General features: G+C 44.8%; 1 long non-coding RNA gene across 1 annotated transcript; it reads left to right on the top strand.

The window, feature by feature from the left end:
- The first annotated feature begins 21644 nt into the window (after window positions 1–21644).
- LOC309531751 lies at window positions 21645–35927 on the top strand. The gene is made up of 3 exons (XR_014219423.1): window positions 21645–21845; window positions 25795–25901; window positions 35521–35927. It is a non-coding gene; the product is annotated as an uncharacterized lncRNA (long non-coding RNA).
- The last annotated feature ends 36162 nt before the right edge of the window (window positions 35928–72089 follow it).

A 72089-nucleotide genomic window follows, 5' to 3' on the forward strand; every position in this document is an offset into this window, starting at 1 on the left:
CCAGAGTGCCTCTGAGCATGGGCAAAGAGCCTTTCCCTCACCGCAGTCGGTTATGCCGGAGCCGCGACACATCCTTTCAAAGTGGTTCGCGGAGAAGCTTCTCGGGCTCTTTTGCCCTTCCTTGTGGGAAAAGCAACAAGCGAGAGAACAGTGTTAAGAATGGACTTTTCACAAATATTGCTCCGAAATTCTCACTGGTCTTGTTCAGATTTTACTCGTGGTGGCGACAGTCTGCCTTTCTTCCAAGGAGCTCAAGGTACTATCAGCCTACATTTTTCTCTCTCTAACCCCCACCCACCCCCGCCGGCTTGTGGTGTAGGCTAGCCTGAAATGAATTCTGGGAACTGTAGTTTACCCCTCTCGGGAGCTACAATTCCCAGAATCCTAACAAACTGCGGTTCCCAGGATTCTTTTTAGGGTGGTGGGAGGCAGCCCCTGTGAGTTTCATGGGTGGGGGGGTGGCGGCTTGAACCTGGACCCCGCCTCCTCCCCACCTGCTCCCTCGCCAGCCAGCCAGCCAGCCAGCCAGCCGCGCGCCCTAGCCGGAGAGCCCCGGCCGTCCCCGTCGCGCAATCGGCTGGATCTCCCTTCAGCAGGCCGGGCTCACAACTCGGCCCAGGGACCCCCCAGCAGCGGATCTCTGGCCCAGCTGAAGAATCCGGCAACAAGCCCCCTCCTCCCCAATCGCTCCGCCGAAATACGCTCCAAAACCCCCCAGATAGGCCGCCGGCCGCCAAGTCTCGTGGCGCCCTGAGCGAGGGTCTCTCCCCAACACCGCCACCTCGAACTGCGTTCTCCCGGCTACCCGAGCGAACCAGCGGCAGGACCCCGGTATGGCCCCCCCCCAATATTTTTTATAAGTCGGCGCCCCTGTTCCTATGCTCGATAACCCTTGTAATAAATACACTCTGTGCTACAGTAGGGAGAGTCCGCATTGCCTGCATTTGTGCCCTTTTCATCTTCCTTGATTCTGCTCCTTCTATGAAGCTTCATGGGTCTTCATCCGTGCTGGCATCTCCCCCATCCTGAACCTGGGTCACCTTTTCAAATTGCAGCCTCCTTTCCCTCAGTCTCTCTGGCATCACCACTCAGACTTGAGCCAGTTCTCATTGTTTGGATGAGCTGCATCTCTGGGGTGCTGAGAAGGGCCTCCTAACTTCACAACGTTGCCAACCTCCCCCAACTTGCAAAAGCCAGAATCTAAACCACCTGTACTGTACAATGCAAAAAAGATTAAGATTAAGCCAGTAAGTCAGTTATATTTAGGGAAACTTCCTTAACATGTATAAAGCTAAGATGCTGAGCTTCCTGGTTCCACAGGACTCCATGAGGCTTTCTTCTTAGAAACTGTGTCTGGAACTGCTCTGTCATTTCATAGGGTTGCCGTATTTCAAAAAGTAAAACTTTGGTTCAGCAAAGTTGCTGTTTCCACAGCTTTTTCCATCACATTGCCATACATCCCCCTATACCATTTTTACACCCCAAAACTAGGACATGCCAGGAATAGCAGGAGTCATAGCAGGAGTCATGGATTCCCAGTGCAAAATCAGAGACTCCATCCATACCTTTCAATGCTAAATTATTATTTGTATTTTGACTAACTATGCTGTCAGGTGGGCACTTTCTGCCCCTCAAAGGCCTGCTTCCATGTCATTTCTCTCCAAAGTGTATGCCCAAGTTATTGAATTTTGCAAAAAAAGAAAATGCAGACAGACCTTTGAAGCGGTGGGATGGAGGGGTTGGTAGTAGTTCTAACTTCCTGTTTAGTACATATGAAGTTGCCAGATCTACTTTTTATCCCCTTCTGTTGAGGCAATTGCACAGGCATGTTGTCAATCAAGTTTATGATATGATGAAACAGACATTAATCAAGATGTGCTTCAGTTAAACTGTTAAGCTACTCTATATATCTACAGCAATTAATGCCCTTGATTAATGTACATTAATCAAGCAATTAATGTTCACTCATCCAAGGCAAAGGATGAATTAAAAATACTTTAAAAATGTATACATATACTAAGTGCTTTTTAAAAAAGAAAAAGAAAAAAGGTATTGGCACTCACCATGTAGTTGCTACAGTAAGTGCCACACTTTTCACACACTTTTTTTTTGGGGGGGAGGTGCTGGTGCTGCATACCCTTTCGTACCCCCAGAAAACAGCACTGAGAAAACAGTACTATTCCACCCACAACCCCTGGCTTCTCCTTTAATTTCCACTTTTACAGTGTCTGATGGAAATTATTTTAGCATTTCATTTAATCTTGGGGAAAGTGATGGTTCACACATCTGGTCCAGGTAATCTTCTAAAGTGTTTGCTTATGTAAATTAAAAGTGAGATTTATATCTGCTGTAAATCGGTGCAATTTGTTTGTGCTCACAGCTGAGGCTAACAAAGGTTGCATTTTCAAATCTGTATAATTCAATTTCCACTTTACCTCTAATTCATGTCATATTAGCATATAGAGGGTACAGGCTGAACTGCCACCTTATTCGAAGATTTAGCTATGCCTGTTCCTTTTGACATAGACCTGCACCTGAGTATGTTCAGTGAAAAATATCACAAACAGATGAGAAGCACGTACGTCCATCCAGGTGACCTCATGGATTCTGGTTTTGGTGAAAGAACGGAGATGTGAAAGAGGAAGATTAGAGTGTGCCATTGCCCATGCAAGGACGTGGGCCAGAATTTAAGGTGACGGGACAGAGGTTGAGCGAGATTTTTGCAGTGCTATGCAAGAAGAAGTGTCATGATCTGGGCATCGATAATGTCCATGCAAACAGAAATATCAAATCAGTGTCACACACGTATATTTCAAGCTCTGTCAGTTCTGGCATCCTCTTTTGCTATTTGTCTAGAATCAAAACACGGCAAATGCTCAGATGGCAGATAACGGGGGGGGGGGGAGGCAACAGCGCCCTTGGGGTCTCCCCATCACTTTCACCCAAGTCAGCTGCTCCTCCACCAGCCCCAGCACAGATGCTGATCTGAATGGGAGAAAGGCAGAGATTGGGCAAGTCACCGGATGCTTAGGAGGGGGCTGCTGCTGTGTTTGTTGATTAAAACCCAACTGAAACTTTCAGCAGCAAGCAGGATGTGTGGATAGGTGAGAGGTGACTTTGCCATAACAGAAGCTAAATGTTAGCTTTCTCCAGCTATCTGATGTCCTTCTTTTAATGCAAATCACAGCTAAATTCCGATTACCTGTGATCTAACACTTCAGCATTGTTGTTTGTATGAGGCTTTTCCCAGAGGCAGCTGGCTTAACTTACTTGGCTTAATTGAAAAGCTCAGCCTTGGCATTTGAGTAATTGGAAATATTTTGTTTCACCAAATATTAAATCCCTCAGTTGAAGAGCAGGATGCAGGACATTTGTTTGTTTGTTTTTTAGTTTGGACATCTGAACAGCCACAGATGCTAAGTTGTTTTTGCATCTTCTACATATTTTCAGCAGTTTGAGTTTCAATGCAGTGTTGAATTTTATGACCCTTACATGTAGAATGTTAAGGACTGTTTAAAGCCTTGAGTGTCTGAGCAGTTATTTCTAAATTTGCTTAATATGCATAGAAATCACCATAAGCAAGTTTTAGTATCCTGTTTTTGGTGGTTCTTGTGTAACTGCACACTTACTGCTTGATCTGATGAACTAAGAGAGCCAAGGGATCAGGAAAAAGGGGCATATTTGTGCAATTCCTCGAGCAGCATAGAATTATACCAGCCCCTGGGCACCTCCAAAGACCAAACAATTTTTCTCCTCAGGGTGCTTTGTAAATGTATTCATGGATTATTAACATTCCGAGTTGGGCCAGATTTCTGTAGGATAAGACCAGACCAACTTTGAAAGGCTCCGCTGGATAGCTCTGAGAGGGAGTATCAGAGAAGAACCTCACCCTCATTGCCACAGAATGATGAACTCTTGCTCATTTTCAGTCAGACCCAGGGAGACTTTTAAGCCACTTGTGCTTCAGTGTAAATTGCATGGAGAATATTTGCATGCTGAAATCTAAATATGCTGAGCTAAAGATAGTAGTATTGCCACGGAGTGCTGAGAGAGATGGGGGAAGGCAGGAGAGAAGCAGGTAGCATCTACCGTATTTTTCGCCCTATAGGACGCACTTTTTCCCCTCCAAAAATGAAGGGGAAATGTGGGTGCGTCCTATGGGGCGGATGCAGGCTTTCACTGAAGCCTGGAGAGCAAGAGGGGTTGGTGCGCACCGACCCCTCTCGCTCTCCAGGCTTCAGGAGAGCCCCACCGCCAGCCCCACAAGGTTGGGGGACAGAGGGAGGCGGAACGCCGCCATCCCGCTGTCTCCCGAAGTGGTTTGGAGGCTGACGGCGGGGAGAAGAACGCTTCTCTCCGCTGCCTGCCCCACCACTCCGGGGACAGCAGGGAGACGCAGCGCGTCTCCAGGCTGTCCCTGGACCTGATCTCAAGGCGGGCGGTAGGGAGAAGAGCGCTTCTCCCCGCTGCCTGCCCCACCACTCCGGGGACAGCAGGGAGACGCAGCGCGTCTCCAGGCTCTCCCCGGACCTGATCTCAAGGCGGGCGGTGGGGAGAAGAGTGCATCTCCCCGCTGCCTGCCCCACCACTCTGGGGACAGCAGGGAGACGCAGCGCGTCTCCAGGCTGTCCCCAGACCTGATCTCAAGGCGGGCAGCAGGGAGAAGCGCGCTTCTCTCTGCTGCCTGCCCCACCACTCCGGGGACAGCAGGGAGATGCAGCGCGTCTCCAGGCTGTCCCCGGACCTGATCTGAAGGTGGGAGACGGGGAGAAGAGCGCTTCTCCCCGCTGCCTGCCCCACAAGCGCCTGGGGGGGGAATAATTTTTTTCCCCTTTATTTCCCCCCCAAAAAACCTGATGCGTCCTATGGGCCGGTGCGTCCTATGGGGCGAAAAATACGGTAATTGTCTGGCATGCCTATTTCATGCAACTGGCAGAGCAGAAATGGATTTGAAAAGATGGATTTGCAGAACATTTCTGCATGACTGTGCAGCTTTCAATAAAAACTCTATTCATCTGGAACTTGAAGATCTATAAGTTCAAGTGAGGATCACCATAAAAGAGGTGACCCGTACAATACTCAGATTGTCTCTCTTCATCTCTATTAGCTGATGCAGGCCCTCCAGCACAAAGGGCATTTCTGGAGTGGCCACGACCCACATCAGAAATAGTCGAAGAAGGACCTCGCTTCATAGAAGAGCCATGTTCTGGACTATTTCATTGGAATCAGCACTATCTAGTAAAATTAAAGAAAACTTTAGATCATTTAGTTATAAAGCCTTGACAGTAGAGAATGCCAAGCTTTGGATTACCTCATGTGAGCAAGTGTATCTCCATGTGGGAAAGAATGAGTTGTGTGTACACTTTGCTTCACAACACCATCAAGAATGCACATCATGAATGGCTATTGTGAGGGAAACCTGCACAAGACTGGTGCAGAAACTTGGCTGGCTGCTCACAAGCTGCATAGGCCAATGGCAGAGGACTTCTGTTCCATCGCTAAGTAAAAGTGATTCTTTCAGCCACTTCCAGCCACTTTGTAGCAGCCAATAAAGCTTCCATTGCCTCTGGGTGCAGGAGCAATTTGGGCAGAAGCATCTGATAAGAAAGAGGAAAACTTCAGAACATTGTAAAGCTCTTGCCTTGCAGGCTGCATGGGCTCAGCCCACAGCATTACTACCAGAGGAAAATCAGACTCCTGAAAGATTTGTTGGCTGGGCGCAAAATCTCAATTTGATTGTCTTCCCAGCTACTATCAGGGCATCTGAACCCTTTCCCACCAGGTTTAAGAATCTCATCTTTAATGTTCTAATATGGAGATTTGGGGAGAGATACTTCTTCCTACACTTTGCATTATATAACATTCTATTGTTACTACAAACATTTCAGATTATTTCACTCAATGGGTGAGTTAATGTAGTGCAACAAATTTTTCCATAAAGTTAACTATGAAGTAGGCTGGCCATATGTACACCCTGACGATGATACATTCCCCTATTCTAGCTTTAGAAGTTGCTTAATTTCATGCTCCTCAGATGCTTTAGATGCCAATTTTGGATCATCACTTTGGGACAGAGGGATTTCTATTTTCAGGTTGCATAAAAGATAAATGAGATGGCCGTGGCATGCCAACATTAATGGAATAAATATGCATTTGATTGTCAGCTTACGTGATGCCATGAGAGATCTTCCTGTACATGTGTCATTTATATGACTATGGAACCACAAGTAATTCGATATGTTGGGTATGTTTAGCCTGGAAAGCTGAGAAGAAATATGATAGCTTCAAATAGTTAAAGGGCTGCTACATGGAGGATGGAGCAAGCTTGTTTCCTCCTGCTCTGGAGGGGAGGAGCCAAACCAATGGCTTCAAGTTGCAAGAAGATTCCAACTAAACATCAGGAAGAACTTTTGATAGGCTTGCCATATTTCAAAAAGTAAAATTCCTGACACCCCCAAAGTTGTTGAGGAAACCACCAAAATTGTTGAGCTCAGATTTCCTTTCCCAACAGATGTGGAACATTTCCCCAGAGTGAGATCCCAGCATTCTGCAGAAGGAATAGGAAAGACAAGTTCACCTTTCCTTCACACAGACAGGAAGCAGAGCTGTAGCTAGGTGACCATGCACCCCTGACAGAACCGTCCAGATGATGCCCCTTAGCCATGGACAAATTAGCTCTTCTTTCTGCCTCTCCTCCAATCCCCGCCCCCATTCAATGTTTGGTTGTGTGTGTGGTTGTTGTTTTTTAAAAAAAGGGGGAATGGGGGGGGCAGAAAACTGGGGGAAGGGAAAGAAAAACGGGTTGCCATACATCCTGGAAATTCCTGACATCTCTTAGATTTCTTTTTTTTTAATCTCCCCAGATACCATTTTAGGTGTCCGATTTCCTGGCATGTCCAGAATTTTCCAGACATATAGCAAGCCTATTTTTGATAGTAAGCGCCTTTTGACAGTGGACCGGTCTCCCTTGGGAGGCTGTACATTCTCCTTCCTTGGAGGTTTTTAGGCAGAGGTTGGATGGCCATCTGTCATGGATGATTAAGGTGAGATTCCTGCATTGCAGGGGTTGGACTGGATGACCTTCAGGGTCCCTTTCTACTCTAATAGTCTATATTTCTATACCTATATTGCAAGAAGCAGAAAGTAAAAACTATGTTTCGGGAAGCTTTTAATGTTTGATGTATTATAGTATTTTAATATTCTTTTGGAAGCCGCCCAGAGTGGCTGGGGAAGCCCAGCCAGATGGGCGGGGTATAAATAATAAATTATTATTATTATTATTATTATTATTATTATTATTATTATTATGGAGTTGTTGATCTAAAGATTTACACAATAGATCACACAACGCATATTTCGTATGCCAGGGAGGTGTATACAGTGGTGCCTCGCAAGACGAAATTAATTCGTTCCGCAAGTTTTGTCGTCTTGTGATTTTTTTCGTCTTGCGAAGCACGGTGTCGGGAAAGTTTTGGAAAAGCTTCAAAAATCACCAAAGTCTTTAAAAACCTCAAAAAAGGCTACCACACCGCGTTCTATGAGTTGCTCCTCGAAGTCAAGTCGCAACTGTATTAACGGTGTTAAGAAAAAGGAAACAAACTTGCAAGACGTTTCCGTCTTGCAAAGCAAGCCCATAGGGAAAATCGTCTTGCGAAGCAGCTCAAAAAACAAAAAACCCTTTCGCCTAGCGAGTTTTTTGTCTTGCGAGGCATTCGTCTTGAGAGGTACCACTGTATTTCCAAAAGGATAAATGAGACTCCCTTTCTGTGCATAACCACTCTAATCTGGCAAGGCTGCTGTTCATTTCCAGTGCCCTTGACACAGGCATGCTCAGTAACAAAAGTTTTTATGTGCAAAATCAATTTCAGAATAAGGCCCATTGATTTCAGTTTATACAACATGCAAATGCTTCCTATTGGGAAGAATGTATACGAAGGAGCTCTTTAGTTATGTTTATTTTCATCTTTTCTTATAAAATTAAAACACATTAAAAGCTATCACATTCACAAGCTTAGAGTGAAGACTTGTTGTAGTAACTGGAGCTGATGTTTTCCTCCAAGTGACATAAAAACCAGCTCTGTTTTGTTCCCTGTAAAGTGCTTTTTCAGTTCTTTCCAGAACTCTCTTAAAAAGGGGAATTACTTTTGTATGTTAAAGAATGCTGGTGTGCATTTTGTGTATTGTGGAAGACAATGGAGCCATAAAAATGGCTACAGTTCAGCAGGGGCTATAACACTGGAAAAGAGGTGAGAAATATAAAGAAACATTGTGAAGGGAACCATAAGGGATTGCTAACAATCTCAGGTTGCAGCAGTGCTGCAGCTTTGTCATAAAATGCCTATCTGGCAAATCTGCAGTGGGTACATTTTAAAATAAGTACATTTTCTTACTTTTTGCAGAAAACACAGATGTTTTCTGATGTGGCGAAACAGTTAAGAGATTGCGCTCAAAATAAGGGAGTCCTTCCTTGGAATCTCACTTCTGCCAAGAGGAAAGCTGCTCACTCTCTCCGGTTCCACCTCAGAGCTGCAATATGAGATGAATGAAACTCGCCAACCTTATAAGATTGTTATAAGGAAGTCAAATACTGTAAGTAGCAGTAATAGGATGCCAGGCTTTGAAATAAAAGTGTTTATTTTGTCCAAGTTAGAAAGGAATGAGTACTTTGCTCTTCCTCAATGCCTTCTTTGCCTCAGTCTTCTCCGATAAAGAAAACAATGCCCGACCTGAAGAATCTGGAGCAAATGATTCAGGAAAGGAAACACAGCCCAGAATAACTAAGGAGATAGTACAAGAATACTTGGCTAGTTTAGATGTATTCAAGTCTCCAGGGCCAGATGAACTGCATCCAAGAGTATTAAAAGAACTGCCAGATGTGATCTCAGAACCACTGGCAGTCATCTTTGAGAATTCCTGGAGAACAGGCGAAGTCCCGGCAGACTGGAGGAGGGCAAATGTTGTCCCTATTTTCAAAAAGGGGAAAAGAGAGGACCCAAATAATTACCGCCCAGTCAGTCTGACATCAATACCAGGGAAGATTCTGGAGCAGATCATTAAGCAAACAGTCTGTGAGCACCTAGAAAGGAATGCTGTGATCACCAATAGTCAGCATGGATTTCTGAAAAATAAGTCATGTCAGACTAACCTGATCTCGTTTTTTGACAGAATTACAAGCCTGGTAGATGAAGGGAACGCAGTGGATGTAGCCTACCTTGATTTCAGCAAGGCATTTGACAAGGTGCCCCATGATATTCTTGTAAAGAAGCTGGTAAAATGCGGTCTTGACTATGCTACCGCTCAGTGGATTTGTAACTGGCTGACTGACCAAACCCAAAGGGTGCTCATCAATGGTTCCTCTTCATCCTGGAGAAGAGTGACTAGTGGGGTGCCACAGGGTTCTGTCTTGGGCCCGGTCTTATTCAACATCTTTATCAACGACTTGGATGATGGACTCAAGGGCATCCTGATCAAATTTGCAGATGACACCAAACTGGGAGGGGTGGCTAACACCCCAGAGGACAGGATCACACTTCAAAACGACCTTGACAGATTAGAGAACTGGGCCAAAACAAACAAGATGAATTTTAACAGGGAGAAATGTAAAGTATTGCACTTGGGCAAAAAAAATGAGAAGCACAAATACAAGATGGGGGACACCTGGCTTGAGAGCAGTACATGTGAAAAGGATCTAGGAGTCTTGGTTGACCACAAACTTGACATGAGCCAACAGTGTGACGCGGCAGCTAAAAAAGCCAATGCAATTCTGGGCTGCATCAATAGGAGTATAGCATCTAGATCAAGGGAAGTAATAGTGCCACTGTATTCTGCTCTGGTCAGACCTCACCTGGAGTACTGTGTCCAGTTCTGGGCACCACAGTTCAAGAAGGACACTGACAAACTGGAACGTGTCCAGAGGAGGGCAACCAAAATGGTCAAAGGCCTGGAAACGATGCCTTATGAGGAACGGCTAAGGGAGCTGGGCATGTTTAGCCTGGAGAAGAGGAGGTTAAGGGGGGATATGATAGCCATGTTCAAATATATAAACGGATGTCACATAGAGGAGGGAGAAAGGTTGTTTTCTGCTGCTCCAAAGAAGCGGACACGGAGCAATGGATCCAAACTACAAGAAAGAAGATTCCACCTAAACATTAGGAAGAACTTCCTGACAGTTAAGAGCTGTTTGACAGTGGAATTTGCTGCCAAGGAGTGTGGTGGAGTCTCCTACTTTGGAGGTCTTTAAGCAGAGGCTTGACAACCATATGTCAGGAGTGCTCTGATGGTGTTTCCTGCTTGGCAGGGGGTTGGACTCGATGGCCCTTGTGGTCTCTTCCAACTCTATGATTCTATGATTCTATGATTCTCTCATTTGCAAGTTTTCCATTTTCCGAAGCTTGCAGAAGGCAGGGAGGGAAGCACCTGTTATCATCTGAGAATCTTCCTTACCATAAAACAATAGATACTGTTGAAGGCTGCATGCCAATTGAAACAGTGCAGATGCTGAATCCATGTGGGATTTAATAAATCAAGTCTTTGGTAAGCAGCCTTTTGTAAGTAATAAATCAAAGGTAAGCAGTCCATTCTCACAGCAGACCTGTAGCCCCCTGTCTCTGTAATCATGGCAGGATTAGTACCTTTGCTTTGCCACAGGTGAGTTCTTGGTTTTTGTCAGCAGTGCCTGCTGTGAATCAAATGAAGCTATTATTTTCGCCCAACAGTATCAAGCTATGATAAAGCAACAAGCACAGAGCCCATTCTGCAACGTGGGTTGTTTGTCCTGCACTGTGATATTTCTCTTGTTAGGGTTGTCTTTCCTTTGGCCATGTATGCTTCCCACATATTTAAATCAAAATGCTGAGTATTAAGCAACACTCACATAAGCTTATTAACTAAAGAGTAATTAGAATGTCACTGAAGGATTACAGGAAAGCACACAAGCGAGTGTCACAAATGTTTACTTCTGCACACCACATTGTTTGCTCACAGATAATAGCTCGCCTCAAAGCAAACAATTTCCTCTTCAGCATTATAGGCAGGACAGGGTGGAGGACCAGCTTCACCAATTAGTCCATCTTTGAATATTGAAGAGCCATGTTATTCTTAAAAGGAGACTTTGTAGCCAGAATGTATTGCAGGTCATAAACTTGTTGTGTTTGAGCACAGCACCCAAGAGCCCTACACCTGCCAGAGAGAGATTCCTCTGGAATCTTGACAGCTTGGGTGTCTGAATCCTTCACAAAGGCCAAATACTGTTAATTTTTTTTATACCACCTGTATCCCCCCCGCCATGGTCTTGTAAAACTTAGATCAGCAGCTTAGGTGAAACAGCAATCCCGTGAGGTAGTTTAGACCACAAAGGAACCGATTATCACCTTAAGACACCTCTGTCTGTGAAGTTCAGAATCTTTGGGAGGCGTCCTGTCCTATAGGAATGGTCAACCCCCCTGGAAATGTTTGAATTGAAGGGTGACGTAGAAATGTTACATAGATGTCCTGGTGTAGCAACAAAACTGCCAGCACATTTGCAAAGCTAAGCAGGGTCTGGTCTGGTTTCAAACTGGATGCGTGTTCTGATTCCTACCTTGCTTGGCCCTGGCAGCCTTCAAGATCCCTTCCAACTCTACAGTTGGAACTCCCAGGCCTCAGCATGGTCAGCTGCAAAGAGCCTCCCATGTGGTGGGGTCCTCTCATGGGCCTCTGAATGGCCTCTGGGAGAAGCAGGGTGTTGCACTCGAGGAATTTTTCATCTAATCCAGCAGGGATCTTCTGATGTTCTTGTTAGACTAATCAAAGGCAATGCTCTCCTTTACATGGTTAGCAGTCATCCTGACCCCACAATCATATAGCATTACAAAGAATTTCACATAACAGCTTTCTTTCTGTGTTTTGAAGGGGAAAATTTTTAAAGCCAATTTACTAACTTCTTTATAGGTGATGTAATGAGGGTTTAATCCTCAAAAGGAAAGTGCCCATTGTCTTTCTCATACATACTTATTCTCTTTTATTTTACTGCTAGTAACATAACCAAATTAAGTCTTAATTGTAACTACTTCGCTTGTGCAAAACAGATCAATCCGTTCCATCAAGAATGTCACCCGGCAAAGCAGTCAAGTCTAATTGATTCTGCAGGCTGCACAAGGGCCATTATAGCATTTTCCGTAAGAGAGTCTAAATCAATACAACAAGCCCCTCCTGAAAAATGTGTGTCCAGCCGGCAAGATCACTTGATTCCGTTGTCATCATAGGAGCTTCCAGGAGCTGGCTTACCATGAGGAATACCTAGTGGGGGGGAATAGGAGAGAAAGGACACGATCCAGTCGTCGAGGCCACTGAATATTAGTCCAGGGTTCAGAGGCATGGCAGGCAGAAAAAGCAGAAAAAGCAAGGAGCTATTTGCCCATTTGCATGGTCCCCCCTCCTTGCCCCACTGAGATAAACTTTGTGCACAGCATGATTTTGGTGGCCAGTGAAGAATTGAGTTCCACATGTACACTTCAATCTGTTTTTAGAGATCAGGAAATATCTGGCTGAAAACAACCAGCGGGTGGCTGGTGATCTATGTCTGTGATAGAGCTCCACATCCCACTAACCTGCTGCATAAAGCTTTGCTTCTGGCTAAGGGTGCTATTCTTAAGATTGCAATCACCTTTATCATGCTTAAGCAACCTTAACATATCAACCTTTCAGCTGCTGTTGCTATAGGTATGATAGAGTGCTTTCAAAAAACCAACAAAAAAAGTCTCTGTATAAAAAAAAATAGATGTCAAGGAGACATTCAGGCTTAACCTCCCTGATGTGCTAGTTTTCAAGATGCATGATTTTTTTTAAAAAAAATCTGACAGATAGGTTAGGATAAGGTCTAAAAGAAAGGGAGTGGAACTGAGAGTGAGGAAAGCAGAATAAAATAAAGCATAGAAAAGTGGTACATGAAGAATCTCTGTAGGGAAGAGCACTTTAAAGATCAAATCAGTGTAAATAAGTTATAAGAATAAATATTATCTTCAACTTTCTCATTCCAAAAGCTTATGAATAAATCCCAGTGCTCTATAAACTTATTCTCTTGTTGATTTCTGACTCCTTTTAATATATATTAATACTTGCCCTGGGTAGCAGCAGGCATGCAACGTTCATGGCAATTGAATGGAAAACACAGAAATTACAGGCATCGAAAAAGGAACCGGAGGTTCCATTGCCACAGGAAATTTAAACTAATGAAACAGGAAGAATGAAGAATGTCTGATATAATAATGTCTGAATTAATAATCAAAGAAATACAACATGAACCAATGAATGAGGTTGTCCATAATAACAATGAATGGAACAATGAAACAAAATACATTTATTGCACACATCCACTCCCAGGTTCATGCAGATTTTGAAGGGGTCCCTTCTGTAATAATCCTGTGCTCCTCACATCATGGGTGTTCTTTGGACATCTGGATATATAGCAATCTCCAGTTCTGTAAATGTGATCATTTTAGTATGACCAGGTTCTTTATTCACCCCACAATTCAGGCCAGATGACCTCTTTGTAGAAGTCCCTTCTGCTTAGTTATGCCAAACGCAGCCCGCCCCCAATTTGTGGTGGCTCAGCAGGAGTTCAGGGCTTCTTGTCTTTGCTGCCTGCATGGGATTGTCCACATGGGGGCAAGGGGACTGTCCAGGGGCTGGCAGGCTAGAGCTCACAGTTACTTGACTGCATTTGACTTAGTGGGTCATCATTTGTGCAGACGATGAAGAAATCATTGAACAGGTTACATTGTGGACAAATACTGCTGTATGGTCCAAAACTTGCTTTTGCACTATATAATTTTAGTAAACTTTTTTCAAAACTTATTCAGGTTTTCGCCTCTCTCATTCTTGCACAGATTCTATCTGCACATATCGGCAATAGAATTGGTTCCTATGGGACAGTTTTGATTAAACTCTGACTTAAAGATCCATATTTTAAATCAGAAATCCTTTAGTGACTTGCATGATCAAGGTATTAATATTTTGACCAAAATTATTAACTCCCAAGCAGCTTAAACAGCACTTCTGCCAAGACCAAATGTGCTCTGGTGAAGTGATTCAATCATTATAGCAATGGATCTGAAAATCCTTTAAACTGGTTTTTATTTCTCTGCTCTTTTCAGCTTCTGTAAATACCAACACTGCATAAAAACTGGAAGCTTCAACAGAGCAAAGTGTAACTCTGCTTCCTCGAGTGATGTCAGTGCAGACATAATTATCATCTTTAACTGAGATAGAATTTTAGATTAAAAGATTTAAGAAAAGGTATTCAAAGCATCCTGCCTGTGCATTTCACAGTAGCATGGTTAGCCTTGAGAAAGACAGAAATTTTGCACCAGGCCCACTTTGAGTCCCACCTTCCAGTGGTGTGTAATCCCTGGGAGAGTGAATAATGTGACACACACACACACACCTGCAAAAATAGATTAGCTTCCTCTGCTTTGCCCCTTTCTTCTCTGATTCTGATGTGGTATCTATGTTCTGTTATTTAGAAATAACCAAATATTGCCACAGTTTTTCAAGGGATAATATGTTGAAGAGGCACCCATGGATAATTTTACAGTGGTGCCTCGCAAGACGAAATTAATCCGTTCTGCGAGTCTCTTCGTCTTGCGGTTTTCTTGCCTTGCGAAGCACGGCTATTAGCGGCTTAGCGGCTATTAACGGCTTAGCGGCTTTAAGAAAAAGGAAACAAACTCACAAGAACTCGCAAGACGTTTCGTCTTGCGAAGCAAGCCCATAGGGAAATTCGTCTTGCGGAATGACTCAAAAAACGGAAAACTCTTTCATCTAGCGAGTTTTTCGTCTTGCGAGGCATTCGTCTTGCGGGGCACCACTGTAATGCGATTCCACATGGTTCATTTCAGGCTTCCTCTATGTGGGACTGAACAGCCTTGCAGTGCGTGGCCCAAAACTGACCTGCAGATGGGGCGGAATTGCATCCACGTCTTGGATCCCATGGAGACCCACAGGAGAAAGCTGTCCCCTGGGCCCTTAAAAGGTGGGGAGGCTTTATAAGGCTTCATCCTTCAGAGTTTGGGGGCATTTTGCTGTGCAAGCTTCTCTCCTGTCCACCCTCAGATTAGAGCCTTCACTGGGCAATCTGGCGGAGAGGGCCAGAAAGAAATCTTTTCTCTCAGCCTGATTGGCCCTTGCTTGGGAGTTTTCACCCTTCCCCTCAGTGAAACTTATGGCTTTCCTCTGTTAGGCAAAATAACATTTTGTACAGCCAAGGGTGGAAATGGCACTGGGCAGGATCAACACAGAAAGGAGGAGCTCACAAGGGACTTGAAGGGTCTCTGCCTGGCTGGAATCCTCATCTGGGGCGCCAATGAGACCTTGCAAGCTTGGCCTGCACCATGGCAAGGTTCAACCCTGGCCAACTTCCACAAAAGGGATTTGGTGTGGTCCTACCCCAGCAGATCCCAGATATAATTATTAATGAATCTGAAATCAAATAATGAATATTTTAATGAGTATAATAAATGAATTTTTCACAATCTGCAAAATAATTGTTAATAGTCTTTCGGATATCTTAGTCATCACTTTCATCGCTGTCACTACTGTATGCATCCTCTTCTTCACTTTCTAAGCCTTCTTCATTTACCACATCAAGGTACTCAGGGCACATAGGTCCTTCAGACCACTGAGTTTTGTAATTCCCATCACATCAATACCACCCATGTTTCCCCGGATCAATTCCATGGTGTGGGTTTTGCTGGTTAGCTTTCTTCCATATTAGTGCAACAGCATTGCTTCTTTTTAACTTTTCACAAATAGCAGCTCTTGACGGAGGAAGAAGAGTGGCATCAATGCATTGAATCTTCTGTAAAGGTTGTCGCTCCAGTCTCAGAGCACATTCTATTTTGAACAAACTATATCTTGCTTGTGTGACTGATGTGCAAACAGACTGTGCATACAGGGAACACGCGTATTGCTCGGCACCAGTAAATAACTCCCTTGTGAGTTCCACTTCCTCTCCTACACTTGCAAAAAAACTTCATATGTGCTGTACTATTGCACATTATCCTGAAAGGTTTATTCTTTCCTTGTCTAGCAAAAGCTGCAGTAAAGTCCAATCTAGTAAATGCATGAAAGCAGGGTAGTGTCATATCCAAATCGTTACCAAGTTCTTCTGTAATATTGGTAACATCTATAAAACGTCTTGTGTTATTTGTCACTAATCCACTTTCCATCCACACATTACAGTTCTGGAAGTGCCTTTGATGGTACACCAGCAAAACAATAATGTCCGTGTCATTGGCTCGAACAACAATTTTTCTTTTTGAATTTTTCTTTTTGAGTTGCTGAGCCAAGTATTCGATATGGGAAATTATGTGCGTATCAGCTTCCTGATGATGACACTTAAGTTCAGGAATTTGTATGCAGTTCTGTCTTTTGTATTGATATCATGTATCTTCAATAGCAACAGAAAGTGTTCTTTCACCCGGAAACTTTATGTACTTATCCTTTTTCCATTCACAGCAAAAGAAAGCAACAAGAGAGGACTTAAATGAATTGTTCTGCAAGACTTCTTGAGGTTGTTTTTGGTTTTGGTTTTTAAGTTTTCTGTTCTGGTCCTGTCACTATTATGTTGCCCAATAATGCTGGCCCATAGTGATTGTCATGTTCAGTATCTTTTATGCTAGGAGTCACGTATGTATCACAAATCAGGTGAAACTCTTGGGTGGATGTGCTGCAAATGTTTTCTAGTAGTTTGTATGCTACATCTCCATAAGTTGTAGGAAACTTCATGCTATGTACCATAAACATTGCATCATATATAACAGGGCATGGATTTTCTTTACTTGAGTTTTGATACTCTTCTAATTTATGCATAAGTTTTATTGGTTTTATTCAGAGATCCTCCAATTTGGCCCAAAGACAGGGGAACTGGTGTAAATGGAAATTCAATCACTTTTCCAATGTCCCATTGATGAACTGCTGCAAGATAAAGGAGTCTTCTAAAGAGATCTCGTGTGCATTTAATAGCCTCAAACTTTGACTCTTGGTAGGTTTTGAGCTAAAATGCTTGCACAGTTTTTTACAATGTTGTTTGTTATTGGTTTCTCCATAATTTTAGGATCCACTGCATACAAACCTTTAAACATTTCAAATGCAGATTGTCCTTTTTCATAAGTTTGTATTAATCCATCGGCCAGCTGAGCCATAATAGCTTGTCCAGTACATTATGAGAGGAGTATTTGCTCAATGTCATTAAAAGGATTCATAAAATTGTCCATTTTACTCATGATTTCAAAAACATCCTTGTTGTCTCTGTTTATCCTAGGGACTTGAAGTTCTGCTTTTGTATCTTTAACATTTAATAATCCACTTAACTCCATCAAATGAGTCACAGTTTTGCTCCTGATATACCTTCTTTTCATCCATCTTGCTTTGGCGGAATTGGAATTAGCAAATGCTATGATGCCACCAAACCTTGATGCAGCGTCTTTATTTACTGTTTGTTCTAATGCCATGTCCACAGGGACATGAGAAAAAGAGCGGCTTGAGTGCTTGATAGATAATCCTCCGTTAGAAAGAGCTCCTTTTGCCGCTGGACATATCTCTTCGATGTTAAGAAGGTTTAGGAGGTATACAGTCATCCAACAAACATAGTTGGGTCTGTTACAGGCAAAGAAAATGGGACACATTTTTTCTAAGGCCTGTGTATATATGTCAACATTGCAGGTTCTGTATGCTCTGCAGGAAAAACTGTAAATTCCACGAAATCTACATACTTTTGGAATAATTGTGCTGTTTTACCATGCAAGCCTTTTCTTGTTTTATCTATGAAAATCTTATATTCAGCTTACAACTGCATTAGGTCAGGCTCAATCAAAATTTATAACAGTCCAATATAATAGTCTAAGCTAAGTGTTTCAGTAAATGAATACATTTTACTCATTTGTTTTGTGCTCATTTTTTAGTTACACTGAATGACGTGTGGGTTAAAAATACATTTCTGGAGTTCTAAACTAAAAAACAGTAAAAGCTTACATGTTATGTAAACTGTTGATATAACAAGCTTTTTATTATTAAATTATCTTGATTTTTTTTAAAAAAACCAAGCCTCTACGACAGATCATTGATAAGTTACAACCGTTTCAATGCCTTGAAGTAAAAATGACATGGCGGCCATATTGATTATGTCATATTTCATACCCCCACCACTGATATTTACTAAGACTGCCATATTTTGTTTGTATAGGTAGTAGGCTTTCAAAAAAGCAACACCACGGCACTTTTGCCATTCAAGGGTAAATAAAATCTGGTCCAGCTCTTGGACTAATGAGACATGTAACTGGTCCACTATTGTTGGCCCTTCACCAAATGGCTGAATGAAGAAAAGGGGTGTACTGTTGCATACTTGTCAACTGCCCTGGAAAAAGCGGGACATCCCATTTCCCCCCCCCAAGGCTACAGTGGCCATTTTGGGCGCCTTGTTCTTGCATGATTTCAGGCCAAGATCTCAGCCTCCCCCCCCCCCAAGTACGCTTTTCTGGGTCCACAAACTTGTGTGAGTCACGTAACTTGTGCAGGATTTCAGACTTAGACGATAGTGCCCTGGATTTGGGCTGCATTGTGTTGGAGAGTATGCTGTTGCAGTAGGCAGGTGCAGAATACTGGCATATTTATTTTAACAAATATATTCCCGCCAACCAAAGTGGAAGCCCTTGCCAGCAATTTTTTGTTGAGAGGAGGGAGGTGTTTGAGTTCAAAAATGCCTTGGTTGGCAAGCGTCTGGGCCTCACACCTAGCTGGAATGTTTGCTGAAATAATGGGATCTTCAGAAAGGATTTGTAAGTATTAGTATTTCTAGTCACCAAAAGGTGAAGACATGCCCTAATTTTAACATTAGTAACAGAGCCATATAAATTGTGTATTCAGGTAGGTAGCCGTGTTGGTCTGACACAGTCGAAATAAATTAAAAAATTAAAAAAATGTCCAGTAGCACCTTAGAGACCAAGTAAGTTTGTTCTGGGTATCAGCTTTTGTGTGCATGCACACTTCTTCAGATAGAAATTGTGTTATCTTTTTACAGTTCTCAGGCTTCCCACAGTCAGAAACCTTAAAGATGTCTCTCCTTCTCTGCCTGTCTGTGCCTCTCTCTTCTTTTTTCCTCTCTCTCTCTGATCACAAATATGCAAGATATTTACATTTCTCTATGGTTTAATCAATTCCATAATATACCGTAGCTTGTTGCAAGTGGTTAGAGGTTAATAGCAGTCATCTGAAAACATTTTTATGTGAGGATCTTCCCTGGGGAGCCTAGAGGCTTCATTGAACCTCACTGTTATTTGTTCTTAAGAAACGGGTTAAAAACATTCATTACTCCCAGATCCATTCCAAAATAAGTCTGGCAAACAATGTACCTGACTGTGCGCCACAGAGAATTAAATATAGGGAATCATAAATACTTTTAAAGTTTGCATGCGTGACTCAAGCTCTGATGGCAAAAATCATTTCACCTCTTTGAAAAGGCTCTCGTGGGAATAGAAGAATAGAGAGCTCAAATGACTTACTGTCTGGCATGTACCTTTGCTGATGACAAACAGAACTAGAACTGACAACACAAAACACAGTTTGTGAGCTAAAATAAGGCCCATTTCCTATGTTTTTCTCTCATCTTATTGAGAACCACAGCCCTCGTTTTCAAAATTAGATGTGCAGCATCGTACATTTGATATTACTAGTACAATTATTGAAGACTCAAAATACTCTTTTAATATGGAGTGGTGAAGTTCAGAGGTAGTGGGACTGAGAAATCTCTATTTGCACTTATATTTCCCTGGGACTCAGTATATGTGTAGCAGGAGCCCCACAGAGCCCCACCCTTTCACAGGGGAAACATTCACTTGAAACCCTGGGGAAGAAAGTATCTGGAAGGGTGTTTTGTTGATGTAAAAAATAGCACCTTCCCCCTGGCTGCTTCCCCATGCAAATCATCCCCTCTCAAAACTTAGGTGCCTCTTTAAAAATAGTGCCATATCTGCAGCCACATTCACACAATAAATTTAATGTATGATGGTACCACTTTAGAGTGTCATGGCTTCCCCCAAAGGACCCCTGGATAGTTTGCTAAGAGTGCTGAGAGTTGTTAGGAGAACCCTCTTCTCTCAAAGCTACAATTTCCAGAATGGTTTGGCTCTCAATCCCTCTGTGCTTGCTGCCAGAGTTAGGCCTGCTCCAGAGGGTCCAGCTGAGGCCTGGCCAGCAGGCAGGAGCATGTTTTATCCGATTCCGTTCCTTCATCAACTCTGGCACAATTGCCGACTGTCGTCTATGTGGGGTTGCCTTTGGGAAGCTGCAACTAAGTCCAAGGGCTGCAGCAGAATGGCCTACATTTAGGAGAACGGCATTTCCCAGGGCTCATGGAGCCTGAGAGGTGCAGCAGTGATCCAGCACATCAGGATGGGGGGGGGGGAAGCCCCTTATTCTCTCTTCCGGTCACTGCTTCTCCCATGGTTGCCACCCACATGGGTAATGCTGGATATAGGAGAGGAGGATGTCTGGGAAGTGGGAGGCATGTCTCTTGGGGATCTGGAAGTCTTCTTTGGCTTGCATTTTAAAGTGGATCTTTTCTAGTTTGAAACTGGTATTGAAGAGTGCCCAGCGTCACTTCCAAGCCTGCCTTGGGAGACATTCACCAGCAAAAACAGTCCCATCACTTGTGGATATTGGTTTCCTTTCCACAAAAACCTTTTGACCACACAACTGATCATTCCCCTATGGATTTATTTAGACTCGCATCATTAACATTTGGTTACCAATATCACCTCTCAGTTCTGTTTGACTCTCTGGGGAATATGCAGCTTTAGAAAACAATGGAAAAGGAGATGGCTTCTGCATTTTGGAACCCTAAGATTTCACAACATGAGATTACTTCCAAAGGGTTTCAGAATTTGCTGTATCAAACACCCTAGAAATGGATCCTGTTGATAATTCTTTCCAAGGGCAAAAATCCTCCCAGAGCATTTCAAGTCCCCCCTGCCCTGAATCCATATTTTCTGAATAAGCTCCAAAGTGGCATGTTTTGATTTAAAAAATGCTATTTGGAATTATATGTCTTTGTGGGTGTAGGTGTGGGGGTGTATGAACACACACACACACACACACCTCTAAGTCTCCCCTTTATGTATGGCCCCTTTATGTAAAAGTCTGCCGGACATTGACAGGCAACTGGTGGCAGCAAAGCCACCTGCCAAACTGGCTTCCTGCAACTTGCTTGACTTGGGTAAAAAGAAGAAGAAGTAGAAACAAGAGAAGTATTCCCAGAACAGTGGAGACAATTGTCTTCCTCTGCCATTTTGCCTGAGCAACAATAAAATTTTGCTACAGGTTAAGTTCGGTATTATCTCAGGGCACGTTTTGTAGGACGGTGACCATAGTGTGCGCAGGGTTGACCTACAGCCGTGGAATTACAAAGCCAGAAAAATCCCGATGACCACAGGCCCAGAAAAAAAACAGATGAATGGGAAGAAGAGGCCTGTGATCTGAGTCAAGGCAATGCTGGGATATGGTCACATCAACACCCTATGTTTAAGCCAAGGATTCTCCCAGAAAATCCTGGGAACTGTAGTTTTAAAAGGAACTGTAGCTCTGTGAAGGGTAAACTGCAGTTGCCAAGATTCGTTGGGAGAAGCCACATGCTTTGAATGTGCCGCACATGAATGGTGCCTGCTAGGCTCACGGAGAGGATTGAATCAGCTCACAGAATGCAGACCAGGAGTTGGGAGGGAACTGCAGCTTGACAGAGGAAGACAAAATTGAAATGGCTGCCGAGGGTTTGCCACAGTCTTCGTTTTGACCTCCTAGAAAATTCAGGAACACGGGTTGGCTGCAAGCAATTGTTTTCTCAATATTTTTATTGCCTGTTGGCTCTTCTTCTTTTTTGTAAATTTTTTTATTTGTTTTTTTCACAATTAATTTCCACAGTTAGCTACAAAAGTCAAATCCCCCCCATCCCCATTCACAAACACATTTCAAAACCTTATCTTTGAGGTTCTTTAAACCTCATTCTTTAAACCCTCCATTCCCTCTTCTGGTTCCTTATATTAACAAATTTTTTTCTACATTTCCATAAACATACATCATCCATTCTTCTTCTTCTAATTTTAGTCAAAGCCTGCCAATGTATCAATTTAGTTATATTATTTTACACATGTACAATAATTATTTCCCTTTCGTTTTCCCAACTTTGGCATATTTAAATTTCACTGGAAGGCGGTTATCAGTTAAATCAGATTTAAAATCCTGCTCACCTTCCTCACAATCTCCTCTTACTCTCAGAGGCTGTGATTTCTGCCTCATTTCAGCCACCAAGGCATTCCCACATATTTCCTGCCTATTCCCCCCCCCAATGCCATCCATATCTGCCCTGAGTTTCTCCTGGTGTTTCTTTTTTCCGAATTGTTCCTCCAGCCCTTGCATCGGGGCCTGCACTGCTTCTGTTTTCTTTATCACTGGTTCTATCTTAATACTCAATTTTGTCACCATTTCAATATTTTTGTCCATTCGGGCTATAGGTTTATATGCCGTCTTATCCAAATTTTCCTTTTTCCCTAATCAACTTATCTTTCAATTCATAAAAAAGTTCCACCCATTCACCATAAGGCTTATCCCCTGTGTCCTGTACAGAAGTCCTTCTATCCGAACTTGGGGTTGGTTGCTTTTTAATTGCCATATTCAATAAGTTACTATTAACGTAATCCAAAATGGTCTGAACAGAGTGAAAATATCCAATACTCCTTGTGCTCGATTCACTCTGCCCTCCTCAGATTTCTCTTTCCCTTGTTCTCAAAACAACTTATTTTCCAGCTGTGTCTTATCATTTTGTCAAGGCCACCAAGTAGCACTTTCCCAAAGAACACAATCTTTTGTACTTTTCCACTCCCTCCAGCCTGATTGCCCGTTACACATATACAATTTGAAATAAAATCCAGATTTCAAATTAACATTCAAATTAAACCAATATCTACTTTAAAAAGAAAACAAAAACCATTTGTCCACACAAATTCACAATTTAATAATTTAATAATTCAGAGGCTAGTAAAAGATTCTCATTGATCCAGTTCTTTAAAAATGTCTTGAAGTAAAATAAAGAGTTACAAACAGTGGAATATCATTATAATTCCTCTTTTCTGGCAAAGTCCAAACGCCCTTCTTTCCTTCCCACAACCAGGGAGAGATTTACCAGGCTTCCAGCTCCAAAAATGCAGTGTCGGGATTCTCAGATGTTGTCCGATTCCTGGCACTGCCTTTCCTGTCAATGTGCAGCCTCTTTGGCCACTTCTAAGCTTTAAACTTCCAGTTTGTCTTTTAAAAAGAAACTTTAGAGACAAGTTCAGTCTTCTTTAAATCACTCCAACTAAAATGTGCCTTGCAAAGCCCACAGATGCTTCCATACACTCACCCAACAGAGTACTTCAATAATCTTGTTTCAAGTTTTCTCTGCTGGGCTCAAATTCACCTTCAGCTTTAGTTCAAGGTCATCTCCACAATTCTTCATTGTAAATAAAAGGTAGTAAAGAATGGGTTTCAGTTGCTTTTAATCCAACTTTCCCATTGACAGACATATATTTAATAGAGTCAAGTAAAACTAAGAACATACTCACATGCAAATTGTTTCCATGCAGTGATAATTACCCAGAAGATAGGGATGGACTTCCTTTTTACTCCTCCATCTAGTGCCGAATTCAGCCTAATTAGATCCAATAATTAATCTTCTTTACATTTCCATTGGCTTAAATGTAGTTTTCAGAAGATCTCTGCTTCAGGGAGGAGATTGAGGCTTCACTCCCGTGGAGTTGCGACACTGCCATGTTTGCAGGCTTAGTCACTGGCTCCCCCCCTCCCACACTCCCCATTCCTTTCGGAACAGGGGTTTGAGGGTCACGGGAGAGCCCTTTTGCGGACTGCTGGACCGCTCAATGTGGGAATGTTCAGGGAGGCAGGAGAGGATATATTGTTTAATAATATCCTTCCTAACTTGCACTAGCAAGTTCTATAACTTAGCAGAGTTTTAACATTTCCCTTTTAAACGCACAGCGGGTTGCTGGTTGCAAGCTTTTTTAAGCTTCTCAATATAGATTCCTGGTAAGATCCCTTATTTCCCTCTTAAAAGAATAAACACTCCACAATCTTATTTAAGGTATATAAAAGTAGTTTACTCACAGCAGCAGCAGCAGTTCACAGTTGGATCCCTGAAGGCAGACTTAGTTACAGATGTGAGTCTTGTTAGAAAAACGTTCTTGGGGAGATGGCGACCCCCCTCCCAGGACCTCTGAGCGTCTCCCGGTAGGCACGTCTCTGGAATGGCATGTCCTTTCATCTCCAGACTGCCTTTCTGCAACACTTTTCATATGAAAAGTGCACACAAGTCTTCTAGCATCATACAGCAAGAAGAAAGAAACATCCATAGATCTAAACTTCATTTTATTTACATTCTATGCAGACAATCCATAATCACGTCTGTGTTCTCCAGTCTCTGGAAGAACAACTGTTGCATACTGCAAAAGTGAAAGTACAGTACAAAAACACGCTCAGACGGAAGAGATAAGACAGTTTTCCATTCCCACACTCTTCTGAGACATCTCATGTGATTTATACTAATCACACTAGTAGTTTTGGTTACATAAAATCCCAACAAGTCTTTCCCATAAGGAGATAGTCTCTTTGTCCCCTGTTGGCTGATGATCAGACTGGCACTCCTTTTGTCCATTCGCTTGAGACCGGAAGTCCCCTGTTGCCTCTTTTCATCTTTATAGAAATCTATAAAGATGCAGTAGATGTCTTACAAAGCACATTTTCCTCCTTTTGTCATCAATGTAATATGATTTCACAAAGGTAGCTCCTAATTATTTTAGTATATTATATGCTACCTTTCCAAGGTGAAACCATTATGTTGCACTTTTTACAAAAAGTTTTAACACTGGGCAGCAGTGAAACCAGCATCACAGCCTGGTCTTACAGCATTCCCCATTTCACATGGTTTCCTTTTTAGTGTTTTCTTGAAATAATGTGTCATCTCCAAATGAATGGAGAGAGCATTAAGTGAAAGTTAATTGAATTCTTTCAAAACATCCCTAATGAACCCTTATCTTAATTTACCAAACAATTAATATTAACTTCTCTTTAGAAGATATGATTCACATGGGGCATCAAGGCACTGACTGTCAAAGTATCTCTCCATATATATTTTTTAAAATGTTTTATGAATCTGAAAATACATTTCTCCTGCCCCTGTTAACAGTACATTAGTATTTGCCATTGTAGAAGTTGAGATAACGGTAATAGATTGTGAGCCCTCCATAACTGTAAAACAGAGCAGTTTCAAATATCTCACATTTCAAATACTGATGGATTACAGAGCTGAAATGCCTGCTTCCTGATTAAATTAAATGATCGGACTCTGTTTTGTCAGGAGTAAGGTTTATTATAGAGATTATGGTTCAAAACTGAAACCCACAATGCAAATCGAACTCCTAAGGTACCAAAGTGCCACAATCTGTTGCAACCTTTATCCACGCTTCCATCGGGTGTTGCTTTGTGCAAGATGGCCTTGGGAGGTTGTGGGCTCTCCTTCATTGGAGGTTTTTAGGCATTTCAGGGGGTCGGACGAGATGACCCTTGGGATCCCTTCTAAAGATACAATTCTATGATTCTGTGATCTGCTGATGCATATATATAATATGCATGCATATCTCACCAGCTATTTACAAATCAATTACCTTTGCTGTGTGTGTTCCCTTTCACATTTAATTTCCATGTTTGTATTTCTAGCAAAAACAGCAAAGATTCTTCTACAGATAAAGACAAAGTTAATGAAGTGGCAAATGGCCCATCACAAAGCCATCTAGGGCTGCCATTCCAACCATGCCTACTCAGAAGTAAGTCCCATTCAGTTCAGTGGGTTTTACTCCCAGGAAAGTGGGGTTAGGATTGCTGTCTATTTTGGTAGTTTAACAACCTGTAACTCCATTTTAATGGCAGTATTTAATACCTAAATGAGTATTTAATACAGAAAATGGATATGTGAATTTGCCAGCTTTTAGTAGGCTGCCTGTGGGGGAGAATTCACTAGAAATATATTCTGGAGATCAGCATATGGAAAATGTGGAAACATTTGCCTATGGCACTTGGCTGTCATTTCACCATGAGGTGTCTCCGTGCTCTTGCCCCAGAGCCCCAGCAGAGCCTTGCTCAGGTGAATCAGATACCTCCGATACTCTTGCAGGTACCAGTTCATTAGGAATCAGGAGATGCAAAGAGCCAGGAAGGTTCCAGTCCAGTCATTGAAAGCAAAGGGACTTAATTGACTAATAGGTTCTGTTGCTCTCACTGGATCTCATTTACAGCCAGCTTTCAGTGAATGGGGGCCTCTTGCTCTGGCCTGGCTTCTTGGTCTGAACCACAGACAGCTGCAGGTTCAGATGCTGCCATGTTGCCTGTTCCTCTTTACTCACCTTTCAGATTGGTTATTGTTAAATACAGTGGGAATGGTAATTTTGTGTGGAGAAGGAGGGGTGGTTTTAGATTTCCTCACTGACCCCAAAATAACATTGCACCCCAAAATGACTTTCATGTTTCCTGTGGGGAAGGGAAATCAGCTGTTGGGGGAGAGAACTTGGGAAGAGAAACGAGAAGCAAAGAAGGGCTGGGGTGCTCCCTGCCCTCTTGCTGCCTCTTTGTATTACTTTAGAAATGGGTGTTATAAATTGGGGTGTGTTTTTTTTACATGCAATTGTATGTGCCATTAATTAGACCCTCACTCTCCTGGTAAGCTGAACTACTGGGAAGTATTCCTAAGAAGGTCTTGATGCAGAAAAGAATTGGAATGGTGATTTATTTTATTTTTTTTAAACAAGAAGCCCTCCCTGGAAAATGAATAGATTGTCATGGAAGCTGCTGATGGATGAAATGTCAGGAATGGTGTGTTAGTTCATAAAACAGTAATAAGATTGAATGACAGCATCCCAAACTGAACAGTAGCATGGCAGTCTAAAGAGCCAAATGACAGCTTGTGAGCTAGACTGAAAACATGTTCGGGATGGAATGACAGTTTCCATAGTGAAATATTGGTGGCAAAACTGTACGAAGAGCAGTCTGGCAGCAGGCAGTGACAATGGCATGATGATGTTCACAGCAAAGTACAAAAGGTAATATGACAGTGCGAAGAAGAGAGTCACAGTTCCTGTGGTAGCCTAAATGAAATAACAGATCCACGAGGGTTTGGGGTGGCATCTGCTGCTGCACAACCTTGTGACTCCGCTCAGTTCCTCATAACGCAACTGCCAAGTCCCCTCCTTCCAGTCATCAAATCATCCCAGCTACTTCTGTTCCTTTCTCTTTGGAGTTCCCCTAGCAGCCTCCTGTTAATTTCTCTTGGGCCAAATATAAAATTCCTTCATTTTTAACCACAGGAGTTGGGAAGTCCTTAGTGCCTTTCTCTCCACTGCCACAAATTCACTGGGTGCCCTCAGACAAGCCATGACAGATCAATCTGCTCTCTGGTTTGTGGGGGTGATAATACTACTGGCCTGCCATATTGTAGTCCAGTCTTATTAACCTGGCAATTTGGGGGTTTTCTTAAGGGAAATGCAGGGAGGAGGAAGCTGTGAAGTTGATTGTAGCAGATGTGCCATTATTTAAAGACTGGAACCAGGGAAAGAACTGAGGGTTTCAGTGGGGAGCGGAAATACGTTGTCCAGACGTCAGGTCCACACATGGATGGAGAACAGGTGTACCTGTTGGGAACCCACAAAGGAGCAGACATGGAATGCAAGTTTCCTTAAAGCCAGGCCTCATCCCTGCACAGTCATCAGATCTAACAGAAATGCCAGACCTGTTCCTTAATGCTAGTTGTGTGTGTGTTTGGGGTATTTAATTGTAATAGTGGGTAAAACTTAAACATAGAGTCAACTACGAAGTACAGAACCAGTGAAGGCGATGAAGGTCCTGTGTGAGTGCCTGGAGGTGGTTGGAGGACGAATGGCGGCTAACAGATTGAGGCTGAATCCTGACAAGACAGAAGTACTGTTTTGGGGGGACAGGGGGCAGGCAGGTGTGGGGGACTCCCTGGTCCTGAATGGGGTAACTGTGCCCCTGAAGGACCAGATGCGCAGCCTGGGAGTCATTTTGGACTCACAGCTGTCCATGGAGGCACAGGTCAATTCTGTGTCCAGGGCAGCTGTCCAGTCCAGCTCCATTTGGTACTCCCTGACAAACATAAAGCAACACGTAGGCTAACAGTATGCTAACAATATTTATATAACACTATTGAACTGTTTCTTAATTCACAGTCAGAAAACATACAATATGTACATGGAGTCACAAACTAATAAGAGTCAAGTAGATATTCCATGAAAGGAAATTATCAGATTAGTAGTTGACCATAAAGAATCATTGAATATTGAGGCTAACGCCTTCCAAAGTTAATATCCTATACAGAATTTTGCCAAGAGTGAGCTGGAGCAAGATGGTGCTATAAGCACAGCAACACAGAAGAATGATGGTAGGTACTCCAAACACAGCAACAGCAACAGAACAGTCCTTCTGGGATAAAAGACTGTTTTAATAAATGTTCTTCATCAGCTGACAATGATATAAAATAAAATCAATTACAATAAAATACAATGAGTTTGCAGGGCATCAGTTGAAGAAGGAGCAAAAAGGGTTTTCTTGTGTGTGTGTGTTTCTTTCTGGCTGATTAGCAGTTAGATCCATCTCTTAGATTTAGGGGAGCTAGTCTCAAACGTTTGTTGGGGGAGATCTAGGTTTTTTTTTGTGTGGGGGAAGTTATTTGTCCTGTCTTCAAGCTTTTTATGATGCAGGACCTCTGTAGCCAACCCCAACGACACGATCTCAAGATGGAAGGGGAGGGAACAGCTGCAGTCGCCTGCGATTCCTGCGCAATGTTTGCCATCTTGCCAAAGGTTGCAGGCAGCTTTACCTGCAGCAATTGCATGTTGATTGCCCTCTTAAAAGACAAAGTCCTGCAACTGGAGGAACGTGTAGCTACGCTCCAAAGAATTAGAGAGCTGGAGCTCTTCTTGGAAGCAACAGAGCACACCGTCTCCACCAAGGAGGAGACAGGGGACTCCCCTGAGAAGGAGGATAGTTCACCAACACAGGAGCCAGATATATGGAGAAACGTCACTCAAAGAAGTAGGAGGCCCAGGGTTCACTCTGATTGCTTAGAAATACACAATCGCTTTGAGGTCCTCTCCCCTAGCATGGAAGACGAAGAGCAGACTCCATTTGAGGATCTCTCCCTCATTACAGTCGATCAGGTATATGAAGACGAGCAGCAAAGTCAGTCCTCAGGGAATGTGCAGGCGACCTTGGAACGGACAGCTCATGGAAGAACCCCGACCAAACCCAAGAGGAGGCGTGTAGTGGTGATAGGGGATTCCCTACTGAGGGGAACAGAAGCAGTGATCTGTGGGCCTGACAAGATGTCTCGGGAAGTGTGCTGTCTCCCCGGGGCTAAGATCCAAGATGTAACTGAACGACTGCAAGGAATCATAAAACCCACTGACAAATACCCCTTCCTCTTGGTTCATGTGGGAACCAATGACACTGCAAGCAATAGCCTCCAGAAGATCAAAAGAGACTACGAGGCTCTCGGCAGGAAATTGAAGCAACTAAATGCACAAATTGTCATCTCATCTGTCCTCCCAGTTGAACGACGTGGCCCAGGGAGAGAGGGGAAAATAGTGGAAGTGAACAGCTGGCTTCGCAAATGGTGTAAACAGGAACGGTTTGGATTCTTAGATCACGGACTGCAGTTTCTTGAAGATGGACTTCTGGCAAGTGATGGGCTGCACCTCACAACGGTTGGGAGAAATGTTTTTGCCAAAAATCTCAGAAACCTCATCAGGAGGGCTTTAAACTGACTAATGTGGGGGAGGGAGACAGTGCTCCTGAAGGTAGGAGTCTATCAATTAATGAAGATGATCATCCAAATGTCATAGACCAAATGGAGCAAACAGCACGCGGACCTAGTGGTGGGAGGAAAAAATCCTTAAATAAGAGACACGGGGGAATGATTAATGGACTTCAATGTCTGTACACTAATGCGCAAAGCATGGGAAATAAACAAGATGAGCTTGAGCTCTTGGTACAGCAAACTAAATATGACATAATAGGCATCACTGAAACCTGGTGGGATAAGTCCCACGATTGGAATGTAATAATGGGGGGATACAATCTATTTCAGAGAAACAGACCAGACAAGAAAGGAGGAGGAGTGGCGTTATATGTCAGGGATGTGCATACCTGTGAAGAGATCCAAGATTTAGATCCTCAAAGCCAAAGTGAGAGCATTTGGGTCAAAATTAAGGGAGAGAAGAATAACAGAGACCTCATTGTGGGAGTTTACTATAGATCCCCAAGCCAAACGGAGGACATAGATGATGCCTTCCTGGAACAGATGGCCAAGCATGCAAAAGGAAGGGAGATAGTAGTAATGGGGGACTTCAATTACCCGGATATTTGTTGGACGTCAAACTCAGCCAAGAGCATAAGGTCAAACAGATTCCTCACTGGCCTTGCAGACAACTTCATTGTCCAGAAAGTGGGAGAAGCAACAAGAGGAACAGCCATTTTAGATCTGGTCCTAACCAATGTTGATGACCTGGTTAGTGGGGTAGAAGTGGAAGGATCATTAGGCGCGAGTGATCATGCTCTTCTGAAGTTTACTATACAGCGGAAAGGAGCAGCCAAGCATACTAGGACTAAATTTCTTGACTTTAAGAAAGCCGACTTCATAAAACTTAGGGAAGTGCTGGGTGAGATCCCATGGACAACAATACTAAAAGGAAAGGGAGTTCATGATGGCTGGGAGTTTGTTAAGAGGGAGATAGTAAAAGCACAACGTCAGGCAATACCAATGAGACGGAAACATGGAAGGTGCCTAAAGAAGCCAGGGTGGCTATCTAAAGAACTTTTAACTGAATTAAGATTAAAAAAGGATGTGTACAAAAAATGGAAAAGGGGGGAAACCACCAAAGAGGAATTCAAACAAATAGCCAGCACGTGTAGACACAAAGTCAGAAAAGCTAAAGCACAGAATGAACTCAGGCTTGCTAGAGAGGTTAAAAGCAACAAAAAAGGCTTTTATGGGTATGTTCATAGCAAAAGGAAGAACAAAGAAACAATGGGGTCACTCAGAGGAGAAGATGGTGAAATGCAAACAGGGGACACAGAAAGGGCTGAACTCCTCAATGCCTTCTTTGCCTCAGTCTTCTCCGATAAAGAAAACAATGCCCGACCTGAAGAATTTGGAGCAAATGATTCAGCAAAGGAAACACAGAAACACAGAATAACTAAGGAGATAGTACAAGAATATTTGGCTAGTTTAGATGTATTCAAGTCTCCAGGGCCAGATGAACTGCATCCAAGAGTATTAAAAGAACTGGCAGATGTGATCTCAGAACCACTGGCAGTCATCTTTGAGAATTCCTGGAGAACAGGCGAAGTCCCGGCAGACTGGAGGAGGGCAAATGTTGTCCCTATTTTCAAAAAGGGGAAAAGAGAGGACCCAAATAATTACCGCCCAGTCAGTCTGACATCAATAGCAGGGAAGATTCTGGAGCAGATCATTAAGCAAACAGTCTGTGAGCACCTAGAAAGGAATGCTGTGATCACCAATAGTCAGCATGGATTTCTGAAAAATAAGTCATGTCAGACTAACCTGATCTCGTTTTTTGACAGAATTACAAGCCTGGTAGATGAAGGGAACGCAGTGGATGTAGCCTACCTTGATTTCAGCAAGGCATTTGACAAGGTGCCCCATGATATTCTTGTAAAGAAGCTGGTAAAATGCGGTCTTGACTATGCTACCACTCAGTGGATTTGTAACTGGCTGACTGACCGAACCCAAAGGGTGCTCATCAATGGTTCCTCTTCATCCTGGAGAAGAGTGACTAGTGGGGTGCCACAGGGTTCTGTCTTGGGCCCGGTCTTATTCAACATCTTTATCAACGACTTGGATGATGGACTCAAGGGCATCCTGATCAAATTTGCAGATGACACCAAACTGGGAGGACAGGATCACACTTCAAAACGACCTTGACAGATTAGAGAACTGGGCAAAAATAAACAAGATGAATTTTAACAAGGAGAAATGTAAAGTATTGCACTTGGGCAAAAAAAATGAGAGGCACAAATACAAGATGGGTGACACCTGGCTTGAGAGCAGTACATGTGAAAAGGATCTAGGAGTCTTGGTTGACCACAAACTTGACATGAGCCAACAGTGTGACGCGGCAGCTAAAAAAGCCAATGCAATTCTGGGCTGCATCAATAGGAGTATAGCATCTAGATCAAGGGAAGTAATAGTGCCACTGTATTCTGCTCTGGTCAGACCACACCTGGAGTACTGTGTCCAGTTCTGGGCACCACAATTCAAGAAGGACACTGACAAACTGGAACGTGTCCAGAGGAGGGCAACCAAAATGGTCAAAGGCCTGGAAACAATGCCTTATGAGGAACGGCTAAGGGAGCTGGGCATGTTTAGCCTGGAGAAGAGGAGGTTAAGGGGTGATATGATAGCCATGTTCAAATATATAAAAGGATGTCACATAGAGGAGGGAGAAAGGTTGTTTTCTGCTGCTCCGGAGAAGCGGACACGGAGCAATGGATCCAAACTACAAGAAAGAAGATTCCACCTAAACATTAGGAAGAACTTCCTGACAGTAAGAGCTGTTCGACAGTGGAATTTGCTGCCAAGGAGTGTGGTGGAGTCTCCTACTTTGGAGGTCTTTAAGCAGAGGCTTGACAACCATATGTCAGGAGTGCTCTGATGGTGTTTCCTGCTTGGCAGGGGGTTGGACTCGATGGCCCTTGTGGTCTCTTCCAACTCTATGATTTTATGATTCTATGATTCTATGACATACCTGCACATTCTATAACAGGTTGTGATACAATAACAGATACATTACCAAGTCAAATGTCCACAAAGGTACACCAAATAACCGTGGATCAGCTGTCACTCAAAAGTGTAGTAAGCTGACATTGTGGGCTACTGTTACCTAGTAGCATTATAAAGACCACCAGCAGGTGCACTGAATTACATAGAATTACCTTGAATTTAAAGGTACAGCATCCAGTATATAGCAAGGAGAATACAACAACAGCCACCTTAACAAGAAAATTAAACAAAACAATTAAAGTCTAATTCAGTATTTAATCTCCCCTGGGTGCAGGGATTTAAATAGGAGAATCAACTTGGCTTCTTGTTGGTGTAATAGTTTGACATGATCCCTCATCATTCCATGTTTTCTCTGACTGACCCATAGGACTGTGCAGAATAAGTCTATATCTGAATGGTGATGCTTTATGAAGTGATCACCCAAAGGTGCCTCCATGACTTTATTTCTAATGCGGGATTGATGCTCTCCTATACGGACACAGACAACCTGTGTGGTAGAGCCAATGTAAATCAAATTGCAGTGGTGCCCCGCAAGACGAATGCCTCGCAAGACGAAAAACTCGCTAGACGAAAGGGTTTTTCGGTTTTGCGTTGCTTCGCTAGACGAATTTCCCTATGGGCTTGCTTCGCAAGACGAAAACATCTTGCGCTTTTTTTTTTAAGCCGCTTGAAGAGGCGCAGTTGCGACGGACCGTGCTTCGCAAGACGAAAAACATCGCAAGACGAAAAGACTCACGGAACAAATTCTTTTCGTCTTGCGAGGCACCACTGTACAAGGGCATCTTATTAAATACACATCATCTTTGGTTTGACAAATACTGAAACTGCGGAGGGTAAATCTGGTATACTGGCAGAGACCCTACCTGCCCGCAAACTGTTTCACCAGATTGATGCATGCTGTAGTTATCTCCCGCTTGGACTACAGCAATGCAGTCTACATGGGGCTACCTTTAAAGGTGACCTGGGAACTACAACTAATCCAGAATGTGGCAGCTAGGCTGGTGACTGGGAGTGGCCGCCAAAACCATATAACACTGGTCCTAAAGGATTTACATTGGTCCCCAGTACGTTTCCAAGCACAATTCAAAGTGTTGGTGCTGACCTTTAAAGCCCTAAACAGCCTTGGTTCTGTATACCTGAAGGAGCGTCTCCACCCCCATCATTCTGCCCGGACACTGAGTTCCAGCTCCGAGGGCCTTCTGGCGGTTCCCTCATTGCGAGAATTATTATTGCTGTTCATAATTTGAAAATTAGCTCCTTGGTTTTCTTGATTATATTTGATCAGTTTCTGCTGGGAGCTGATCTCAGCCTTGCTATTCCAGCACTCCCCCCCTTCCCTCCCCCACCCTTAGCCAACAAGTCTGTCTTCTTAGCAGACTTTTCAGCTCAGCTGCTCTTTACTGGATGCCAGCAGTTGGAGCTGGTTGCATGCATTACTATTTAATGTTTGTAGTTTCTGCAAATATTGTAACAAAAACTGTGGCTTATTACCAGTGCTCCCTCCCTGCCCAGTTAGTCAACTGACCACATTGCATGCCCAGGTGGAGACCCCCCCCCCCCGGACCCCAGGCGACATGACAATGTGTTATGGGATTCAATTGCCCACAACTTTATTAAGCTTTCAGATGTAGGGAGACCTTGGCTTAGGCATTGGGCGTTTATCCCTCCCAGCCCCCAGCCGGGGAGCTGGGGGACATTAGGGCTATCCAAAAAGTGTGGGGTTTGGGCTGGCTCTGGAAGACATATTTTTAAGCAGAGAGCCCAACCCCCATTTCACTGCAACACAGGGGAGTGCACTGACAATCTTTCAGCATATGGCCAGTGACTCCCCTCAACACAACCCCTTTAATGGGGAACCCTGGGGTCGCCGCTGTGGGGGGGGGCATGTGTCACCGCTTCATCCCCCCGCCCATTGAGGGAAGATAGACTAAAGGATTCCTCCCAAGGCCTATAACCGCCAAAGTTGTGACATTTTGCTACGGGGAAAGTGAAACCTGCCAACGCAAGGAAATTCCTTCCTGGTCCTTCAACAGCAACCGTCGTAAGACTGTAGCAGCGCCAGCATACCTGTAAATAAGAAAATAACCTGCAGTAAAAGGCCTAAGCAAAGGAAGGGTAGGGCAGGTGAAGCTATGAAGCTGACTGAGAGCTGCCATGTAGGCTCCACTCCCTTTTATACTTAAAGAGCGGACCCAACCCTTACTTGGTCCGCTCCCCTGGCTACGCCTCCCCAGTCTCAATTGGTTCTTTGAACTGAGGTTTGGCGGGAACCTCAAGGCTTGTGACTTGGGGAGGCGTCCAGGAGTGTCTGCCAGGAATCATGTAGGATCCATGTGCTGCACGCAAAGGGTGCCCTCCATTTGATGTGGAGAGCGGTCATTCTAACCTCTCTCTATTTAAAATTTGCTGCTCTATAAAGTTATTCATGCATTATTCTTTTGAATGATTCAGATCATTACTATTTCATAAGTTACTTGGGGAAATGTTGTTACCAGACTTTCTAACAGTTTTTTACCTTCCAGCTGCTGTGTTGCAGGCATCTGACTTACATTTGTTCTCCATTTGCTTTTCAGATTAATACTCTGTTCTGGTGCCTGATGAGCGGGATGCATGTCATTGGTGTTGCATCTAAAATTCATCATACCAACCAATATCAGAATGAAGCATAGGTGCCAACTACTAGGGGCAGAGGCAGTCCCCCCCATGTTTTGTTTAGGGGGTTGCTCCCCCCATTTTTCAGAGAGCAGAGAAGGGCAAATGCAGAGCTGGGTACAGCATGACTTTGGTGGCTGGCAGCTCCTGCTGCTGCTACCACCACTGGCAGGGGGAGGACAGGGAGGACAGGGGCTGCCAGCCACTGGGGCTATGCTGCTGCCATGTTCAGCCATGTTCAGCTCCACCCCTGGCTCATTGCGATGTCACACATGGGACATTGGGATGTCATGTCAGCCACTCTGCAATCTTTTCCAGAACTTGGTGACCCGGGTCTCAAACCGTGGAGTCTGACAGGAGGATCCACTTCCGGGGTGGCGCCATCAGTAATGGCGGATTCCCTCTGATCAGGAGGGACTGGCTCTACGGAAAACGGGTCTGTTCCGCTACGGCGAAGCAGGGACCCTTAAAAAAATCACAGGCGGATGAAGCCTGTGACCATGGGACTCGGCGGGCACCTTTTGCGCCCCCTCAATTCGTAAAAGGAACCCAATTACGGGCTCCGGAGCGAAGAGGGGCTAGTGGCGCAGTGCTGAGAGTCAGCTGCTTCTTCCGTGGAGCGAAGCCGCACAGCTGTTGCTGGAGAGCGCTACCTTTTTCCTGGGACAATTTGGCTACAAAAACAACTACCCGTGAGCAGATCAAATTTGGACAATTGGACTTTAAACAACGATCTGTGAGTAGAATGGAAAATTGGATTAAGAAATTCTTCTTAATTTGGCACTAAAGCGGGAAGGTCTAAACAGGAAGTCAGCCTTCCGTTTCTTGTAGATAGATTAAAGTAAAGACATGGCAAACTAGAGTTTAGAAAATCGTTTGTAAAGGATCAACTTTCATCATCTAAAATTACTGAACCCCCTTCGGAAGCAGGAGAAGAGGGGGGATTTTTTCTGGATTGTTTAAACCTGCAGAAGAGAGTGAAAGAAAGGTAATTTTCCACCGTCTTGAACCTGGGAGCGGGGTGTCAGGACAGACGTTTGAAGCTCATTGACTATAGACAAATGTTTTTGACAGACAGTTAAAAGAAGAGAAACATAGTGACTCCATTGTTCTCTTTCACATTTTAAAGGAACAAATATTGACAAAATATCTGAAAAAGGAAACTTTGTTGTTAGATCTGCTGTTAAAAAAAGAAGAAGAAGAAAAGAGATGGATACAAATAGAAGTTCCTCCCCTAGAGGGAGCTTGTGAAACTGTTATTAAATTTGAACTGGGGAGCTTCGCAGCTGCAATAGATTAAGATCGTGGGAACAGACTTCTGACCTTGCATAACAATGTACTCAGAGGCTCTGGTGTGTGCTTTCTGCAAGACAAGTGCTTTATTGGAACAGTTACATGAGAAGATGGATTTGATGACTGTTGTGATTAGAAATTTTGGACAGGCAGTGGGTATCTATATAGAGCCCACCCAGGAATCAACTCAGGAGTGTGCTCTGACAGATCAGATGAGGGAGGAGGTTGTTGCTGGACCTCGGGTGGCAGAGATGGAGGGAGCTGTGGCCCAGCAGGAACATGAGTTTTTGGATCTGACAAATGAACTTGGAAAAAGCCAGATTTGGAGAGATAGAATTTTGTTTGGCTTGGAGATGGGGGGCTGGACAGACCCCCCTATGCAGGGATGTCTTGACTTTTCAAGTCTGGAAATGGGCCGTGAGGAGTTTGGGGTTGTGGGGATCCTCAACTCTGGAGGAACCTTGAAACATGCTTTTGAATATCACATGGAGTTCAGTGTGGACTATGGAAAAGGGGCTGATCTGTCGAGATGGGACAAAAATACTGTCAAGTTGGAGTTTCCACGAGTGAAAGGACCAGGAGACAAAGTAAAGTACAGGTATAAAGTACAGGTATAAAGAAGATCTGCGGAAGGGACATGGAAGAGACTTAAGGGCCTCGGACATAAGATTACCAGGTTAATGAACTAGATGGATGGGATAGAAAGGACTGACAAAACCCGGGACCAGGAGGAAGAGATGTTGGATGAAGATTGGAAGAAAGTTTTAAAAATTTTTATTTAGGATTGTTTTGTAAAATTAATGTCAGAGGACAAAGGATGGACCTGATGAGATGCCCTCAGAGGCACAAGTGCAGAGGTGCAGTGGGTTGTCAGATTAGCTTCCTGAAGCAGAGTCCAAATGGCCATTTTGCCTGCTAGGGAACACACTGGGAAACTGGGGTCACCCTCATATCACACATTCACCCACCAAGCCCTTCCTAAGTGCCCCCACTCCTCTCTCTCTTCCCACTGCAATTAGGCTTGAAGGAAGCCTTTTATTGGAGCCAGTAGAAAGCTTTTGTCAAGCTGAATTGCAATGTTGGGGTGGGGAGTTAAACCTTCCTTTCCCATCTGTGAAATGCACACCCTGCTGAAAACCCACCAGCTGCCCACCTGCTGCTAATTTGGATTCTCTGTCTGGTTAGTACATAACAACACAACACAGAGATATCTTCCCACGGGTTCACAGTCCAAAGGGAATCATGGATGAGAAAAGAAGAAATGGAGGAATGGAAGTGCCTAGAAGTGGAGCTCAGAACTTCAGGAGGCCGATGCCTAAAGCCATGGAGGTCAAGGTGCAAAGGACATGCTAGGGCAACCAGACCAATTTATCACTTTCTGCTATTTTACTCTGCTTGCCATTCAGCAACATAAGCCTGTCTCTAGCCTAGTCTGTAACCTGAGACCACCATATATCTAGAAGGTCCCTCCATTCTGCAGGAGACCCCAGAATGTCAGAGGTTCATTGCAGAACTTTCTGTATGGCTTCCCCTGTTCCATCAAACAGCCTCCCCACTGAGATACAGCAGGAGGAGCCTGCTATCCTTATGGAAGACATTCTTGTTATGACAAGCTCGTCCATTTGGATGAAACGGTGTTCATGCTGTCTTGTTTTTAAACCTATTTTTGGTTGCTCTGGTACAGTTGTGCTCTTGGTTTTAACTATTGTAGCTACTTTGATTATATGACTGTAGATTGCCTACAGACATATATGCAAAAGGTGATTTGTAAATTCATAAATAATAATTGTGATTATGACATAGTAATGAAATAATGCAACACTTTCCACATTCACACTCAGATTTGAAACACAATGCAAAACATGTTTAAATGAGAAAACAAGACCCACTGCTGAGCTGAGTGTTCTCCGGGTTTGATTTGTTCAGCGTAGTGATTAAAACCTGGTGTTTGTGTCTAAATTATTGGTTGGAGCAGAACAATCCCTCTGGGAAATGAATTAGTCCTATATTTCTGTGACTCTTTGTACCACCTTGATATTTTTTATGAGTTGGTGGTGTATACATATTTTTGTATGTAAATAAAAGCAATTGGTTTTTCTTGGGGACTGCTTGACTGGCCCATTTTTCCTTTAGTTTTATTCCTTCTGAAGCCATCACTTTCACATATTGGGGTGATGACATCACAAAGGTCAAAATAAGGCTGTTATTCGTGCTTCTTATTAAGGTCTTTTAGTCCTGATGCTTTTTAAAATGAATTATCCCACTTTTCATCACAGAAATAGTACTGAACAAACACTGTCAGGGTGTAGTTTCAAATGTTCAAACTATGGCCATGGCAACAAGAGATAAAATAATAATTTTTATTCCTGCAGAAAACAATAAAGGGGAGAGGTGGTTATCCAGTAACTTGGCGTTCTCAGTGAGACTGGTGTGCCACTTTAAGTCCACCATTGTCCTCTTTCCAGTGCGGAATAAGTAGAGCAAGTAGCACTGCTTCGTGTTTCAAAGAGTTTTAAAAAATATTTCTAATTGCAAAACATTTGGAGGTTCAAATTCCATTAGCAACAGGCAGCATAGTGGAGCAGAGAAAGGGTCATTATGCATTAGCTAGCATTAGGTTCTAAGCCATCACCTGTAACCTGCTTTGACAGCTGTACCATTATGAAAATTAATGCAACATTTTATGAATTTAAAGGGGAGAAATCTTCCAGTCGAAGATGGGGGGGGGGGTTCCATCTGTATTTCCTTTAGACATTTATCAGACTTGGTAACTACTAAAAGCAATTATCTTAATTATTCATATGTATTTCAATAATTTAGCATGTACGTATCTTTAATAAAAAACACAATTAGGTTATACCTGTCTAAAATAAATATGTTCAAATCTAATGTATATGCGTATGTTAAGTGGGCATGAAGACTATGAAAACATATTTCCTTTTTGTTTTCCCTCAGTAAGCACACTTATCAGATTGGCCCTCACATATGTCATCAGGATTCTGAACTGCAGATTTCGTTGCACACATTTCAGTCCATCATGATTCCATTTTGGAATTATTGCAATTAACAATCCTCCTGTTTATACTCTTGCACTTGTTTCTATCCAAACAAGACTTTGCCAAATTAAATTTAATGATATCACTGGATAATGGGCTTGGGAGGAAAAGTGAATACGTTGTTCCAAACATTGGCCACATAAAGAAGCTTTAATCATTGAGTGAGGCCTTGCTCAGAGCAGATTAGCATTTTGCTAGATCAACTCCCTGAAGGCAAAACAGCTTCAAGAGACTTCATTATCCTGCCTTTAAGAAACTGATCCAGGAAGGAGATCAGCATATTAGGCAGATCATGAATATGAACGCAGAACAAGGCCCTTCAATAGGAAGGGAGTCTGGACATTGCTAAAAGTCATTTAAACATATTTAGCTTCTTGGCCACTTTTTTGAAAATACCTTCATCGGCAATTAAATCTATTTTTACATATTTTCTTTGGAGTAACTGATATTTGCCTACTCCTTGGGTTGCTTGTCTTAATAACCATATGCATAAAGGTAAAGGTAAAGGTACCCCTGCCCGCACGGGCCAGTCTTGCCAGACTCTGGGGTTTGTGCGCCCATCTCACATCTATTGGCCGGGGGCCAGCGCTGTCCGGAGACACTTCCGGGTCACGTGGCCAGCGTGACAACGCTGCTCTGGCGAGCCAGAGCCGCACACGGAACGCCGTTTACCTTCCCGCTGGTAAGCGGTACCTATTTATCTACTTGCCCCCGGGGGTGCTTTCGAACTGCTAGGTTGGCAGGCGCTGGGACCGAGCAGCGGGAGCGCACCCCGCCGCGGGGATTCGAACCGCCGACCTTCCGATCGGCAAGCCCTAGGCGCTGAGGCTTTAGCCCACAGCGCCACCCGCGTCCCAAACCATATGCATACACCTAACTATAAGGAGTCTTTGCAGGGCCTTTGCCTGTGCTCCCATCCCAGTGGGTGGCTTCAGCTCTGCCCTCTCATCCATTTGGGTGGATGGGCAGAACCCATAGCTGTCAACTTTCAGATTGAAAATAAGGGATCAGCAGCTTCGAAAATAACGGATCAGCAGCCTCACCTGTCCTGGAGAAAGTTTACGGGATATCTAACAATCCGGGATAGCAGTGGCAAGCTGCGGGAAACAGCACTGGAATAAGGGAATTTCCTACAAAAAAAGGAAAGGTTGACAGCTATGGCAGAACCTCCTCTCAAATGACAGGTAGGACACAGAGGAGGCAGGGGAGCCAAGGCAAGAGCAGGGAAGGAAGCCGAAGCTGTGATGCCCCCAGACGTGGGTCTTTGTGGTAGGCTTGCACAGCTTGTGAACCACCAGCACAAAGGTATCCCTACAACTATATATGATCACCCTCTCAAGTGACCAACATCCTGGATTTTGCTAGCCAGCTACAGGCTCATCCACACTGCTGCTTGTCCTGTGTCCAGGAAGCAGAGGACAAGCAGATCTGCACTTTCTAGGCACAGATTCGAGTGCCCCCCCATTTTCAAAAATGCAGTAAATTCTAAAATATAAAGCTATCCATTTGCAGAATTATAGTCATGGATAGCAAGGTGTGCTTTAACTACATTTCACTGAAATCAGTGAGATGTGAGTAAATAATGATGACTCTTTTCCTGTTGATTTCAGTTATATATAGGCATGAGCAGGGCTGCAATAACCCAACTGAACTCCATGGGTGTTACTTGAGAGGTGAACATTCATAGCACGAGTAGGTGTGCAATCTCTTGCACATCAACCATGGATTAAAGACCAGTGATATTAATGGGACTGTTACGAGTTTGAGGGGAGGAAGTAGGCTGCGTGTGAGAGCCTTCTAACCCCTGGATCCAGCAAGTGGTAAAATATAAGCCAGGCTTGCCCCCTGTGTTGAGGTGATAGCCTTGGTGATGAGCCTACAACAGGGGCTTCCTTCCATACATAGGATCAGTCTTTCTCTAAACCAAGCTGTATAGCAGAATTCATTCAAATTCAATAAATGCATAGATCGCAAGCTTCTAGGATTCTAGCAAAAAATGTGGAATGTGGTAGCTCCTTAAGCAAGAATTGATACTCAGGTTACTTAACACAGTTATAACTTACATGAAAAACTCTCTTTTTTTTAGCAATTCACCAAGCATTTGAGGCCTGATCCAGCAAACTCATCTTATGTTTTTAGAATATAGAACATAGAGAAATTTGTAGAGTCAATTAGATTCTCCTAAGCAGAGCTTCCCTGGCTCAGGGGTGAGGGGAGATCCTAATAATTGTAGTATGGCTTCCTCTATTGTCCACTGGGACAGCTCAAAAGATCGTTCAGGGTTGGACTCTTTATGGAAAGGCAAAATTAATTTCAAGAGTTTCAAGAAAGCTTCTTAAAAGCCCTTTGGCTTATACCATGTCTTTTTGTCTTGTGTTCTATGTATTGGTATTTTGTGTTTGTTTCTAATTGGTTTAAAGCTGTCACATAGAGGAGGGAGAAAGGTTGTTTTCTGCTGCTCCAGAGAAGCGGACACGGAGCAATGGATCCAAACTACAAGAAAGAAGATTCCACCTAAACATTAGGAAGAACTTCCTGACAGTAAGAGCTGTTCGACAGTGGAATTTGCTGCCAAGGAGTGTGGTGGAGTCTCCTACTTTGGAGGTCTTTAAGCAGAGGCTTGACAACCATATGTCAGGAGTGCTCTGATGGTGTTTCCTGCTTGGCAGGGGGTTGGACTCAATGGCCCTTGTGGTCTCTTCCAACTCTATGACTCTATGATTCTATAAAAGAATACAAGAAAAATTCCCTGGATGCCTAGATCCAGGTTGGGGCAAATACTGTCTTGGCAAGAGAGCCCCAGCAGAGATTCAAAACCACAAAACATGCAGCAAAGTAAAGTGTGGGAATTAAGCCTTAGACCTTTAAAATATCTTCATCTAAGTTTCTTTCCAAAGTTCCCCATTCTTCTCTTTGCATTAAAAGAGACCACACGTTTGGTAAGTTTAAAATGGTTTACTAACAAACTCTCTTCAAAGGTCACATTCATATGCTATTCTATAACAGCAGCAAGAAGAGACAGGCATTTTAACTTAGTTTTTTAAAGGTAAGAGTTTCTAAATCATTTGTACAGAAACACAAAGGTGGCTTGGGGTCTAAGCTCTGACATGCCTTCCGCTGGAAGAGAATAAGGAAAGGCTTTAGTAACACTTTCCCAACCCCCCCCCCAAGTGAAGGGGTGTGACCTAGTTATGTCTTCCAGTACTGCTTACTCTATGGTCTTAACCCCTTCATGCATTGTTGTTGTTGTTGTTGTTGTTTAGTGGTGTCCGACCCAATGGACCAGAGCATGCCAGGCACTCCTGTCTTCCACTGCCTCCCACAGTTTGGTCAAACTCATGCTGGTAGCTTCAAGAACAATATCCAACCATATTTCAGTTTTGAGTGCCAAATCACAAAAATTTAATTACCGTATTTTTTGCACCATAACACTCACTTTTTTCCTCCTAGAAAGTAAGGGGAAATGTCCGTGCGTGTTATGGAGCGAATGCCTGCGGGTGGCGGAGGGGATCAGCTGCAGTCGTGAGCAGAGGATCCATGGTTCCCCTTCCTTCCCTCCTCCGTAGCTCGCTTTGAAACAGCAAAGCGGGAGAAGAGCCGCAGAGTGGGGAGGAGAGAGGGACAGAGAGCCTGCTTCTTTAAAGGAGCAAAGCAGGAGGGGAGAGGAGCCTTCTCCCCTTATACCCCTCTTCTTCATTATTAGCAGCATCCTTCTCCACACACCCCACACGTGCTTCTTCTCCCCTTAAACCCTTCTCCTGCATTATTAGCAGCATCATTCTCCACACACCCCACGCGTGTTCCTTGTCCCTTGAGTGCTTTTCCTTCCTTCCCCAATTAAAACGTGGTTACAGAGCACGGATCCATATGGATCCTCAGGATTTTTGCACTGGGTCACCACAAATTCACCATCAGATCACATAGCATGTCCATGGCTACATCTTGCACCAAAAAAATCACGCACCCACTGTTGCCTGGGGCCGCAGTGGTGCAAAAACATGGTTACAAAGCATGGATCCACATGGATCCTCAGGATTTTTGCATTGGGCTACTCCAAACTCACTGTCAGATCACATGTCTGTGGCCACAAGCATGAACCACAAAAATCATATATCCACTGTTTCGTTTAGAATATTTTTTTTTCTTGTTTTCCTCCTCTAAAAACTACGTGCGTGTTATGGTCTGGTGCGTGTTATAGAGCGAAAAATATGGTAGTTCCATTTTGGGATAGAAACCCTAACTTTTGTTTTGTAGCTCATTCGAAACACACACACACACACACGCGCGCGCGCACACACACACACAAATATATTTTAAAATAAATGTCAGTTCACTATAGATATTTGCTGCAAAATCAGCCTGAAATTCTTTCCTGCACTTTAGGACCTTCCTTTCCTTTGTTCTTTCTTAGTTTCTGGGCACACTGAGGTGGCATCTAGAAGTCTGCATCTGATAAACTAATTTACATTCTCTCTCCTTTCCGCTTGGCAAAGGTGCTGCGCTCTCTGTCATATGCTGCATGTGCTTCCTTCTTAAACTAGTCATTTTTGGCTAACTGACAAAACTTCTGATTTATCCACTTTCATTAGGACATTTTCAGCAACCAAGCTCCAATTTCCTCCCTATTCCAACTCAGCCCCAAAGGTGTTCCCACTTCCACCAGCTCATCTCCTGGGTCTGCATTAGCCATTTAGGCCGCTGCAAGCACAGACCTGTTGAACGATCCGTCAAAAAGCAAGAAAGAATTCCTCACAGCAGATCAGTTTTGACAGTGGAAATTAAAGGATTTGTGCACATCACCTCACTGCTGCTATTGCCTGAAGGTATGTTTGTCAGAAATAAATAAAAATACAGTTTGAGAGGTAAAAGCTTTGAGGGGCAAAATAAAGCACCATCTGCGTCAAAGGAAGAATTGGAGAAATTAAGAGCCTAATGCCAGGCCTCTAAACATCCAGCACTTCCTGCAAATACATAGCCACCTGTCACAGTTGCATTTGAGGCTGCTCAGAAACTAGGGGAATGCATTGTAAAAATGGGTTGTGTAGAATTTAAATTACATGAAGGCAGGGAGCCTCTGTCAAATAACAGTGATGTTTTTGCACAGAGATCTATACAGCAATTCAAATCTCTCCCTCTCTATGGATACACAACAGAAGCATTTAACAAGCTACTTCACATGGGTGTCTTACACTGTTTGCAAGTTCTAAGATCACAGAATTACAGAACAATTGCATACCACACCCAAATTTATTATTTTTTTAAAAAATGATATTTATTAAAAGTTTAACAATTACAGAAAAAGAGAAAAAAGGAAGACAGTAAAAAGTTACAATACAATACACCAAAATAAAATAAAAACCAGAATAAGAAAAAAAAATCAGTACATCGAAACAAAAAAGGAAAAATGTTTAAAAACAAAAACATTTAAAAACACATCCAATATTCCATATCTTTACTTTTCATTTACTTGTTTCCTCTACCTCCTCACACCTCCCTTTTTGTATTCTAGTTCAGTTAACTATTTCAGCAAATTCTTTCCATCTTTCTCAATTTTTGTTCTATAATTTATCTTAACAGTCTATCCTTCAATTTTTCCATTTTTGCCCATTATCAATCAACTTTTACTTAATTCTTTATTACATTTCTGCTAAAACCATATAACTTCATTCCAACATCCTTCTACCATTCATTAATTTTGCAATATTTCTGTAAATATACTTTAAATTTTTTTCAATCTTCTTCTACCGACTCTTCTCCCTGGTCTCGGATTCTGCCAGTCATTTCCGCCAATTCCATGTAGTCCATCAGCTTCATCTGCCATTCTTCCCTGGTGGGTAGATCTTGTGTCTTCCAGTGCTTTGCAATAAGTATTCTTGCTGCTGTTGTAGCATACATAAAGAAAGTTCTATCCTTCTTTGGCACCAATTGGCCGACCATGCCCAGGAGGAAAGCACCACACCCAAATTTATTACCCATCCAGACAAACAGATGCCCTCCCAAACCAGCCACAGGATTTCCCTAACATGTACAGGAGAGAAGATTGGCCATTGCAAGTCTGTTGCAACCAAAAATAACAAAAATGACAGTCTTGTGCTGTCAAATACTGACAAACATATTGTTGTGAGTGCTTTGGGGGCAGGGCTTTATGCCAAGTCCCTTCTAACCTCTCAGAGTGGAACTCTGTTGCTGGTTCAGACAGTGCTGCTGGGGCAGAACCTTTGCAGTTTGGTGGATCTTATTTCCACTATTCAGAATGTATCTTTAAAATATTCTGACACAGATTTTTGCTCGCTGCTTCAGAGACCAACATGGGTCTAGTTGTTACATGGAAGCAGCAAATGAGAAGGAAGGGTCTCATTAGAGGCTGTCTCAGACTAGTATAAATATAGCCAAATCTGAAGCATTGTCTCTCTTGATTGCAAGTGGAAATACATGGAATAAGGAGCAGAAAGTTGTTTCCCTTCAGAATATCTTTGTTTGCTAGGGTATTCCATCTGCTGCCTCTGTATATCTATTTGTACATTTGCAATTGTCTTCCCAGTTTTTCTTCTTGTGTATTTGTTTTTGTCTTAGCTGTTTTCCCTTAAGCAACATTTTTACAATGACATCAGTGTATTCCAGTGATACATGCACAATTTAATTATGGCTCCTATCATGCAAATACCAAGTATAACAATAGTCAGAAATGATAAGGAAGTCCCTGCAGATTTCCTGCAAATTCTAGGCATAATGCCACAGCATTGTTTATCTGTTTTTCACTATTGAAAATTCAGCACTGTTAAAACTTTCTTAACAGCAGAGCTTCAAGTATATGATACCCAAATTGTAATTCAGCACCTGGGTAGCTACGATGCTTCTACTTGAATGATGAATTTTCTTTGTGACTTTTTCCCATTTGATATAATAATAATAATAATAATAATAATAATAATAATAATAATAATAATAATAATTACTTATACCCCACCCATCTGGCCGGACATCCCCAGCCACTCTGGGCAGCTTCCAACAGGATATTAAAAACACAATAAAACATCTCCAGACCTTCAGAACAGGGCAGGCTACATACCTGAATCTTAGAATTGTAGAGTTGGGAGGGACCCTGAGGATCACCTAGTTCAACCCCCAGAAATGCAGGAATATGCAGCTGCCCCATATGGGGGTCAGACCTATAACCTTGGTGTTATTAACACCACTCTTTAACCAATCCAGGCCTCTACTGTTGTCAGGTCCCTGATTCTCAAGCCAGAAGCCTTGCGGATCAGGCACTTGCTCCCTGCACTCCTAGGATGGCTGGCAAAAGGTGCTGACTGCAGGCAATTTTAGCTATGAGGCTGCCATGAGCATCTTCCTTCCTCCTTGTCCAGCAAGTGAGGAGAAACCAGAGGCCCAATCGAGTGTCGCTGACAGATGTATAGACTTGCGGGGCTCCTGATTCAATCATGTTGTTCTCTGCAGCCCAAACTCCTGTCTGTTTGCTGATCTCCAAGCCACCTGTCCACACATGAACCCAAATGCCTGGCTGCTCTGTGGTTCACATGTGTTCAATTTGTGGCCCACAAAAAGCCCCTAATACTTAGAGAAGCTGACCATATGGATCAATACCCATCAAATGGAGAATCTCCACATTTCCCACAAACTTTCCTGGCAGGGACTAGTGAAGGATTGAAGGTCAGGATGACCAGTTGTGAGCCAGGCCAGAGCCCAGGCCAGGTCCATGTGTAATCTCTAAAAGCCATTTTCTGAGCAGCCAAAAACTATTTTTCTCTCTTGCATTGCAAACAGCAAGTAGGTCACAGTTAAGATTCTGCAGGTGCAGGAAGCTTGTGGTTAAGCCAGTTTTGCCATTTCTGAGAAACGACCCCTGACAAACAGGACGTAGCTAACCGCCTGGAGAAACTGTCAAAACTACAGGATGCAGTTCCAGTAAACACCTGCTCAAGTCCAGTTCCAGGAACTGGTAACTAGGTTAATTAGTTTATAAGCTTCTGGCGCCATCTAGTGATTAGGGCAAGCTTGGAACCGAACACGGCAGCCACCAATGTGATTGGTAGAAGCTATGATGAATATGCAATAGATGGGGAGTGGTGAGGGGCTGAACTATGCTTAGCAAGAAGGTATATAAGTAGACTACCCCTAAGGAGGGGTGGGCATTTTTCTCATTTTCTGAAATGCACCCTTTGCTTTTGTCTGACAAAACCAAATAAAAACTTTTTCTTTAAGAAACTTTGCTGCCTGGTTTTACATTCCTGGTCTGAATATCGAAGTCCCTTTCATTTGGTGCCTAAGTGACTTGGATCATAAGGACCTTAAGTCTTGACCAGGAGGCAGCTCCCTTGCCCTCTGGGCAAGGACGGCGGGGGCCAACGGACCTCCTGCCTCCAAGGCGCCCACCGAACCTTTTCTTCGGAGGAGGACAGAAGGCGACTTGACCCTCTGCTGTCTGCATCCTGAAGGAGAGCAACGGATTAAAGAATCGAGGTTCCTAGGTCACACAATCGGCCAGCCGTGGGTGAGTAAATGAAAACGGGTCCCGCTAGGATAGCCTCCTTACTTAATAATTAAGGAGAAGGCGGATCTTGATCACATCCGCAGTGTGCCTGGACAAAGGGGAAGGAGTGTCCCCTTGGTATCCAGTCACACTTGGGTATTAAGAAGAGAGAAAGGGGGGGGAATTGTTGGGTGGTTAGTTTGTTGTACAACGTCTAGCGAAAGAGGCACTCCTTGTGCATGTATGTTACAGGGTGACTGTATGGATGAATGAGGGCCGGGATTTAGCTATCCCTTGGCCGCGCGGAAGTAGGATTGTGCAGTTCTTCGGCCGGGCGACCGCGCCAAGTCACAGTCTGCAGCGAAAGTTGTATGTGTGGTAAGAGTGACACCGTCCGGACAAAGTGTGAATTGAGTCCATGAGTTTGTGAATTTTGGTGTGGTGACGTTGTAAAGGGCCATACTGAATATGGGTGGGGGTGCATCGACCGGGAATGTCACTCCCCTTCAATGTATGTTGAACAACTTTAAAAAAGGATTCAGTGGAGACTATGGTGTCACAATGACGCCGGAACGCCTAAGAACTCTGTGTGAACTAGATTGGCCAACCCAAGGAACGCAATGGCCGTCAATCGGCAGTTTTGACCGGTCCCTGGTCGCCAGTTTATGGGCAAATATAATCAAGGACCAGGGGGGACATCCTGACCAAATTCCCTATATAGACAGTTGGCTGAGTGTGATAGATGACAACCCCCCCTGGCTGAAGAAATGCAGGACTGAACATTGCAAAGTCATGGCCCTCAGGGCTGAAGTTAGGGGCGCAAAGGCAGGAAAATGTCCCAAGAAACCCATTTACCAGGGACCCGAGGCAGAGGTCCTAGCCCCACCGCCGTATGTTCCACCAACTGTAGTGGCCCCCTTAGGAGAACAGGGACAAGTCCCTCAGGTCCCCAACGCTCCACCACTGCCGCCACCCCAGTATGTCCCAGTAGGCGCTGAAGGAGGAAAACCTGTCACCCCAGGAGAAGACAAGACAGAGCCCAGTGAGCAGATCCTAGAAGAAATATATCCCCACCTTAAAACCTTGAGGGAAGAGGTGGCCAAAAAGAGGACCAACACCACCATGTATCGAGACGCTGTAAAAGCTTATCGCCATGCCCGAGACAAAGCATTGGGCTTATATATAAAACAATGTAAGGCCGCTGCAGAGGCAGGAACAGCAGTCATGACCCCCCTCCACGTAGTTTTCGACAACCGCCCTCCAGCGCCCCCCGCGCCTGCGGCAGGAGCAGGTGGCGCCGGTGCCCCACCGCCACCTCCGCCGCCCCAAAGAACCTTTACCCTCCAATATGTTCCTTTTACCACCACTGATTTGTTTAACTGGAAGACCCACACCCCACCATTTGCTGAAAAACCCCAGGCAATGTTGGACCTACTGTCCTCTATATTTGCAGCCCATGAACCCACCTGGCCAGATTGCCAGCAATTACTGAGTACCCTTTTCACCTCTGAGGAAAGGAGAAGAATCAATACTCAGGCTTTGGAATATTTGAGAGACCAACAGGTGGCTGAACAGGAATGGCCTAATCGGTACCCCTTAGCGAACCCACATTGGGACCCAAATATTGCGGACAATCGCACCGCCCTAACCACCTACCGAGAAATTCTCTTACATGGGGTGCGTAGGGCAGCAAAAAAACCGACTGACCTGTCCAAAGTTTCAGGGGTCCTGCAAAGGCCAGATGAAAGTCCGGGCGATTTCTTGGAACGCCTGATGAACGCGTACAGAACCTGGACCCCCTTCGACCCCGAAATCCCCGCACATGAGTTGATGGTCAATGCCTCCTTCATAGGACAGTGTGCAAAAGACATCAGAGTAAAAATTCAGAAACAGCCCAGATTTCAAGGCATGACTAGATCCCAACTCATGGCAATCACCCAGAAGGTCTTTGAGCAAAGGGGAGATGTTGAGAAGAGGGAGAAAAAGCAGTGGATGAAGGAAAAGGCGGCCGTAATAGCCGCGGCAATCGCGCACCGCCCAGGAAACCGGGAGGTCCGCCGCAGTCAGTCAGAGCCCCGTGGCCGAGGGGGAGGAAGAAATCAAGCCTTAGGAAGAAACCAATGTGCTATATGTAAACAAGAAGGCCACTGGAAAGCCGAGTGCCCCCAGAACCAGCCAGGAAGGACGGGAGGAGGCCGAGGACGGGAGCGCCGGGGCAGGATAGTGGAGGGAAGATACGCCAGAGGACCAGACCGGGCAGACCTTGTGGGTCTGGCAGCCATGGGCGACTATCAAGACTAGGATGGACCGGGTTCCTCCCTTGTAGGCATTCAGCCAGCCTTCTCAGGTTCCCAATCGGAACCCATGGTCAAAATTAAATTAGGGAACCGACTTATCAATTTTATGATCTATACCGGTGCCCAATACTCAGTCCTAACTACCCCCCTTCAACGTGAAAGCCAGAGAACAGTGAATATAGTGGGGGCAACTGGCAATTATTCAAGAAAACCTTTCCTACAACCCTTGGACTGTCAGATCGGGGGGCGTCACCTGACCCATCAATTCTTGTACATACCTGAGTGCCCAGTGCCCTTGTTAGGAAGAGACGTCCTCTCCAAACTACAGGCTCAAATTACCTTCACCCCCAAGGGACCTGAGTTGAAATTGCCCCCACAGGCAAGTGGCATAATGTCAGTTACAGTGCCCAGAGAACATTCATGGGGATTTCTAGCAGCACTGGCCGCCGAGCCCCAGCCAGTCTCCTCGACTGACCATATCCCAAAAAACCTCAGAGCGCCACCTGGCGTCTGGGCTGAAGACAATCCTCCGGGATTGGCCATCAATATACCACCTATCATAGTCAAATTGAAGCCTTTTGCAACGCCGGTGTCTGTAAGACAATATCCCTTGCCACGCCAGGCAGTGGAAGGAATAAAGAAACATTTAGACCGGTTGCTCCAGTATGGGCTACTCAAACCTTGCCAATCTGAATGGAACACCCCTTTACTACCAGTCAAAAAGCCTCACACCAATGACTACCGTCCAGCACAGGACTTGAGGGTAGTAAGTCAAGCCACAGAGACCCTGCATCCCAATGTGCCCAACCCATACACCTTACTGAGCCTCATCCCACCTGAAGCCACCTTTTTCACGGTACTGGACCTCAAAGACGCCTTTTTCTGTTGCCGCCTGGCCCCTCAAAGTCAACCCCTTTTCGCCTTCCAGTGGGAGGATCCAGTGACCGGAACAAAAGGGCAACTCACCTGGACGAGACTTCCCCAAGGCTTTAAGAACTCTCCCACTCTTTTTGGCACAGCATTCGCAAAAGACTTGGCAAAGTACCCTTCCATACCTGGCCACAAGGTGGTGTTGCAGTACGTTGATGACATCATTCTTGCGGCAGTGGACTATGAGACTTGCAGGGAGGGCACCGAAGAATTGCTCCACCTGCTGTGGGAGGCGGGATACAAGGTTTCCCGAAAGAAAGCTCAATTATGCCAAAAAGAAGTGAAGTACTTAGGTTTTAATGTGTCACACCAGCAGAGAGCACTGTGCCCTGAGAGAAAAGAAGCTATCTGCTGCATGAAGGAACCCACTACCAGAAAACAGTTGAGGGGTTTCCTAGGAGCAGCAGGTTTTTGCAGAATCTGGATCCCAGGCTTCAGTATTTTAGCAAAGCCTCTCAATGAGAGTACCAGAGGAGGAGAAAGAATCATAGAATCATAGAATCATAGAATCATAGAGTTGGAAGAGACCACAAGGGCCATCGAGTCCAACCCCCTGCCAAGCAGGAAACACCATCAGAGCACTCCTGACATATGGTTGTCAAGCCTCTGCTTAAAGACCTCCAAAGTAGGAGACTCCACCACACTCCTTGGCAGCAAATTCCACCGTCGAACAGCTCTTACTGTCAGGAAGTTCTTCCTAATGTTTAGGTGGAATCTTCTTTCTTGTAGTTTGGCTCCATTGCTCCGTGTCCGCTTCTCTGGAGCAGCAGAAAACAACCTTTCTCCCTCCTCTATGTGACATCCTTTTATATATTTGAACATGGCTATCATATCACCCCTTAACCTCCTCTTCTCCAGAGATCCCTTTGAATGGGGACCGGCCCAACAAGAAGCCTTTGAGACTATTAAGCAATGTCTTATGGCCGCACCAGCCCTGGGTTTGCCAAATCCTGGGAAAGCATTCCAACTGTATGTGCATGAGCAAAACGGCGTGGCAGCTGGGGTCCTGACTCAGAAGCTAGGCAGTTGGAACCGGCCCGTCGCCTATCTCTCCAAACAATTGGACCCCACAGCGAAAGGATGGCCACCCTGTATGCGGGCCGTTGTCGCCACCGCCACAATAGTAGAAGAAGCAGGCAAGTTCACGTTCGGCCAAGAGATGCATGTGAATGTGCCCCACTCTGTTCTTACCCTTATGGAGTTTAAGGGGAACTATTGGATGACCAACCCTCGCATGGCCAAGTACCAAGGACTTTTGTGTGAGAATCCCAGAATACACCTACAGGTTGTCAATACCCTCAATCCAGCTACCCTACTACCCTTGCCTGACACAGATACAATGGAACACCACGATTGTCTCCAAGTGATGGATGAGGTTTATTCCAGCCGACCAGATCTGAAGGATGAGCCGCTGAAGAATCCAGACGTTGTATACTACACAGATGGCAGCAGCTTCATCCTGGACGGCATCCGGAAAGCCGGGTATGCTGTAGTGACCAATGAGGAAGTTGTGGAAGCAGAATCCCTGTCCCCCGGCACCTCTGCCCAAAAGGCTGAATTGATTGGACTGACCAGGGCCCTGCAATTGGCAGCTGGATGTAAGGCTAACATCTATACAGATTCCAAGTATGCCTTCTTGACCCTGCATGCGCATGGAGCCCTCTGGAAGGAGCGAGGCTTGATCGGAGCCCACAGGAAAGCCCTGAAATACGGTCCAGAAGTCGAGACGCTACTGGAAGCGGTATGGGCCCCCGAAAAGATCGCCGTGATGCATTGTAAAGGCCACGGGAGGGGCCGGGACATGGTCACTAGGGGCAACCGGAAAGCAGACAGCGCGGCTCGTGAAGCAGCTTTGAAACCTCCACCAGCACTCAATGCAGCCCTCATCCCAGAACTCACCCCAGACGATGTGGAACCGCGCTACACACCTGAGGAAAAGCAGTGGGCACACCAGGAAGGAGCAACACTCCAGGAGGGATGGTTCCGTTTACCAGACAACCGTGTGTTTGTGCCCCAACATCTGGCTAGCGTGATTGTGAAGAACTACCACGAGTCCACTCATCTAGGGGGTCCAGCTGCCAGAGCACACCTTGGGAGACTTTTCTATATCACTAACCTTTCTCAACTAGTTGCTGCTATATCCCAGAGGTGTGTCCTGTGCGCCAAGAACACCCCCAGACAAGGCCCCCTCCCTCCACCAGGGGTACAACACGTGGGCTTTACCCCTATGGAAAGCCTGATTGTGGACTTCACTGAACTACCACCAGCAAGGGGCATCAAATACCTGCTTGTGTTTGTCTGCACCCTGACGGGCTGGACAGAGGCGTACCCCACGAGAACAGAAAAGGCTCGTGAGGTGACCAAGAAACTGTTGCATGAACTCATACCCCGCTTTGGCCTCCCCAGAAGTATTGGCAGTGACAATGGGCCGGCCTTCATTGATAAGGTTGTGCAAGAAGTAAGCAAAGCGTTGCAGATTAGATGGAGGCTCCACACAGCCTACAGGCCCCAGAGTTCGGGGAAAACCGAGCGCATGAATCGCACCCTGAAGACCCATTTGGCCAAACTGACACAGGAGACAGGACTATACTGGATAGATGTCCTGCCCCTCGCCTTGTTTCGGGTCCGGAGCGCTCCAACCAAGAGACTGAGACTCTCACCCTTTGAACTTTTGTATGGCAGGCCACCCCCTTTCGTCAGAGACATCCCCGCCAGTTTGGGCCGGGTGGGAGACCATATTACCCAGGAACAAGTGCAATCCTTGTCCCGTGTGTTTGATTCCCTTTCCAGGTACACCCTCGAGCGCACACCGTGCAGTCTCGCTGAGCCGGTCCACCAGTTCCAGCCAGGGGACTCCGTGTGGTTAAAGGAGTGGAAGCGCGACCCTCTCATCCCCAAGTGGCGAGGTCCGTACACCGTCCTCCTCTCCACTCCAACTGCGGTGAAAGTAGCCGAGGTGACTCCCTGGATCCATCACACGCGTCTGAAGAAGTCTGAGGGTGTCTGGACTTGCAAAAGAAACCCTGCTGACCCTCTGAAGCTGACTCTCTCCAAGAACCCTTGTGTCTGACGCCACCGGGAGCGCGTTAGGCCACGGGCAACGAGAACCTGCGACGGATCATCACCTTGTGTCTGACGCCACCGGGAGTGCGTTAGGCCACGGGCAACGAGACCCTGCGACGGATCATCACCTTGTGTCTGACGCCACCGGGAGTGCGTTAGGCCACGGGCAACGAGATCCTGCGACTGATCATCACAAAGACTTTCACAGAGACTTTCCCCTTTTCTCTATTCTGTGTGTATTGATTTGTTCTATGTCCTACAGTCCTGACCCCACCGAGCCATATCAACCCTTCTGGCCTGCTGACCTCTGCTACGAGTGGTTCGTCTTGCCGGTGGTAAGGGACGGCGTGCTTGTCGGCTACTGGGAGCGGGGGCCTCACAGGGCAGCTGCAGTAAAACATCCCACTGACCCCTTGTGGCTCATTGTCCACGACACGTCCCAACGCATGTGGGTATTGCTCCTACGGGAAGTCGAGGAAACGGTCGAGCTCTATCGAGTTTTTGCCTGCTCCTGCTTTGGTGGGGAGATATCCCACTGCCTAAGGGGGGGGAGGAGCACTGGACCGGGGAGGCGGAGCACAGTACCAACCCCATTTGGTACATCACGCCCAAACCCTGGCCCGGGTGCTGACGGAATATTGGCTCAGGGGTTGAATGGGAGGGAGCTTGACCCCGGGGCGTATTGAGGTTGCTGAACAAGCGCCCGTAAATCCTGCAGCCCCACCTGTAGTTGTTGTCGTGGCCCGAACCTCCCAAAATCCCAGAGTAAGACCTGAACTAATAGGCTTGGTAACTCCACACCTAATACCCTTGGACGTGGCAGGACGTGGCTAACACCCCAGAGGACAGGATCACACTTCAAAACGACCTTGACAGATTAGAGAACTGGGCCAAAACAAACAAGATGAATTTTAACAGGGAGAAATGTAAAGTATTGCACTTGGGCAAAAAAAATGAGAGGCACAAATACAAGATGGGTGACACCTGGCTTGAGAGCAGTACATGTGAAAAGGATCTAGGAGTCTTGGTTGACCACAAACTTGACATGAGCCAACAGTGTGACGCGGCAGCTAAAAAAGCCAATGCAATTCTGGGCTGCATCAATAGGAGTATAGCATCTAGATCAAGGGAAGTAATAGTGCCACTGTATTCTGCTCTGGTCAGACCACACTTGGAGTACTGTGTCCAGTTCTGGGCACCACAATTCAAGAAGGACACTGACAAACTGGAACGTGTCCAGAGGAGGGCAACCAAAATGGTCAAAGGCCTGGAAACGATGCCTTATGAGGAACGGCTAAGGGAGCTGGGCATGTTTAGCCTGGAGAAGAGGAGGTTAAGGGGTGATATGATAGCCATGTTCCAATATATAAAAGGATGTCACATAGAGGAGGGAGAAAGGTTGTTTTCTGCTCCTCCGGAGAAGCGGACACGGAGCAATGGATCCAAACTACAAGAAAGAAGATTCCACCTAAACATTAGGAAGAACTTCCTGACAGTAAGAGCTGTTCGACAGTGGAATTTGCTGCCAAGGAGTGTGGTGGAGTCTCCTACTTTGGAGGTCTTTAAGCAGAGGCTTGACAACCATATGTCAGGAGTGCTCTGATGGTGTTTCCTGCTTGGCAGGGGGTTGGACTCGATGGCCCTTGTGGTCTCTTCCAACTCTATGATTCTATGATTCTAGGATATTCTTGTGGCTGCATAAGGGTTGCCACCCCAGGGTTTCAGCCTCCCTTCGCCCTGGTTAGAGGCCACGTGGGCGACAACCACCCAATAGGACAAGCAGGTCGACAGACAGTACTCTTAGCTTCAGAAGAAACCAGACCCTGGTATAGGCCCTGGAATGTTGACGGTCCTGAATTAGCGGAGCTCCTGGACATTGCATATCTCCAGGCTCAGGCAGGACTCCGCCGGTGGTATCTTGGCGACTAGGTATAGGAACCTCCCCATATGCAGAGACGCCCTTCCCCTTTAGAACCCTATCACGAGGACTGGTCAGAGCAGCAGTGCTACAAGTGGTTTGCCCGACCAGTAACCCGAAGAAGCTTCTTTTTGCAGGAAGGAGCGTTCAGGTGTGGCCACTATACATTTTCCCTACGTAAGCACACCACTCTTCCCTTGTGGCTGGTCTATAGAACTTCGGAGGCTCAGGAGTGGGTTCCTAGACCTGCTGGCCTAATCCGGGGAGTAGGCCCCACTTTTGAAGCTTACAGGGTCCCAAGGCCTAGCAGTGTATCACTCCCGGACGGACACCTTTCCCTGGGAAGAGTGGGAACGCTACGTGTGTGCACGCTGTTCACGCCGTAGCAGGGCCAGGAGTTAGAGGCCCCATGCCCTGGCCTTGGTGGGCCACCCTCCTTTTTGCTTGCGGGATTGCCATTTTTTTAGCATTTCTGTGTTGGTGGTACAGTCCCGTTTTGGGGCACTGAACAAGATGAGGAATCAGGTTATCCCCTGGCTCCTATGGGTCCTCACCTCGCAAATGGCCACAGGGTGGAAGGACAACACCTTCCTGAACATGACAACGGCGGTAGCCAAGAGCCTGAATAGGTCAGAGTGTTGGGTATGTGTGCATGTCCCCATGCACCTGGGGCAGGGGATCCCCATAACAGGAGTACCTTTCTCTATGAATGCGACTTATTTTCGAGGTCTGCTGATAGTAGGGCCTCCGTGGCTGAACCAGACCTACATGGTTCCCCAACACCACATTTGGAAACTTGACAGGGTCATAGAAGGAGGCCCATGCATACACAGGAGCGTAGCGCCTGTGGACAGTGCCTTTTGGAAGGCCCAGTACCATACTCCCCTTTGGAGGGACTATTGGTGGAAGCCGGACATTCCAGACGAGATTTTTGTGGGCAATCACTCAGGGTGTACGTATGTATATAATGTGACGACCGCTCCAACGCACGCATATGACTCCCCCCTTGCAACACCGGGGTGGAGGAAGGGATGGTTTTGGCTATGCGATCACACCGCTTACAAGACATTGCCTTGTAATTGGTATGGGACCTGCACCTTAGGAACCTTGGCCCCAGGGCTCACGATCCATGACACGTTCCCAGGAGCGGTACGCCCCCGCTACCGCAGGGCATGGAATCCCTTGGCAGAAAACCCCCTGGTGGTCAGAAACACCGGCTTTCACTCCTTTATGAGAGCGTTTTTCCCTGGCCTTGGAGTCTTTGAGGTAGAACGAGCACTGGTCTATATTTCGGCCTCACTGGAAATCTTTGCGGCCTCTACCGCAGATGCTTTAACCACCCTACAGGAAGAGGTAGCGCAGGTGGCCCAAATGGCTAACTCCACGGCTGATGCCCTTATGGCCCTTCAGCTGGAAATCAGGCAGATGGCCACCACCACTATACAGAACAGGATTGCTTTGGACTATCTACTGGCCAGCCAAGGAGGGGTTTGTGCCCTTCTGAACTCCTCCTGCTGTGTATACATAAATCGAGACCAACGAGTGCTGACTGATATTGGGCAAATCAGGGAGTTAGCATCCATATACAACCAAAGTAAACGTGTGGAGAATGATGTTGAACGCATTAAGAAGCAGGCTGACTTGTTCCACAAGGTTAGTCAAGATAGTGCAGGTCTACCCAGTGTATGGAGTTGGCTTACTTCTTGGCTCCCAGGTTGGTCATGGTTAAAAGAGATTTTACTTGTGATTCTGGTTTTCTTTCTCATTGTAATCGCCTTATCATGTCTTGTGCCTTGCCTTATTCAGATTGTACGCCAAATGGTGAGCCGCTTGGTTAATGCAGCAACACGCACACAGGTTCTGGCTCTCTACGATTTTGCATCTATAGATCCATCAACCGAAAATGAAGAACCGTAACTGGTCTGCATTTCCGTGATGGAAAGGGGGGAATGAAGGATTGAAGGTCAGGATGACCAGTTGTGAGCCAGGCCAGAGCCCAGGCCAGAGCCATGTGTAATCTCTAAAAGCCATTTTCTGAGCAGCCAAAAACTATTTTTCTCTCTTGCATTGCAAACAGCAAGTAGGTCACAGTTAAGATTCTGCAGGTGCAGGAAGCTTGTGGTTAAGCCAGTTTTGCCATTTCTGAGAAACGACCCCTGACAAACAGGACGTAGCTAACCGCCTGGAGAAACTGTCAAAACCACAGGACGCAGTTCCAGTAAACACCTGCTCAAGTCCAGTTCCAGGAACTGGTAACTAGGTTAATTAGTTTATAAGCTTCTGGCGCCATCTAGTGATTAGGGCAAGCTTGGAACCGAACACGGCAGCCACCAATGTGATTGGTAGAAGCTATGATGAATATGCAATAGATGGGGAGTGGTGAGGGGCTGAACTATGCTTAGCAAGAAGGTATATAAGTAGACTACCCCTAAGGAGGGGTGGGCATTTTTCTCATTTTCTGAAATGCACCCTTTGCTTTTGTCTGACAAAACCAAATAAAAACTTTTTCTTTAAGAAACTTTGCTGCCTGGTTTTACATTCCTGGTCTGAATATCGAAGTCCCTTTCACTAGCAGTATGAGGACTGTCTACCTGATGGCAGTAGCCCCCAAGATAAATTGCTCAAGATGGAATAGTCGTGCCATGGGGCATTTACCGGAGGCTAAGCTGAGCAGGCAAGCCTTGGAAAGCACCAAATGTGTCCTGTTTCTCCGGTGTCTGGATTTGCCTTTATTGACTCACCCTGTACTGGTCTCCCACTGTGGTCACACACTGCTTAATCCAGAGATGGAGAACCTTTGCCTCCCCATCTGCCTCAGGCAACAGGTGCAATGGCCCAAGAGGCAGGAGTTGCAGACTCACAACATCTGGAGAGCCACAGGTTCCACATCCCTGGCTGGCCTTGCTGCCTTATTTAGGCGACATGCTTCTTAACTCCAGAAGCTTCAAAGCAGAGACCTTCTTCCCTGCCACACCCATCTCATCCCTGTTGAAGTTCTCTGATATGAACCAAATGGTGCTGCATTCAGAGAATGGTAGCAGTTCCATGGTTTTTTTGGTCCTGCCCAGTGACTTGTTACAGAATGGTCAGATAAACTAAACTTTTATGTCAAGTAGTTATCAGTTAGCTTATAACAGCTTGTGTTGGTTTCCAAATTTTGTTCCTATTTATTTAAACCATGACATTTTAACGCACATTTTCTCAGCTAAAATATTGCATTTCCTCAGTTATTAGTATTTTAAAAGATTAATGTTAAATATAAACCTTTTATAGCTAGCAGGACTAGTTGATAAAGTTTTTATCCTCTGTTTTGATGAAACATTATTTTCTGGTGTCAAGTTAAGTAGCAGAATGTTCTACAGCTGCTATTGTTACGTGGTGATGGGATAATGCATGGAAAATAATGGAAGTTATTTCAATATCATCAAAGGGAGCAAAAGCAAATGTATAGGGTTATTTGAGGCCTGTTCAGCTGACATATTTGGCAAAACACATTAAAGCAAGACAATCTTCACTGTGCCATTTTAGCTGTTAAACATCTCACAGAATGAAATCATTTGGGCACCATCTGAGAGCCAGACTAGATGGCCAAACATTTCCGGCTTTAAACATGGAGATGTTCTCATCCCATGGGAAGCGAGAGGGTAAGGCTTTTCTTCTAAATGGAAACCCAATGCCAGAACTGACCTCTGCTGCAGAAAAGTGCTTGGGACTACAGAGAAGTTAGATGCAGGTACAAAAGGGGCCCGCACTCTGCACCCCTCTTAGCATGGGGCCTTTCCTCCCCCTTTTTGTATGAGATTGGTACAGTTAGTGTCTCTCTTTCTAGTTTGCTTTTGCTCTGAGGAGGGTCCCACTGCTGATGGCATGTGAGGTTTCCTGCTCTTCCATACAAAATATCTCTGTGCATATGAGAAACTGTCAGAAGAAGGTGAGGGTGTACTCCTTCCTGGCATCTTGTTTTGTATCTGGGGGTGTTGTTTTATTTTTTTGTATTGGGAAGAATTAAATAATGTGAGACCCCACTTGGAGAGTGAAATGCTGTGGCTGCCCACCTGCAGGTTTGCTGCATCTGTGAGAAGCTCTCTGCCTTATCTCTCTGGTTGCAGCATTCACCTGAGACAAGTTCACTTTTCCTCTCACCCTCCTACTGTTGTTGGAACATCCTGCTTCTGGGACCTCAACAGGGAGGGGAGCTTCAGTCTTGGCTAGCAACTTACGGCTAAGATTTAGCTCAAATGGCGGTTCTGCATTTGCACTCGTTCTTAGCCCATGCCTGGCTTAACTGGAGGTGTATAGGGAAAAGGAGCAGCTTCCCTTTCTCGTGGCTCCAAATGCTGCTTCTCCTGGTTGGTTCTCTCTCCCTCTCTTAATCCCCCTCTGCCAACATTTCTGCTTTCCTTTATACTGTGATAGTTGCAACAAAGTCAAGTCTCTGCCGGCTGCCATGTTCCCTCTGCATGCCCAACATCTCACCCAAGCCTCTTCTCCAGGCTTGCTCCACAGTAGCTGAGCCCAGCAGAAGTGCTTCTGCATTTGGAAATAAATAATTTTGTAGTATTAGGTAGAGAAACATGCCACATATTTTTCCTTCACCGTGTGTTGCCTGCAGTTGTCTGCAAAGAAATTAAAACGTGTGAGCACCTCTTAGCATACACAATTAGGAAAGCCTAATATGCTGCTGTACCAATCATGTGTCGTACCTGCATGCAAGTAAGTGCTCAAGCATTTCAATTGAAGAAGGGAATAAAAGTGTGGCCCTGTTCCTACATGAGAGTAACACATGAATAGGGCAGGTGTGTGAAGGATGTCTTGAGGGATCACAGTTAAGGTGTACTCCAAACACTTAAATTTTCAGAGAAACAAGTGATTTTGATATTAGAGTACCTTCATTATATAAATCATTTTTTTAAAAAAAGTATTTACATCAAAGCTAGACCATAAAGAAGGCTGATTGCTGAAGAATTGATGCTTTTGAACTATGGTGCTGCAAGAAGATCAAACCTATCCATTCTTAAGGAAATCAGCCCTGAGAGCTCACTGGAAGGACAGATCCTGAAGCTGAGGCTCCAATATTTGGCTACCTCATGAGAAGAGAATACTCCCTGGAAAAGACCCTGATGTTGGGAAAGATGGGGGGCACAAGGAGAAGGGGACGACAGAGGACGAGATGGTTGGACAGTGTTCTCGAAGCTACCAGCATGAGTTTGACCAAACTGTTGGAGGCAGTGGAAGACAGGAGTGCCTGGCTTGCTCTGATCCATGGGGTCAGAAAGAGTCAGACACGACTAAATGACTAAACAACAACAGCAACAACAGCAACAACAGCAACAGCAACAGCAACAGCAGCAGCAACAACAACAACAACAACAACAACAACAACAACAACATAATAATAATAATAATAATAATAATAATAATAATAATAATTTATTATTTATACCCTGGGCGGCTCCCAATCAGTGTTAAAAACAGTACAGCGTTACATATTAAAAACTTCCCTGAACAGGGCTGCCTTAAGATGTCTTCTGAATGTCAGGTAATTATTTATCTCTTTGACATCTGATGGGAGGGCGTTCCACAGGGCGGGTGCCACTACCGAGAAGGCCCTCTGTCTGGTTCCCTGTAGCCTCACTTCTCTCAATGAGGGAACCGCCAGAAGGCCCTCTGCGCTGGATCTCAGTGTCTGGGCTGAACGATGGGGGTGGAGACGCTCCTTCAGGTGTACAGGACTGAGGCCGTTTAGGGCTTTAAAGGTCAGCACCAACACTTTGAATTGTGCTTGGAAACGTACTGGGAGCCAATGCAGATCTCTCAGAACCAGTGTTATGTGGTCCCGGTGGCCACTCCCAGTCACCAGTCTAGCTGCCGCATTCTGGATTAATTGCAGTTTCCGGGTCACCTTCAAAGGTAGCCCCATGTAGAGCGCGTTGCAGTAGTCCAAGCGGGAGATAACTAGAGCATGCACCACTCTGGTGAAACAGTTTGCGGGCAGGTAGGGTCTTAGCCTGCATACCAGGTGGAGCTGGTAGACAGCTGCCCTGGACACAGAGTTAACCTGCGCCTCCATGGACAGCTGTGAGTCCAGAATGACTCCCAGGCTGCTCACCTGGTCCTTCAGGGACACAGTTACCCCATTCAAGACTAGGGAATCCCCCACACCAACCTGCTCCCCATCCCCCAAAAACAGTACTTCTGTCTTGTCAGGATTCAACCTCAATCTGTTAGCCGCCATCCATCCTCCAACCGCCTCCAGGCACTCACACACAGTGGCATAGCGTGGGTTGTCAGCACCCGGGGCAAGGCAAGTAATTTGCGCCCCCTAACCCATGGATTTGCGCCCCCTAACCCTAACCCCCAGATGTTGCGCCCGGTGCGGCTGGCCCCCCCTGCACCCCCCACGCTACGCCACTGCTCACACAGGACCTTCACCGCCTTCACTGGTTCTGATTTAAAGGAGAGGTAGAGCTGGGTGTCATCTGCATACTGATGAACACCCAGTCCAATCCCCCTGATGATCTCTCCCAGCGGCTTCATATAGATATTAAAAAGCATGGGGGAGAGGACGGAACCCTGAGGCACCCCACAAGTGAGAGCCCAGGGGTCTGAACACTCATCCCCCACCACCACTTTCTGGACACGGCCCAGGAGGAAGGAGCGGAACCACTGTATAATTGTGCCCCCAGCTCCCAGCCCCTCTAGACGGTCCAGAAGGATGTTATGGTCGATGGTGTCAAAAGCCGCTGAAAGATCCAGCAGAACTAGGAAACAGCTCTCACCTTTGTCCCTAGCCCGCCAGAGATCATCAACCAGCGCGACCAAGGCAGTTTCAGTCCCATGGTGAGGTCTGAATCCTGATTGGAAGGGATCCAAATGGTCCGTTTCCTCCAGGCGTGCTTGGAGTTGTTCAGCAACTACTCTCTCAATCACCTTGCCCAAGAATGGCAGATTTGAGACTGGGTGATAGTTGGCCAAATTGGCCGGGTCTAAAGATGTTTTTTTAAGAAGCGGTTTAATGACGACCTCTTTCAGCGGGTCTGGGAAGGCTCCCTCACAGAGGGAAGCATTCACCACCCCGCAGAGCCCATCGCCCAGTCCTTCCCAGCTCGCTTTTATCTTTTTTTTTTAAAAAAAAGATATTTATTGAGAATTTAAAATAACAGAGAGAAAAAAGAAAAAGAGAAAAGAGAAACAAAAAAAGAATTAAACAATACAAGTCAATACAAAGAAAAAAGAGAACAAAACACACAATACATCAAAACCAAAAACAAAAGCAAACAAAAAATTAAAAACAAATCCAATATTCCCGAATCTTTATCTTTCGTTAACTTGTTTCATCAACCTTCCTCGCACCTCCCTTTTTTGTAGTCTAGTTATTAATTATCTCAGCAAATCCTTTCCATCTTGCACTATATTCTGTCATTAAATTGTCTTAATTTATTTTACCCTTATCTTACCATAAAAAGCCCTAAAACTCGTATTTGTACATAACTCCTCATAGCATTTATACTAAAGCCAAATAGTTTCATTCCAACATTTTTTCTAACACTCATTAATTTTACAATAATTCTCTAAATGAATTTTTAAACTTTCTTCCAATCTTCATTCACAGTCTCGGGTTCTGTCAGTCCTTTCTATCCATTCCATATAGTCCATCAACCTGGTGATCTTCTGTCCGAGGCTCTTAACTCTTTTCCATGTCCCTTCTGCAGATCTTCTTCATATTTATACCTGCACTTTACTTTGTCTTCTGCTGATCTTGTTCTTAATTTCCTTCCTTTATCACTGAGGAGTAGATCTCGGGGAGACTCCAACCTAGCAATGTCTTTGTCCCTTCTCGACAGGTCAGCCCATTCTCCATAGTCAGCACTAAAATCCAAAAGGCATTTGAAGGCATGTTTCAAAGTCCCTCCAAAGTTAAAAGCCCCCACAACTCCAGACTCCCCCTGGCCCAAAACCAGATCCCAGAAGCCAGAACCTTCCTGCATATGGGGATCTATCCAACTTCCCATCTCCAAACCAAACGAGACTCCATCTCTCCAAATCTGACTTTCTCCAGATTCAGTCATCAAAAACAACAGCTTATGTTCCTGCAAGGCCGCGGCTCTCTCCACTTGTATTACTTGAGGTTCAACAACAACCTCCTCCTTTGTCTTCTGCACAACTTGCCCTGTCAAAGCAGATTCCTGGGTCGGTTCCTGAGTGGTTTCTATATAGGTATTCACTGTTTGTCCAAAATTATTAACTGCAACAGTCATCAAATCCATCTTCTCATGTAGCTGTTCCAATAAAGCGCTTGTCTTGCAAAAAGCAATCACTAAGGCTTCTTCTGGGCACATTCTTGTTCAAGGTCAATGTCTGGTTCTCACGATCTTTAATTTCTACAGCTGGAGAATTCCCCAGATCGACTCCAACAACAGTTTCAAAAGCTCCCTCTAGGGGAAACAATTTCTATTTTATCCGTCCTTTTAAAAGCAGATCCAGCAACAAAATTACTTTCGTTTTTCAAATATTTTGTTCCTTTTAAATGCAAAAGGAAACATTGGAATCAATATGTTTTTCTTTTTTAACTATCTGTCAAGAAACATTTTATTCACAGTCAATGAACTTTCCCAAAACGTCTGTCTTCCTGACACCCCGTTCCCAGGTTCAAGACAGTGGAAATTTATCTTTCTTTACTCTCTCTCCTGCAGGCTTAAACAATCTAAGATTTCCCCCCTCTTCTCCTGCTTCCAAAGGGGGTTTAGTAGTTTTAGCCGAAGGAGAGTTAGTCCTTTACAAAAAACTTTCCAGACTTTAGCTTGCAATGTCTTTGCTTCAATCTATTTACAAAAGCGGAAGGCGGACTTCCTGTTTAGAACCTTCCTGCTTCGGTGCCATATTAAGATGTTTCATAGTCCAATTTTCCGTTCTACTCACGGGTAGTTGTTTAAAGTCCAATTGTCCACAGGAAAAAGTCAGTGCTCTCCGGCAACAGCAATGCGGCTTCACTCCGTGAAAAGAGCAGTCGATTTGAAGCACCGCACCGCTCACCCCACGTCGCTCCGGATCCCCGAAAACGGGTTTCCCCACGAGTAGGGGAGGCGCAAAAGGTGCCAGCCGAATCCCACGTCCACAGGCTTCTCCCGCCTGTGGTTTTTGGTGGGTCTCCGCCTCGCCATGGCGGTCCAGTCCCTAATTTCCACAAAGCGGATTCCTCCTGATCAGAGGAAATCCGCCATTGCCCGGCTCGCTTTTATCAGCCAGGATGGGCAAGGATCAAGGAGACAGGTGGTCGGTTTCACTTGTCCAAGCAGCCTGTCCACATCCTCGGAGGTAACAGATTGGAATTGATCCCATGTAACAGGACCAGACAGAACTCTAGCACTCTCCCGCCCTGGCCCTGCTCCCACGGTGGAGTCTACCTCCTTCTGAATCTGAGCGATTTTATCTGCAAAAAACTTTGCAAAAGCATTGCAGGAGATCTTGGGATCCCTACCAGGCCCCGGTGGTACAGGTGGTTCCGATAGATTGCGAACCACCTGAAAAGGTCTCCTGCTGCTGTTTTCTGCAGATGCAATGGAGGCAGCGAAGAAGGCCCTCTTCGCCGTCGCCATTGCCACTTGTTAGACTTGACGTTGAGCTCTAGCCCGTGTCCGGTCTGATTCAGAATGTGTTTTCCGCCACCGGCGCTCTAGCCGTCTCAACGATTGTTTCATCACCCTCAGCTCCGGGGAAAACCACGGGGCTGTCCGGGCTCCATGCAATTGGAGAGGCCGCTTCGGAGCCAGACAGTCAATAGCCCTGGTTAACTCCACATTCCAGCGTGCCACCAGGGAATCAGCTGAAAGGCCATCAACTTGGGATAAAGCATCCTCTACCACTCTCTGGAAGCCAATTGGATCCATTAAGTGGCGGGGGCAGACCATCCGAATCGGTCCCACCTCCCTGCAGAGGGGAAGGGTTGCGGAGAAGTCCAGTTGCACCAGAAAGTGATCTGACCATGGCACTTCTTTTGTTCCGCTTTTAGTTAGTGTCAGATCAGCAACATCCATAGAGGTGAACACCAAGTCTAAGGCATGTCCACGGCTGTGAGTTGGGCCAAACCTATTCAGGGACAGCCCCATGGAGGCCATGCTTTCCACGAAGTCCCGAGCGGCCCCTTGTAAGGTCGTGTCGGCATGGATGTTAAAATCCCCCAGGACAACCAAGCTAGGTGTCTCCAGGGGCATATCCGCCATGACCTGAAGCAGCTCGGGCAGCAACAACAACATTTACATCAAAGTATTATTTTGCAGAACATAATCAGCTATTGAAAAACAGCCTAACTGTCTAAAAAAGATAGGGTAACTGCATCAATATATTCAGTATTCAGCCTCACTTCTGAAAACATGATTTGGCAATCTTTCCTTGGTCATGTATCCTTAACGTGTCTGTGAGAAGGAGGTACCCTTTTTTTCTTAAGATATAAAATCTTCCAGGCATCAAAAATATTTTTGCTGTCACTGATGAGGACTTAAGGGATACATTGAACTCCTGCTTTGTAAAGACAAATGTCCTGAGATGTTAAAGACAGCCTAGAGAATCTTTGACAAAGCAAAAGGAAAGGAGCTCCGCCTGTCTCATCATATTACTTAGGAGACATCAGATCTAACAGCCTCGTCTTCAGTATGAGATGCTGACAATGGAGATTTCCTGTCATTCTGAAAAACGAATGAAGAACAGACCTTGACTTCTAGCCAGATCCCATTCTTAATGGTTAGGTATACAATAAAGGAAACTTTTCTGTAAATACATTCAAAGTTGCATATAAGTGCAAGAATTGCCCATCTTCCAATTCCATTTCCAGCGCTGGCCAGAGATGGGCCTCTGGGAAGAGCACAAAGGTGATGCCATACCTCTCTTGTCTGTCCTCTGAACACAGAGACTCCATTTAGCTCTTGCCATGGCTCATAGTTCATGGCAGAACTATATTTCACAACTTGATCGATTGTGGCATTTTTTATTGTTTATTAACACTTACGGGCCTACTTCAATGCCAACGTGGTAACCATGTGAGGGGCTGCAAACTTAGTTACTTCCCAGGCCAGTATTGCCCCTCCAGGGAACTCTTTACCTGTGATCTTAGGTTTCCAATTGCAATGGACGACCCACAGTGTAATTGCTCCAATGCTGTTGAAAAAAATGTGGGAACATACTCCCTAAGCTAAAGATTATCATTGCATCCTGTGGTGACAAATTCCAAAGGATAATTTTGCATTATTTGAATAATGAGTTCCATTTGTGTGCCCTAAACCTGCTAACATTTTATTGGGAATTCTGCTATTATGGAAAAGAAATTTGCCTTTATTCACCCTCCACACATCCAAATTGTATATTTTATCATGTCCTACTTTAGTTATCCTGTCCTGCCCCCCCCCAATTAAATAGCCCCATATGGTCTTTCCAACTGATTCTTTGGCAGTTACAATGCGTCTGCACAAAGAGTATCTTGTGCTAGGTGATATTGTTAGCAATGAGAAAAAGGCTGACAAGTCATCCTTATTAAGTATAGTGTTTTAATTAACTGAAATTGGGAGTGCTTAAATGCATTACTGGGTGTTTAATTCTGGTATGTTCCCCAGCAACTCTCTTGCAATTGGTTAGCTTTGGTCACTTGGAAAGTATCATATTACAGTCTCCATTTTGTTTTGTGTGAGTGACTTGACTATAATGTCTGCATCTCCATGGACACTGAAGAAGAGACGTGTTAGTTAACTCTCTCTCTCTCTCTCTCTCTCTCTCTCTCTGCAATAGAGGAGAGGAGTGCTCTTTGAATATATGTGACAGAAAGAAGCACAGAAGTTATGTTCTCCCCAAGAAGCAGGAAGGAGAAAGAGGAAACCTCTCAGAAGGAGCTGCGTGGCTTGGCTGGGTCATGTGCAGAAGGCTGAGTTCAAGGACTGGAAAGAGAGAAATCACTGTTTGTCTGAACATTTAAGGAAGAAGCTGTAACCTTCAACTAAGAAAAACTATCGTATTTTTCGCTCTATAACACGCACCTGACCATAACACGCACATCGTTTTTAGAGGAGGAAAACAAGGGAAAAAATATTCTGAATGAAACAGTGGACGTATCATTTTTGTGCTTCATGCTGTGGCCACAGACATGTGATCTGATGGTGAATTTGGGGTGACCCAATGCAAAGATCCTGAGGATCCATGTGGATCCATGCTTTGCAACCACGTTTTTGCACCATTGCAGCCCCAGGCAACAGTGGGTGCGTGATTTTTTTTTGGGGGGGGGACAGGCTGTAGCCATGGACATGCTATGTGCTCTGATGGTGAATTTGGGGTGACCCAATGCAAAGATCCTGAGGATCCATGTGGATCCATGCTTTGTAACCACATTTTAAGTGGGGAGGGAAGGAAAAACACAGAAGGCTAAGAATGCAGGAGAGGGCTATAACGTGAGGAAAGGAAGGCAAAAGTTTTCCCCCATCCACCCACACGAGCCAGCCAGCGTGCGCTCTCTCTCTCTCTCTCTCTCTCTCTCCCTCTCCCTCTCCCTCTCCCTCTCCCTCCCACCAGCATGACAGAAGAAAGCATTTTAACTGCATTAAGAACTATTTAGCAGCGAAACCTAAGCTTTGCCATCCCTTAAGAGGTACAGACACTGTAATCTTCCAGATCGCATGAATTTACAGGCAAAACACTGTTTAAGGATTTCATCCTTTTAAATGGAAGAAAGCATATTTGAATGCTGTGTGTCTCCAAAAACAAAAAGCAGGAAGTCAAATCAGAATTTTAAGCCGAACCTGTAATCTCTCTTCCCTTCACAAACATTGTTCCCTCCGGAGCAGGGAGAGGATAGAACGAAGGACGCTCTGCTTTTCCTCTCTTCTTGCCTGGAGGGGAGGGGCTTTCCCTGCTCTTTGTTCCGTTTGAGCAAACACAGCAAGGAAACAGAAGCGGGTGGGCAGTAAGACCCTGAGGCAGAATGCAGGAAAGCAACAGCTTCCTCTCTCACGGAGCTCCCTTCTCCCTGAAGCGCGGTTTGATTTTTGCCTCATTTTTCGGCTCCAGGGACCACACATTCGCTGCATAACACGCACAGACATTTCCCCTTCCTTTTTAGGAGAAAAAATCTGCGTGTTATAGAGCGAAAAATACGGTAAGCCCATGCTTGGATAAGCAAGTGAATGTAAATATTTTTCATATATTCCTCTTTCTGCAAGTAACAGCTTTTGAATATTTTCGCAGGTGTTCAGACATTGTTTTAATTTCAAGAAAAGAGTTAGTATTGTAAGTGATTTGGCTTCCTAGCTGCAATTTAGCTACTCTTCTGGCAGTCCTGTGATCTGACCCCTACAACATAGGATGGCTGCCTTATCTTGAGTCTTTTCTCCATCCAGTCCAGGGCTGACTACTCTTGCAGTGGTTGGGGGCTTTCCAGCCCTGAGATCTCTTTCTGTAGAGATGCCAACAACTGAAGCTTGAACTTTCTGTATGCAAACCATATGTGCTACCAATAGGCTTTGCTCCTCATTCCCCTTCCAGTGGTGGCTGTGCATTGTCACCCATTCAAATTTGGTGAGTAGATGCATTGTCTTGCTTTTAGTAGATTACCTAGTTCAGTGCTTTACATGCACTGGGAATTTTAGGGTTCCTGGAAAAATTATAAGGGATCTGTCCATAAAAATATCAGTAATAGTAAACAAGATCTTGGGACGGTTACGGCTCATCCACAATTCCCTTTGCCCCACAATTTTGCCTCTACTTTCCCTGGGAAAACCTGTTGTTTACTGCTGAATCAAAACAAACATCCACAGAAAACCTGACTGGTGTTTATTCCAATTCCGCAGTAGACGGAGGGCTTTCCTGAGGAGAGTCGTGGAACAGAAGAGAATCCTTTTAGGCCACTGCATAGGAAGCTCAAGACCAATGTCTGAGCCCTGAGTTCCTGTGCAGCAACAGGCCTCCTGCTTGACACCGCCTGTGAACTTAGTGTGTGTGCAAATGCTCAAGGGAGTAAGGTTGATAAGCACTGCAACAGCAAAATGATGGATGTAAATATTGCAGTATTGCAACAGACATATTTGGGTTCTTTAGCAATAATAATTCTCTCAATTAATTCATATAAAATATGTGTTTGGCAAATAAACTTAAAAGCACTGGCCAATTTAAAATGCACATTTTAATCTGTCGTTGATAAATGCATTCCTGAAACTGATTAATAACTTCAAGCTTAATTTTAGAATATACTATTTGTCATCTGGATATAGTTAATGGCATTATGAACACTGCTAAAGCTATTGACTCTAAAGCAAGATGTAAAGGGATGAAAATATTTGCTTGTCTGCTAAAGCTGTCTAACACTCAGCTTTTATCATCATGTCCTGTTACAGGCCCCAGAGTTTAATGCATTGTGAACTGGCTTTGTGCAAGGTCAAGTACCCCGAATTACAGAAGCCATCCTGGCTTCCAAATTGATCCTAGAATGTCCCATTTTCCTTTCTCCTCCCCTCCATATTGCAGAGAACAATGAAAAGTGTAGAGATCAGACCCCCACCTCCTCTCCTTTTTGGAAACAGGAGCTTTTGTCATGATTAAACAATTTAAATGGAGAGAGAGGGAGAGATTTTCAATTAAATACTGCAGACTAATGTGGAAACAGAATGGAATTGTGGGTAAAATATGTGAAAGTGACACAGACCAGAAACAGATTTGTCCTCCTTCGTCCTCCCATCCAAGTACCACATATAGAGTTTAAGACCCAGTTATCAAAAGGGGGCTGCCTGTTCCCCAATAAACCTGCCCCTGCAGTTAAGAGTGTCCTGGGAGGCCTGTGTCAGGGAGACCCCGCTTGACCCCCAGAGTCAAGGGAGGGGGCTGCCAAAAAGAGGGCCCCTTCTCTGCTTGCACACCATTTCTGGAAGGGATTTTACCTGGGCACTTACTTCGTTTATCTTTATATGTGGTGTCAAATTTCAACAAGCTTTCCATTGAGCATTGGAATTTTCTTTTTGTTTCTGAAGAACGTGTGATTGTGTTGTTTCTGCTTATAAATATATTGTGCTATTGTGTATTGAATTTTATGGTCTTTGCCAATTTCAAAAAAAGCTTAGAAAATATTGAAAGGCTGGGTAGAATTCATTTTAAATAAAATATGTCATTTTGATCTAAAGAGAAACAATTTATACAAATATCTGTGTCTGATCACCAGAAGGTGATTCTTTCTTGACACAGACAAGGAGCTTCATAAGCTCTTGATAAGTTGCCCTATTGACCACCATCCTCTTTCTTCTGTTATTACTCCACAAACTATATGCCGATTTCTGATCTGTGTCATCCTGCCAAGCCCACATCCCACCAGGTTCTCTCTCACTCTGTTCTCTAATTACTTTCCCCCAGTCCCCTTTGGATTTTTATCTTCTACTGCAGACTATCCAAGTGTCCCTATTTTCCAGGGACAGTCACAGAT

The sequence above is a fragment of the Podarcis vaucheri genome (genome assembly GCF_965113315.1).
Source record: "Podarcis vaucheri genome assembly, chromosome: 4".
NCBI lineage: Eukaryota > Metazoa > Chordata > Lepidosauria > Squamata > Lacertidae > Podarcis > Podarcis vaucheri.